General features: G+C 45.1%; 2 protein-coding genes and 1 long non-coding RNA gene across 3 annotated transcripts; 2 read left to right on the forward strand and 1 right to left on the reverse strand.

Moving 5' to 3' along the window:
- The first annotated feature begins 5,660 nt into the window (after positions 1–5,660).
- Positions 5,661–7,420, forward strand: LOC120973659 (uncharacterized). Its single transcript, XR_005768927.3, has 2 exons — positions 5,661–6,149; positions 6,473–7,420. It is a non-coding gene; the product is annotated as an uncharacterized lncRNA (long non-coding RNA).
- A 27,105-nt stretch (positions 7,421–34,525) lies between these two features.
- On the forward strand, positions 34,526–36,967 carry LOC109769398 (polygalacturonase ADPG2-like). Its single transcript, XM_020328146.3, has 9 exons — positions 34,526–34,630; positions 34,803–34,949; positions 35,059–35,196; positions 35,307–35,471; positions 35,651–35,671; positions 35,772–36,061; positions 36,165–36,273; positions 36,383–36,496; positions 36,601–36,967. Exons 1-9 carry the CDS (start codon positions 34,628–34,630, stop codon positions 36,820–36,822), a joined length of 1,209 nt encoding a protein of 402 aa, XP_020183735.1. The 5' UTR covers positions 34,526–34,627; the 3' UTR covers positions 36,823–36,967.
- A 1,832-nt stretch (positions 36,968–38,799) lies between these two features.
- LOC109769388 (uncharacterized) lies at positions 38,800–44,699 on the reverse strand. Its single transcript, XM_020328137.3, has 4 exons — positions 43,252–44,699; positions 42,988–43,160; positions 41,767–41,990; positions 38,800–39,865 (listed from the first exon to the last, which is right to left on the reverse strand). Exons 1-4 carry the CDS (start codon positions 44,396–44,398, stop codon positions 39,130–39,132), a joined length of 2,280 nt encoding a protein of 759 aa, XP_020183726.1. The 5' UTR covers positions 44,399–44,699; the 3' UTR covers positions 38,800–39,129.
- Between the last annotated feature and the right edge of the window lie 27,390 nt (positions 44,700–72,089).

Here is a 72,089-nt window from a genome sequence, read left to right on the forward strand (position 1 = left end):
AGGCACCACAGGAACATCTTCCTGAGCTGCGCTACTTTCCGGTTCAAGAGGTAGTACTTCATCAAGTTCCACTTTCCTCCCACTTACTTCTTTCGAGAGAAACTCATTCTTCATAAAGGACCCGTTCTTGGCAACAAAGATCTTGCCTTCGGATCTGAGGTAGAAGGTATACCCAATGGTTTCCTTAGGGTATCCTATGAAGACGCATTTTTCCGACTTGGGTTCGAGCTTTTCAGGTTGAAGTTTCTTGACATAAGCATCGCATCCCCAAACTTTTAGAAACGACAGCTTAGGTTTCTTCCCAAACCATAATTCATACGGTGTCGTCTCAACGGATTTCGACGGAGCCCTATTTAAAGTGAATTCGGCAGTCTCTAAAGCATAGCCCCAAAATGAGAGCGGTAGATCGGTAAGAGACATCATAGATCGCACCATATCCAATAGAGTGCAATTACGACGTTCGGACACACCATTTCGCTGAGGTGTTCCAGGCGGCGTGAGTTGTAAAACTATTCCACATTTCCTTAAGTGTGTGCCAAATTCGTGACTCAAATATTCCCCTCCACGATCTGATCGTAAGAATTTTATTTTCCTGTCACGTTGATTCTCAACCTCACTCTGAAATTCCTTGAACTTTTCAAAGGTCTCAGACTTGTGTTTCATTAGGTAGACATACCCATATCTACTCAAGTCATCAGTGAGAGTGAGAACATAACGATAGCCACCGCGAGCCTCAACACTCATTGGACCGCACACATCAGTATGTATGATTTCCAATAAGTTGGTTCCTCGCTCCATTGTTCCGGAGAATGGAGTCTTGGTCATCTTACCCATGAGGCATGGTTCGCACGTGTCAAATGATTCGTAATCAAGAGACTCCAAAAGTCCATCTACATGGAGCTGCTTCATGCGCTTGACACCAATGTGACCAAGACGGCAGTGCCACAAGTATGTGGGACTATCATTATCAACCTTACATCTTTTGGTACTCACACTATGAATATGTGTAACACTACGTTCGAGATTCATTAAGAATAAACCATTAACCACCGGGGCATGACCATAAAACATATCTCTCATATAAATAGAACAACCATTATTCTCGGATTTAAATGAGTAGCCATCTCGAATTAAACGAGATCCTGATATAATGTTCATGCTCTAAGCTGGCACTAAATAACAATTATTGAGGTTTAAAACTAATCCCGTAGGTAAATGTAGAGGTAGCGTGCCGACAGCGACCACATCGACCTTGGAACCATTCCCGACGCGCATCGTCACCTCGTCCTTTGCCAGTCTCCGTTTATTCCGCAGCTCTTGCTTTGAGTTACAAATATGAGCAACCGCACCGGTATCAAATACCCAGGAGCTACTACGAGTGCTGGTAAGGTACACATCAATAACATGTATATCACATATACCTTTGGTGTTGCCGGCCTTCTTGTCCGCCAAGTACTTGCGGCAGTTCCGCTTCCAGTGACCACTTCCCTTGCAATAAAAGCACTCAGTCTCAGGCTTGGGTCCATTATTTGGCTTCTTCCCGGCAACTGGCTTACCGGGCGCGGCAACTCCCTTGCCGTCCTTCTTGAAGTTCTTCTTACCCTTGCCTTTCTTGAACTTAGTGGTTTTATTCACCATCAACACTTGATGTTCCTTTTTGATCTCCACCTCCGCTGATTTCAGCATTGAATATACCTCAGGAATGGTCTTTTCCATCCCCTGCATATTGAAGTTCATCACAAAGCTCTTGTAGCTCGGTGGAAGCGACTGAAGGATTCTGTCAATGACCGCGTCATCCGGGAGATTAACTCCCAGCTGAGTCAAGCGGTTGTGTAACCCAGACATTTTGAGTATGTGCTCACTGACAGAACTATTTTCCTCCATCTTACAACTGAAGAACTTGTCGGAGACTTCATATCTCTCGACCCGGGCATGAGCTTGGAAAACCATTTTCAGCTCTTCGAACATCTCATATGCTATGTGTTGCTCAAAACGCTTTTGGATCCCCGGTTCTAAGCTGTAAAGCATGCCGCACTGAACGAGGGAGCAATCATCAGCACGCTGCTGCCAAGCGTTCATAACTTCTTGGTTCTCTGGGATGGGTGCGTCACCTAGCGCTGCTTCTAGGACATAATCTTTCTTGGCAGCTATGAGGATGATCCTCAGGTTCCGGACCCAGTCCGTATAGTTGCTGCCATCATCTTTCAGCTTGGTTTTCTCTAGGAACGCGTTGAAGTTGAGGGCAACATTAGCGTGGGCCATTTGATCTACAAGACATATTGTAAAGATTTTGGACTAAGTTCATGATAATTAAGTTCATCTAATCAAATTATTCAAAGAACTCCCACTCAGATAGACATCCCTCTAGTCATCTAAGTGAAACATGATCCGAGTCAACTAGGCCGTGTCCGATCATCACGTGAGACGGACTAGTCAACATCGGTGAACATCTTCATGTTGATCGTATCTTCTATACGACTCATGCTCGACCTTTCGGTCTTCCGTGTTTCGAGTCCATGTCTGTACATGCTAGGCTCGTCAAGTCATATTGCGTGTGCAAATCTGGCTTACACCCGTTGTATTTGAACGTTAGAATCTATCACACCCGATCATCACGTGGTGCTTCGAAACAACGAACCTTCGCAACGGTGCACAGTTAGGGGGAACACTTTCTTGAAATTATTGCGAGGGATCATCTTATTTAAGTTACCGTCGTTCTAAGCAAATAAGATGTAAAACATGATAAACATCACATGCAATCAAATAGTGACATGATATGGCCAGTATCATATTGCTCCTTTGATCTCCATCTTCGGGGCGCCATGATCATCGTCGTCACCGGCATGACACCATGATCTCCATCATCATGATCTCCATCATCGTGTCTTCATGAAGTTGTCTCGTCATTTATTACTTCTACTACTATGGCTAACGGTTTAGCAATAAAGTAAAGTAATTTACATGACGTTATTCAATGACACGCAGGTCATACAAAAAATAAAGACAACTCCTATGGCTCCTGCCGGTTGTCATACTCATCGACATGCAAGTCGTGATTCCTATTACAAGAACATGATCAATCTCATACATCACATATATTTCATTCATCACATCCTTTTGGCCATATCACATCACAAGGCATATGCTGCAAAAACAAGTTAGACGTCCTCTAATTGTTGTTGCATGTTTTTACGTGGCTTCTATAGGTTTCTAGCAAGAACGTTTCTTACCTATGTAAAACCACAACGTGATATGCCAACTTCTATTTACCCTTCATAAGGACCCTTTTCATCGAATCCGATTCGACTAAAGTGGGAGAGACAAACACCCGCTAGCCACCTTATGCAACTAGTGCATGTCAGTCGGTGGAACCTGTCTCACGTAAGCGTACGTGTAAGGTCGGTCCGGGCCGCTTCATCCCACGATGCCGCCGAAACAAGATAAGACTAGTAGTGGCAAGAAAATTGACAACATCTACGCCCACAACAAGTTTGTGTTCTACTCGTGCATAGAAACTACGCATAGACCTAGCTCATGATGCCACTGTTGGAGTCGTTGCAGAAATTAAAAAATTTCTACGCATCACCAAGAACTATCTATGGAGTCTTCTAGCAACGAGAGGGAAAAGAGTGCATCTACATACCCTTGTAGATCGCGAGCGGAAGCGTTCAAGTGAACAGTGATCCAAATCACCGATGACCGAGTGCCGACGGACGGCACCTCCGTGTTCAACACACGTACGGTTGGGGAAGACGTCTCCTCCTTCTTGATCCAGCAAGGGGGAGGGAGAGGTTGATGGAGATCCAGCAGCACGACGGCATGGTGGTGGAAGCAGCGGGGATCTCGGCAGGGCTTTGCCAAGCTCAGCGAGAGGGAGAGGTGTCACGGGAGGGAGAGGGAGGCGCCAGGGGCTTGGGTGCGGTTGCCCTCCCTCCCCCCTCTTTATATAGGGCTCCTGGGGGGGTGCCGGCCCTAGGAGGTCCAATCTCCAAGGGGGGCGGCGGCCAAGGGGGTGGCTTGCCCCCCAAGCCAAGTGGGGCACCCCCCACCCCTAGGGTTTCCAACCCTAGGCGCAGGGGGAGGCCCAAGGGGGCGCACCAGCCCACCAGGGGCTGGTTCCCTCCCACTTCAGCCCATGGGGCCCTCCGGGATAGGTGGCCCCACCCGGTGGACCCCCCGGGACCCTTCCGGTGGTCCCGGTACAATACCGGTGACCCCCGAAACTTTCCCGGTGGCCGAAACTGGACTTCCTATATACAATTCTTCACCTTCGGACCATTCCGGAACTCCTCGTGACGTCCGGGATCTCATCCGGGACTCTGAACAACTTTCGGATTTCCGCATACTAATATCTCTACAACCCTAGCGTCACCGAACCTTAAGTGTGTAGACCCTACGGGTTCGGGAGACATGCAGACATGACCGAGACGACTCTCCGGTCAATAACCAACAGCGAGATCTACATACCCATGTTGGCTCCCACATGTTCCACGATGATCTCATCGGATGAACCACGATGTCGAGGATTCAATCAATCCCGTATACAATTCCCTTTGTCAATCGGTACGTTACTTGCCCGAGATTCGATCGTCGGTATCCCAATACCTTGTTCAATCTCGTTACCGGCAAGTCACTTTACTCGTACCGTAATGCATGTTCCCGTGACCAAACACTTGGTCACATTGAGCTCATTATGATGATGCATTACCGAGTGGGCCTAGAGATACCTCTCCGTCATACGGAGTGACAAATCCCAGTCTCGATTCGTGCCAACCCAACAAACACTTTCGGAGATACCCGTAGTGCACCTTTATAGCCACCTAGTTACGTTGTGACGTTTGGCACACCCAAAGTACTCCTATGGTATCCGGGAGTTGCACAATCTCATGGTCTAAGGAAATGATACTTGACATTTGAAAAAGCTCTAGCAAACGAACTACATGATCTTGTGCTATGCTTAGGATTGGGTCTTGTCCATCACATCATTCTCCTAATGATGTGATCCCGTTATCAATGACATCCAATGTCCATAGTCAGGAAACCATGACTATCTGTTGATCAACGAGCTAGTCAACTAGAGGCTCACTAGGGACATGTTGTGGTCTATGTATTCACACATGTATTACGATTTCCGAATAACACAATTATAGCATGAACAATAGACAATTATCATGAACAAGGAAATATAATAATAACCATTTTATTATTGCCTCTAGGGCATATTTCCAACAGTACGGACATGTGACGCGGCTGGACGCACCACTTGATACGCTCACATACCACAAAAGTGACCCTTGCCAGGCTTAGTTAGTCTCCAGAAATTCTTAAACAAACGGTGAGCACCAGTACCAGGCCTGGCCCATTTTTGGCCCTGTGAGCGAGCGATCGCTACAGGCGATACATACTAGTCCCCTGTATGGACTCAAAAAAATCAATATTAGTCTTTGTATCCGCCAGCACGAAGCCGCCGGGCGCCGGCCACGCCATTGCCACCAATTGACCTGCCAAGTGAAAATTGTGGCAGTACTTGCTGGGGATTGCACTTGGCTAGCCGCCGAAGGCGATCTATCACTGTCTAGGTAACTTCCATCAAACACATTAAGCTACGCTACAAGGGCGCCTCCTCGCGCGTGCCATGTCAACACATTGGTTGGGTAGGAAAAAAAAGAGGGGTAAAAAGAAAAAAGGGAAACTAAAAAGGCCTCTCGAGAAACCCTAGAGCCAATCACCGCCGCCGCTCTCTCCAATCCCCTCCGCCACGCCCGTGTCCCGTCTCCCATTCCAATCCCCTCTGCTCCAGCTGCTATGCTCTGCATCTCCTTCGACTCCTCTCCTCGTCTTTCTTGCGTGACTCCTGCTCGAGTGCGGGGCGTGGAGATGGTTGTCCGCGGCGCCGGCGCACGACGCGGAGAAGCGGCGGTGGCGTGTTGTGGCTGTACTGGGTTGGCCGGCTGATGCCGCTCGGATCCTGTTCGACGAGATTGTCGGCGACGTGTTGCGGGAGCAGGAGAGTGGGGTCTAGTCCCGGCAGTTTGGGGCACGCTGCTGTTGCTCGTGCAGGAGAACGGTGGCTGCAGCGGCGCGTTCGGGGAGAGCTACGTCGACCCCATCTTCGTTATACACGGCAGCCGACCGAGCTCCGTGCGCCGGTGAGTCCAGGCTCTCTCTTTTTTGTGTGAGAGGGTAGCGCTGCCGAGCCTGGGGTGCAGGCAGCCATGGAAAGACAGGAGACGCCTCACCTCGTTGCCTCGCCCTTGCGTGCTGTACAGGCCGCCATCTCTCTCTCTCTCCCTCTCTTGATTCAATCCTCAAAAACAAATCTCATTTTTGTTTCTGTGCCTACAAGGTATTCAATGAAAGAGCCTGTACATGTGTGATGTTTATACTCATATGTGTTATCTATTGTCTGTCTTTTAGTTTCAGACGATTTCTTTAACTTTTTAGCATTTTCAATTTCATGATGTTACTTCAGGTTTGGTGTCCGGGAGCTGGCGGCAGGAAGTCAAGGTCATCGACGTCGCAGTCCATAGATCATCCTCCCTGTTGTGACACCCCACAGGCACTTTCCTCTTTGGTCGCCCCTCCTCACGGACGCTTCAGAACGACATCTCAGCACGATGTCGGTGGAGGAGAGGATCACTATCGTGCGCTCAGCGGCTGGAACATGCTGAGGTCCTCATTCGACCTTAATTTCAAGGTAGCTTTGCTGTTTAATTACATTCCCTCCTAGCTAGCTAAAAAGAGACATTCATTTTTGTGTGTGCAGAATTGCGTGAGTTGTCAGTGAAAAGTTAGTAGAGCTTGCTTAATCATGATGTAGTAATTAGTGCATTGTTGCTTATGTGAATTTTTTAGGAACGAACATAGCCACGAAATAAAAATGACCACTATGCTAAAGAGGCTTATTCTAAACATGGCATCTTTATGTCAGTTACCTATAGTGTCTAAATGCTTACATCCCAATTTTCCTAGAAATTTGTGTGTCCTTCCTCTTAGCCTTTAGGCACTGCAAGTTACATATGTGAAATTGTCTGTCTCCAGCAGTAGCATTTCATTCATTTGTTCTGGGGCAAGTGATGAACGCCTTGATGCGCAAGATCTTGAACTTACATGCTGGCAGGAGAATATATTCCTGCCATCGACATGGTTCAGTCTCCATGGGTCAAACTACGTAACGGCTTGTAGGCAACCAGAGATGATAATCAAGCCTTCATCGCACACCTTGGACTCGGCTCGAAACTGTACCTCCCATTAAAAATCATGTCCTGGTAAGATGAGATGTAACCAAACCTATAGGTAATGTGATTTTGTAATTTTGGCGTGCCAACGGATTTTGGTGGATGTTGGTTGTTTTGGGCATGTGGTTTGTGTTGTCGGAATTTTGAGGGGTATTTTTAGTAGATGTTGGTTCCTGCTCATCCATGTTTGGCTCTTCTAATACCTATGCACTCATCTTGGAATGATGGTTTATGAGAGCATGTCAAGCTAGAAAGTTTCACAATATTGCTTCTTTTAATTAATTAAGTGCAGATTCATACATTAGCTGTTGAGGCTATTTGAATTTCCTTTGCGTTTACTATCCTACCACCCATGGAAATCTCTTTACAAAATGTAACCAAGCTGTATGATTTTCAACGCCAGAATCCATCAGAATTCTATACCTAACAGTCATGATATGATGGATCTGGACGAACCATTTGAGCCCACTTTTTAGTCGGCCTATGGGCAACCCTTTTGGTATTTACAAGAGTACGTTCATATATATGGTGACTGATACAAAAGGGCGGTAATTACCTTTTGATTATTTTGATTTAACGGTCATGTCTAATTGCTTGATTGAGTAATAGTGCTCAACATGTCACATCGTATATTTCAGATTAGTGATACATATTGTAGTCTTAGTTATACCTTTACTTGTTTTAAATCATTTTTCCACACACGCATGACTGATACAAGGGCACAGTAAGTTTTCTATTTGTCCACCTGCTTATCTGGAATAGCCTTTAAATATGGCTGTTGGCCGTATACCTTTAATCTGCTTTGTCGAAGGCTGTTGTCATTAAGCTTTAGTGCTTCGTTGTTCATCATAGTCTCATTCCCTTGATAATTAATAATGAGGCAATGAGAAATAGGTGAAACTGTAGGAAACATGAAGAAGCAGGGATACACGATTCAGTTTGTCATTGGAAATTGGTTTCCATGGCTAAATTACTCAACTCAGCACTATTTTTTCTTGCTCATCTTGTTTATTTTCTATAGTACATTGTTCTTTATCGGTTGAAGGAAATATGCCCAAGAGGCAATAATAAAGTTGTTATTGATATTTCCTTATATAATGATAAATGTTTATTATTCATGCTAGAATTGTATTAACCGGAAACTTAGTACATGTGTGAATATATAGACAAACAGAGTGTCACTAGTATGCCTCTACTAGACTAGCACGTTGAATCAAAGATGGTTAAGTTTCCTAGCCATAGACATGTGTTGTCATTTGATTAACGGGATCACATCATTAGAGAATGATGTGATTGACTTGACCCATTCCGTTAGCTTAGCACTTGATCGTTTAGTATGTTATTATTGCTTTCTTCATGACTTATACATGTTCCTATGACTATGAGATTATGCAACTCCCGAACACCGGATGAACACTTTGTGTGCTACCAAACGTCACAACGTAACTGGGTGATTATAAAGGTGCTCTACAGGTTTCTCCGATGGTGTTTGTTGAGTTGGTATAGACCGAGATTAGGATTTGTCACTCCGATTGTCGGAGAGGTATCTCTGGGCCCTCTCCGTAATGCACATCACTATAAGCCTTGCAAGCGATGTGACTAATGAGTTAGTTGCGGGATGATGCATTACGGAACGAGTAAAGAGACTTGCCGGTAACAAGATCGAACTAGCTAGGTATTGAGATACCGACGATCGAATCTCGGGCAAGTAACATACCGATGACAAAGGGAACAACGTATTTTGTTATGCGGTTTGACCGATAAAGATCTTTGTAGAATATGTGGGAGCCAATATAAACATCCAGGTTCCGCTATTGGTTATTGACCGGAGACGTGTCTCTGTCATGTCTACATAGTTCTCGAACCCGTAGGGTCCGCACGCTTAACGTTCGGTGACGATCGGTATTATGAGTTTATGTGTTTTGATGTACCGAAGGTTGTTCGGAGTCCCGGATGTGATCACAGACATGACGAGGAGTCTCGAAATGGTCGAGACATAAAGATTGATATATTGGACGACTATATTCGGACACCGGAAGTGTTCCAGGTGGTTTCGGAGAAAACCGGAGTGCCGGAGGGTTACCGGAACCCCCCCCCCCCCCCGCCGGGGAAAGTTGGCCCTACATGGGCCATAGGGAAGAGGGGAGGCAGCCCACAAGGGGCAGTAGCGCCCCTCCCTATAGGGAGTCCGAATTGGACTAGGGAGGGGCGCTCCCCCCTTTCCTTCTCCTCTTCCTCTCCCTTCCCTCTTTCCCTTCTCCTCCTAGTTGGACTAGGAAAGGGGGAGTCCTACTCCTACTAGGAGGAGGACTCCTCCCCTCCTTGGCGCGCCCAAGGGCCGGCCGGCCTCCCCCCTTGCTCCTTTATATACGGGGGCAGGGGCACCCTAGAACACAACACAAGTTGATCATTGATCTCTTAGCCGTGTGCGGTGCCCCCCTCCACCATAATCCACCTCGGTTATATCGTCGTAGTGCTTAGGCGAAGCCCTGCACCCGTAGCGTCATCATCACCGTCATCACACAGTCGTGCTGACGAAGCTCTTCCCCGACACTCTACTTGAAAGTGTGTTAAGTCGACTAGAGGGGGGTGAATAGGCGATTTTTATGAATTCTTCACTGAGGAATTTCAGGGTGAGGAAATTCCTAAGTGAAGAATTACTTGCAGCGGAATAAGTACTCAGATGCATACATGACATAACATAAACATGGACATCATGATGAAATGAAAACAGACACAGAGTACAGGAAGCGTAAGCACAGGATAAAACAGGATGAAGACAAACAGACTGAAGAAATTGAACTGAGGAAATTGAGAAAGTCTTCAGTCAAAGTCTTCAAACAGATATGGACAAGCACACAACACAGTAATGAGGAAATGAAAGAGTTGAGGAAATAGAACCAGTAGGCTTGGTGAAGACAATGATTTGGTAGACCAGTTCCAACTGCTGTGACAGTTGTACGTCTGGTTGGAGCGGCTAGGTATTCAAACCTGAGGACACACAGTCCCGGACACCCAGTCCTGAACAGACAGTCCAGGACACTTAGTCCTCACCGTATTCCCCTTGAGCTAAGGTCACACAGACCTCGCCCAATCACTCGTGGTAATTCTTCAGGTGACTTCCAAACCTTCACAAACTCGGTCACTCGGCGATCCACAATTTCCTCTTGGATGCTCAGACCATGACGCCTAACCGTCTGGAAGATGCACAGTCTTCAAAGGTAACAAGCGTCGGATCCACGAAGGATCAATCTCTTCAGTGATGCTCAATCACTTTGGGTTTTTAGGTGTTTGGGTTTGGGTTTTCCTCACTTGATTATTTTCACTCAAAGTCCTCGGAGGATGGGATGATGTCGAATGACAATTGTCAGTTTCTCTCGGAGCAGCCAACCAGCTAGTGGTTGTAGGGGGCGGCTATTTATAGCCTAGGGAGCAGCCCGACATGATAAGACATAAATGCCCTTCAACGATATGACCGTTAGGTGGGTAGATATTTTGGGACAGCTAGCGCATAGCACAGCAACGGTCGGAAATTTGACTATCAAATTCCTCAGGGCTATCATGTTCCTCACTTGTAGGCAATCCACACTGGTGAATTCCTAACTCCTCAGTCAGAACAAATTCCTCAGAGACCAGAAGAACTTCGTTTCTGTCACTGAAGAAATTGACTGAACTGTATGAGATTTCCAATGGCTTCACTCGAAGGGATTGGTAGGTTTAGGATTTTGAGTTGAGAATCACTTGGAAAATTTTCCTTAGTATTTCCTCGACCCCCTTTAACAGTATGGTGTTTCCTATGACTCAAGAAAGAGAAAATGAAACTACGAAAGCAAAAGTCTTCACGCTTCATGTTCCTCGAATGAATACCAAGTCTTCAAGGTCACACCAATTTCTTCACTTTCAAAGTCTTCAGAAAGTCTTCAGAAATACCAAGTCTTCAGTCGAAGATATTCATTTTTAGGGGTCGACTTTCTCTGTAAATATCAAACTCCTCATAGACTTATAGACCTGTGTACACTCACAAACGCATCAGTCCCTTAACCTATAAGTCTTCAATGCACCAAAACCACTAAGGGGCACTAGATGCACTTACACTACTGGATCGTAAGTTCGTGGGACGTCACCGAGCCGAACGTGTGCAGATCGCGGAGGTGCCGTACCTTCGGTGCTAGGATCGGTCGATCGTGAAGACATATGACTACATCAACCGCGTTGTCATAACGCTTTCGCTTACGGTCTACGAGGGTATGTAGACAATACTCTCCCCTCTCGTTGTTATGCATCACCATGATCTTGCGTGTGCGTAGGAATTTTTTTGAAATTACTACGTTCCACAACAGTGGCATCCGAGCCAGGTTTATGCGTAGATGTTATATGCACGAGTAGAACACAAGTGAGTTGTGGGCGATAATAGTCATACCGCTTACCAGCATGTCATACTTTGATTCGGCGGTGTTGTTGGATGAAGCGGCCTGGACCGACATTACGCATACGCTTACGCGAGACTGGTTCTACCGACGTGCTTCGCACACAAGTGGCTGGCGGGTGTCAGTTTCTCCAACTTTAGTTGAATCGAGTGTGGCTACGCCCAATCCTTGTTGAAGGTTAAAACAGCACATACTTGACGAAAAATCGTTGTGGTTTTGATGCGTAGGTAAGAACGGTTCTTGCTCAGCCCGTATTAGCCACGTAAAACTTGCAACAACAAAGTAGAGGACGTCTAACTTGTTTTTGCAGGGCATGTTGTGATGTGATATGGTCAAGACGTGATGAGATATAAATTGTTGTATGAGATGATCATGTTTTCTTAAAGTTATCGGCAACTGGCAGTAGCCTTATGGTTGTCTCTTTATTGCATAAGATGCAAGCACCATATAATTGCTTTACTTTATCGTTATGCGATAGCAATAGTTGCAAAAAGCAATAGTTGGCGAGACAACCATGTGACGACACGTTGATAGAGATCAAGATGATAGAGATCATGGTGTCATGCCGGTGACGATAGAGATCATGACCGTACTTTGGAGATGGAGATCAAAAGCACAAGATGATGATGGCCATATCATGTCACATATTTTGATTGCATGTGATGTTTATCTTTTATACATCTTATTTTGTTTAGTTCGGCGGTAGCTTTATTAGATGATCTCTTACTAAAATTTCAAGGTATAAGTGTTCTCCCTGAGTATGCACCGTTGCGACAGTTCTTCGTGCCGAGACACCACGCGATGATCGGGTGTGATAAGCTCTACGTTCAATACAAAGGGTGCAAGCCAGTTTTGCACACGCGGAATACTCAGGTTAAACTTGACGAGCCTAGCATATGCAGATATGGCCTCGGAACACTGGAGACCGAAAGGTCGAACGTGAATCTAATAGTACATATGATCAACATAGTGATGTTCACCATTGAAAACTACTCCATCTCACGTGATGATCGTACATGGTTTAGTTGATATGGATCACGTGACCATTTAGATGACTAGAGGGATGTCTAACTAAGTGAGAGTTCTTAAGTAATATGATTAATTGAACTTTAATTTATCATGAACTTAGTCCTGATAGTATTTGCATAACTATGTTGTAGATCAATAGCTCGCGATGTAGCTCCCCGTTTATTTTTTATATGTTCCTAGAGAAAAATAAGTTGAAAGATGATAGTAGCAATGATGCAGACTTGGTCCGTGATCTGAGGATTATCCTCATTGTTGCGCAGAAGAATTGTGTCCTTGATGCACCGCTAGGTGACAGACCTATTGCAGGAGCAGATGCAGACGTTATGAACGTTTGACAAAGCTCGGTATGATGACTACTTGATAGTTTAAGTGCACCATGCTTTACGACTTAGAACCGGGACTTCAAAAATGTCTTGAACGCCACGGAGCATATAAGATGTTCCAAGAGTTGAAATTGGTATTTCATACTCATGCCCGTGTCGAGAGGTATGAGACCTCTGACATTATTTTGCCTACAAGATGGAGGAGAATAGCTCAACCAGTGAGCATGTGCTCAGAATGCCTGGGTACTGCAATTGCTTGAATCAAGTGGAAGTTAATCTTACAGATAAGATAGTAATTGACAGAATTCTCTAGTCACTATCACCAAGTTACTAGAACTTCGTGATGAACTATAATATGCAAGGGATGACGAAACTAATTCCTGAGCTCTTCGCGATGCTGCAATCGACGAAGGTAGAAATCAAGAAAGAGCATCAAGTGTTGATGGTTAACAAGACCACTAGTTTCAAGAAAAGGGCAAAGGGATAGAAGGGGAACTTCAAGAAGAACGTAAAGCAAGTTGCTGCTCAAGTGAAGAAGCCCAAGTCTGGACGTAAGCCTGAGACTGAGTGCTTCTGCTGCAAAGGGACTGGTCACTGGAAGCGGAACTGCCCCAAGTATTTGGCGGATAAGAAGGATGGCAAAGTGAACAAAGGTATATTTGATATATATGTTATTGATGTGTACTTTACTAGTGTTTATAGCAACCCCTCGGTAATTGATACTGGTTCAGTTACTAAAGAGTAGTAATTCAAAACGGGAGTTGCAAAATGAACAGAAACTAGTTGAGGGCGAAGTGACGATGTGTGTTGGAAGTGATTCCAAGGTTGATAAGATCACCATCGCACACTCCCTATACCTTCGGGATTGGTGTTGGACCTAAATAAATGTTATTTAGTGGAGCATGAATATGATTTGATCATGTTTATTGCGATACGGTTATTCATTTAAGTCAGAGAATAATTGTTATTCTGTTTACATGAATAAAACCTTCTATGGTCATACATCCAATGTAAATGGTTTACTGAATCTCGATCGTAATAATACACATATTCATAATAGTGATGCCAAAAGATGCAAAGTTAATAATGATACTGCAACATATTTGTGGCACTGCCGTTTAGGTCATATTGGTGTAAAGCGCATGAAGAAACTCCATGCTGATGGGCTTTTGGAATCACTTGATGCTTGCGAACCATGCCTCATGGGCAAGATGACTAAGACTCCATTCTCCGGAACAATGGAGCGAGCAACAGACTTGTTGGAAATAATACATGCTGATGTATGCGGTCCGATGAGTGTTGAGGCTCGCGGCGGGTATCGCTATTTTCTGACATTCACAGATGATTTGAGAAGATATGGGTATATGTACTTGATGAAACATAAGTCTGAAATATTTGAAAAGTTCAAAGAATTTTAGAGTGAAGTGGAAAATCATCGTAACAAGAAAATAAAGTTTCTACGATCTGATCGCGGAGATGAATATTTGAGTTACGAGTTTGGTCTTCATTTGAAACAATGTGGAATAGTTTCGCAAACTCACGCCACCTGGAACACCACAGCATAATGGTGTGTCCGAACGTCGTAACCGTACTTTATTAGATAAGGTGCGATATGTGATGTCTCTTACCGATTTACCATTATCGTTTTGGGGTTATGCATTAGAGACAGCTGCATTCACGTTAAATAGGGCATCATCTAAATCCGTTGAGACGACACCATATGAACTGTGGTTTGGCAAGAAACCTAAGCTGTCGTTTCTTAAAGTTTAGGGCTGTGATGCTTATGTAAAATAGTTTCAACCTGATAAGCTCGAATCCAAATCGGAGAAATGCATCTTCATAGGATACCCAAAGGAAACTGTTGGGTACACCTTCTATCACAGATCCGAAGGCAAGATATTCGTTGCTAAGAATGGATCCTTTCTAGAGAAGAAGTTTCTCTCGAATGAAGCGAGTGGGAGGAACGTAGAACTTGATAAGGTAATTGTACCTTCTCCCAAATTGGAAAGTAGTTCATCATAGAAATCAGTTCCAGTGATGCCTACACCAATTAGTGAGGAAGTTAATGATGATGATCATGAAACCTCAGATCAAGTTACTACCGAACCTCGTATGTCAAACAGAATATGTTCCGCACCAGAGTGGTATAGTAATCCTATTCTGGGAGTCATGTTACTAGACCACGACGAACCTACGAACTATGAGGAAGCGATGATGAGCCCAGATTCCGCGAAATGGTTTGAGGCCATGTAATCTGAGATGGGATCCATGTATGAGAACAAAGTATGGACTTTGATTGACTTGCCCGATGATCGGTGAGCCATTAAGAATAAATGGATCTTCAAGAGGAAGACGGATGCTGATAGTAGTGTTACTATCTACAAAGCTTGAATTGTCGCAAAAGGTTTTCGACAAGTTCAAGGTGTTGACTACGATGAGATTTTCTCACTCATAGCGATGCTTAAGTCTGTTCGAATCATGTTAGCAATTGCCACCTTTGATGAAATCTGGCAAATGGGTGTCAAGACTACATTCCTTAATGGATTTCTTAAAGAAGAGTTGTATATGATGCAACTAGAAGTTTTTGTCGATCATAAAAGTGCTAACAAAATGTGCAAGCTCCAGCGATCCATCTATGGACTGGTGCAAGCATCTCGGAGTTGGAATATACGCTTTGATGAGTTGATCAAAGCATATAGTTTTATACAGACTTGTGATAAAGCATGTATTTACAAGAAAGTGAGTGGGAGCACTACAGCCTTTCTGATAAGTATATGTGAATGACATATTGTTGATCGGAAATGATGAAGAATTTTCTGGAAAGCATAAAGGAGTGTTTGAAAGGAGTTTTTCAAAGAAAGACCTCGATGAAGCTTCTTACATATTGAGCATCAAGATCTATAGAGATAGATCAAGACGCTTGATAAAGTTTTTTGAATGAGTACATACCTTGACAAATTTTTGAAGTAGTTCAAAATGGAACAGTCAAAGAAGGAGTTCTTGCCTGTAAGGTGTAAAGTTGAGTAAGACTCAAAACCCGACCATGGTAGAAAATAGAAAGATAATGAAAGTCATTCCCTATGCCTCAGCCATAGGTTCTATAAAGTATGCCATGCTGTGTACCAGACCTATTGTATACCTTGCTATGAGTTTGGCAAGGGGGTACGATAGTGATCCAGGAGTAGATCACTGGAAAGCGGTCAAAGTTATCCTTAGTTACCTAAGAGGACTAAGGAAATATTTCTCGGTTATGGAGGTGATAAAAGAGTTCGCCGTAAAGAGTTACGTCGATGCAAGCTGTGACACCGATCTGGATGACTCTAAGTCTCGATCTAGATACATATTGAAAGTGGGAGCAATTAGCTAGAGTAGCTCCATGCAGAGCATTGTAGACATAGAAAATTTGCAATATACATACTGCTCTGAATGTGGCAGGCCCGTTGACTAAATTTCTCTCACAAGCAAAACATGATCACTCTTTGGGTGTTAATCACATAGAGATGTGAACTAGATTATTGACTCTAGTAAACCCTTTGGGTATTAGTCACATAGAAATGTGAACTAATCACATAAATATTTGAACTATTGGTGTTAAATCACATGGCGATGTGAACTAGATTATTGACTCTAGTGCAAGTGGGAGACTGAAGGAAATATGCCCTAGAGGCAATAATGAAGTTGTTATTTATATTTTCTTATATCATGATAAATGTTTATTATTCATGCTAGAATTGTATTATCCAGAAACTTAGTACATGTGTGAATACATAGACAAACAGAGTGTCACTAGTATGCCTCTACTAGACTAGCTCGTTGAATCAAAGATGGTTAAGTTTCCTAGCCATAGACATGTGTTGTCATTTGATTAACGGGATCACATCATTAGAGAATGATGTGATTGACTTGACCCATTCCGTTAGCTTAGCACTTGATCGTTTAGTATCTTGCAATTGCTTTCTTCATGACTTAACATGTTCCTATGACTATGAGATTATGCAACTCCCGAACACCAGAGGAACACTTTGTGTGCTACCAAACGTCACAACGTAACTGGGTGATTATAAAGGTGCTCTACAGTTGTCTCCGATGGTGTTTGTTGAGTTGACATAGATCGAGATTAGGATTTGTCACTCCGATTGTCGGAGAGGTATCTCTGGGCCCTCTCGGTAATGCACATCACTATAAGCCTTGCAAGCAATGTGACTAATGAGTTAGTTGCGGGATGATGCATTACGGAACGAGTAAAGAGACTTGCCGGTAACGAGATTGAACTAGGTATTGAGATACCGATGATCGAATCTCGGGCAAGTAACATACCGATGACAAAGGGAACAACGTATGTTGTTATGCGGTGTGACCGATAAAGATCTTCGTAGAATACGTGGGGGCCAATATGAACATCCAGGTTCCGCTATTGGTTATTGACGGGAGACGTGTCTCGGTCATGTCTACATAGTTCTCGAACCCATAGGGTCCGCACGCTTAACGTTCGGTGACTATCAGTATTATGATTTTATGTGTTTTGATGTACCGAAGGTTGTTCGGAGTCCCGGATGTGATCACGTACATGACGAGGAGTCTCAAAATGGTCGAGACATAAATATTGATATATTGGACGACTATATTCGGACACCGGATATGTTCCAGGTGGTTTCGGAGAAAACCGGAGTGCCGGAGGGTTACCGGAACCCCCCCCCCCCGGGGAAAGTAGGGCCTACATGGGCCATAGGGAAGAGAGGAGGCAGCCCACAAGGGGCAGCCGCGTCCCCTCCCTATAGGGAGTCCGAATTGGACTAGGGAGGGGGGCGTGATACGTCTCCAACGTATCTACAATTTTTTATTGTTCCATGCTATATTATATTCTGTTTTGGACATTAATGGGCTTTATTATACACTTTTATATTATTTTTGGGCCTAACCTATTAACCGGAGGCCCAGCCCAGAATTGCTGTTTTTTGCCTATTTCAGAGTTTCGCAGAAAAAGAATATCAAACGGAGTCCAAACGGAATGAAACCTTCGGGAACAAGATTTTCGGAACGAACGTGATCCAGAGGACTTGGACCCTACATCAAGACATCAACCAGGAAGGCACGAGGTAGGGGAGCGCGCCTACCCCCCTAGGCGCGCCCTCCACCCTCGTGGGCCCCACATTGCTCCACCGACGTACTTCTTCCTCCTATATATACCTACGTACCCCCAAACTACCAGATACGGAGCCAAAAACCTAATTCCACCACCGCAGCCTTCTGTACCCGTGAGATCCCATCTTAGGGCCTTTTTCGGAGCTCCGCCAGAGGGGGCATCGATCACGGAGGGCTTCTACATCAACACCATAGGCTCTCCGATGATGTGTGAGTAGTTTACCTCAGACCTTCGGGTCCATAGTTATTAGCTAGATGGCTTCTTCTCTCTCTTTGGATCTCAATACAAAGTTCTCCACGATTCTCGTGGAGATCTATTCGATATAATCTTCTTTTAGGGTGTGTTTGTTGAGACCGATGAATTCTGGGTTTATGATCAAGTTTATCTATGAACAATATTTGAATCTTCTCTGAATTCTTTTATGTATGATTGGTTATCTTTGCAAGTCTCTTCGAATTATCAGTTTGGTTTGGCCTACTAGATTGATCTTTCTTGCAATGGGAGAAGTGCTTAGCTTTGGGTTCAATCTTGAGGTGTCCTTTCCCAGTGACAATAGGGGCAGCAAGGCACGTATTGTATTGTTGCCATCGAGGATAACAAGATGGGGTTTATATCATATTGCATGAGTTTATCCCTCTACATCATGTCATTTTACTTAAAGCGTTACTCTGTTCTTATGAACTTAATACTCTAGATGCATGCTGGAGAACGGTCGATGTGTGGAGTAATAGTAGTAGATGCAGGCAGGAGTCGGTCTACTTGTCGCGGATGTGATGCATATATACATGATCATACCTAGATATTCTCATAACTATGCTCAATTTTGTCAATTGTTCAACAGTAATTTGTTTACCCACCGTAATACTTATGCTCTCGAGAGAAGCCACTAGTAAAACCTATGGCCCCCGGGTCTATTTTCCATCATATTTAATCTCCCGACAACAAGCTATTTCTGGCGCCGTTGCCGGGGAGTCTACGCAAAAGTCAACATATCAAGTACCCATCACAAACCCTTATCTCCCGCATTACATTATTTGCCATTTTCCCCTCGTTTTCCTCTCCCCCACTTCACCCTTGCCGTTTTATTCGCTCTCTCTTTTCCGTTCGCCTCTTTTTCGCTTGCTTCTTTTTTGCTTGTGTGTTGGATTGCTTGCTTGTCACGATGGCTCAAGATAATACCAAATTGTGTGACTTTACCAATACCAACAACAATGATTTCCTTAGCACTCCGATTTCTGCTCTTACCGATACTGAATCTTGTGAAATCAATACTACTTTACTGAATCTTTTCATGAAAGATCAATTCGCCGACCTTCCTAGTGAAGATGCCGCTACCCATGTAAATAGCTTCGTTGATTTGTGTGATATGCAAAAGAAGAAAGATGTGGATAATGATATTGTTAAATTGAAGCTATTTCCTTTTTTGCTTAGAGATTGTGCTAAAGCTTGGTTTTCGTCATTGCCTAAAAATAGTATTGATTCTTGGAATAAGTGCAAAGATGCTTTTATCTCTAAGTATTTCCCCCCGCTAAGATCATCTCTCTTAGAAACGATATTATGAACTTTAAGCAACTTGATCATGAACATGCTGCACAAGCTTGGGAGAGGATGAAATTAACGATACGAAATTGCCCTACACATGGTTTGAATTTGTGGATGATTATACAAAAAATTTATGCCGGATTGAATTTTGCTTCTAGAAATCTTTTAGATTCGGCCGCGGGAGGCACTTTTATGGAAATCACTTTAGGAGAAGCTACTAAACTCCTAGATAATATTATGGTTAATTATTCTCAATGGCACACTGAAAGATCTACTAATAAAAAGGTGCATGCGATAGAAGAAATTAATGTTTTGAATGAAAAGATGGATGAACTTATGAAATTATTTGCTACTAAAAGCGTTTCTTCTGATCCTAATGATATGCCTTTGTCTACTTTGATTGAGAATAATAATGAATCTATGGACGTGAATTTTGTTGGTAGGAATAATTTTGGTAACAACGCGTATAGAGGAAACTTTAATCCTAGGCCATATCCTAGTAATTCCTCTAATAATTATGGTAATTCCTACAACAATTCTTATGGAAATTTTAATAAAATGCCTTCTGAATTTGAGACTAGTGTTAAGGAGTTTATGAATTCGCAAAAGAATTTCAATGCTTTGCTTGAAGAAAAATCGCTTAAAGTTGATGAATTGGCTAGGAACATTGATAGAATTTCTCTTGATGTTGATTCTTTGAAACTTAGATCTATTCCTCCTAAGCATGGTATCAATGAGTCTCTCAAAGCAATGATAATTTCCATTGATGAGTGCAAAGAAAGAACCACTAGGATGCGTGCTAAGAAAGATTGTTTTGTGAAAGCGTGTTCTTCTAGTTTCTATGAAAATAAAGATGAAGATCTAAAAGTTATTGATGTGTCCCCTATTAAATCTTTGTTTTGCAATATGAATCTTGATAATGATGGGACTGAATATGATCCACCTTTACCTAGAAGGCGTTCCAAAAATTCAGAGTTTTTAGATCTTGATGCAAAAATTGGTAAAAGTGGAATTGAAGAGATCAAAACTCTAGATATTAATGAACCCACTATTTTGGATTTCAAGGAATTTAATTATGATAATTGCTCTTTGATAGATTGTATTTCCTTGTTGCAGTCCGTGCTAAATTCTCCACATGCTTATAGTCAACATAAAGCTTTTACTAAACATATCGTTGATGCTTTGATGCAATCTTATGAAGAAAAACTTGAGTTGGAAGTTTCTATCCCTAGAAAACTTTATTATGAGTGGGAACCTACTATTAAAATTAAAATTAAAAATCATGAATGCTATGCTTTGTGTGACTTGGGTGCTAGTGTTTCCACGATTCCAAAAACTTTGTGTGATTTCCTAGGTTTCCGTGATTTTGATGATTGCTCTCTAAACTTGCACCTTGCGGATTCCACCATTAAGAAACCTATGGGAAGAATTAATGATGTTCTTATTATTGCAAATAGGAATTATGTGCCCGTAGATTTTATTGTTCTTGATATAGATTGCAATCCTTCATGTCCTATTATTCTTGGTAGACCTTTCCTTAGAACGATTGGTGCAATTATTGATATGAAGGAAGGGAATATTAGATTCCAATTTCCGTTAAGGAAAGGTATGGAACACATTCCCTAGAAAGAAAATAAAATTACCTTATGAATCTATTATGAGAGCCACTTATGGATTGCCTACCAAAGATGGCAATACCTAGATCTATTCTTGCTTATATGCCTAGCTAGGGGCGTTAAACAATAGCGCTTGTTGGGAGGCAACCCAATTTTATTTTTAGTTTTTTGCTTTTTTCTTCTATTTAGTAATAAATATTTGATCTAGCCTCTGCTTAGATGTGTTTTTATGTTTTAATTAGTGTTTGTGCCAAGTTAAACCTATAGGATCTTCTTGGATGATAGTTATTTGATCTTGCTGAAAATTCCAGAAACTTTCTGTTCACGAAAATAATTGTTAAAAATCACCAGAACGTGATAAAATATTGATTCCAATTTCTGCTGATCGATAAACAAATTATCTAGGTCGTCCTATTTTGGCTGAAGTTTTGGACTTCCAGAAGTTTGCGTTAGTTACAGATTACTACAGACTGTTCTGTTTTTGACAGATTCTGTTTTTCGTGTGTTGTTTGCTTATTTTGATGAATCTATGGCTAGTAAAATAGTTTATAAACCATAGATAAGTTGTAATACAGTAGGTTTAACACCAATATAAATAAAGAATTACTTCATTACAGTACCTTGAAGTGGTGTTTTGTTTTCTTTCGCTAACGGAGCTCACGAGATTTTCTGTTAAGTTTTGTGTTGTGAAGTTTTCAAGTTTTGGGTAAAAGATTTGATGGATTATGGAACAAGGAGTGGCAAGAGCCTAAGCTTGGGGATGCCCATGGCACCCCAAGATAATCTAAGGACACCAAAAAGGCAAAGCTTGGGGATGCCCCGGAAGGCATCCCCTCTTTCGTCTACTTCCATCGGTAACTTTACTTGGAGCTATATTTTTATTCACCACATGATATGTGTTTTGCTTGGAGCATCTTGTATTATTTGAGTCTTTGATTTTTAGTTTACCACAATCATCTTTGTTGTACACACCTTTTGAGAGAGACACACATCATTCGGAATTTATTAGAATACTCTATGAGCTTCACATATATCTTTTGAGCTATATAGTTTTTGCTCTAGTGCTTCACTTATATATTTTAGAGCACGGCGGTGGTTTTGTTTTATAGAAACTATTATTCTCTCATGCTTCACTTATATTATTTTGAGAGTCTTAAACAGCATGGTAATTTGCTTAAATTGGGAAATTGATCCTAATATGTTAGATATTCAAGACTAGTAAAAAACTTTCTTATGAGTGTGCTGAATGCTAAGAGAAGTTTGATGCTTGATGATTGTTTTGAGATATGGAGGTAGTGATATTAAAGTTGTGCTAGTTGGGTAGTTGTGAATTTGAGAAATACTTGTGTTGAAGTTTGCAAGTCCCGTAGCATGCACGTATGGTAAACGTTATGTAACAAATTTGAAACATGAGGTGTTCTTTGATTGTCCTCCTTATGAGTGGCGGTCGGGGACGAGCGATGGTCTTTTCCTACCAATCTATCCCCCTAGGAGCATGCGCATAGTGCTTGGTTTTTGATGACTTGTCGATTATTGCAATAAGTATGTGAGTTCTTTATGACTAATGTTGAGTCCATGGATTGTACGCACTCTTGCCCTTCCATCATTGCTAGCCTCTTCGGTACCGTGCATTGCCCTTTCTCACATTGAGAGTTGGTGCAAACTTCGCTGGTGCATTCAAACCCCGTGATATGATACACTCTTTCACACATAAACCTCCTTATATCCTCCTCAAAACAGCCACCATACCTACCTATTATGGAATTTCCATAGCCATTCCGAGATATATTGTCATGCAACTTTCCACCGTTCCGTTTATCATGACACGTTCATCATTGTCATATTTCTTTGCATGATCATGTAGTTGACATCGTATTTGTGGCAAAGCCACCGTTCATAATTTTTTCATACATGTCACTCTTGATTCATTGCTATCCCAGTATACCGCCGGAGGCATTCATATAGAGTTATACTTTGTTCTAGTATCGAGTTGTACTCATTGAGTTCTAAATAAATAGAAGTGTGATGATCATCATTCATAGAGCATTGTCCCAAATAAAAAAAGAGAGAAAGGCCAAATAAAAAAAGGCCCAAAAAAGAAAATAAAAAGGGGCAATGCTACTATCCTTTTTCCACACTTGTGCTTCAAAATAGCACCATGATCTTCAGGATAGAGAGTCTCTTGTTTTGTCACTTTCATATACTAGTGGGAATTTTTCATTATAGAACTTGGCTTGTATATTCCAACAATGGGCTTCCTCAAATGCCCTAGGTCTTCATGAGCAAGCAAGTTGGATGCACACCCACTTAGTTTCTTTTGTTGAGCTTTTATGCATTTATAGCTCTAGTGCATCCGTTGCATGGCAATCCCTACTCCTTGCATTAACATCAATCGATGGGCATCTCCATAGCTCATTGATTAGCCGCGTTGATGTGAGACTTTCTTCTTTTTTGTCTTCTCCACATAACCCCCATCATTATATTCTATTTCACCCATAGTGCTATGTCCATGGCTCACGCTCATGTATTGCGTGAAGGTTGAAAAAGTTTGAGATTACTAAAGTATGAAACAATTGCTTGGCTTGTCATCGGGGTTGTGCATGATGAGAGCATTCTTGTGTGACGAAAATGGAGCATGACTAAACTATATGATTTTGTAGGGATGAACTTTCTTTGGCCATGTTATTTTGAGAGGACATAATTGCTTAGTTAGTATGCTTGAAGTATTATTACTTTTATGTCAATATTAAACTTCTATCTTGAATCTTTCGGATCTGAATATTCATACCACAATTAAGAGAATTACATTGAAATTATGCCAAGTAGCATTCCACATCAAAAATTCCGTTTTTACCATTTACCTACTCGAGGACGAGCAGGAATTAAGCTTGGGGATGCTTAATACGTCTCCAACGTATCTATAATTTTTTATTGTTCCATGCTATATTATATTCTGTTTTGGACATTAATGGGCTTTATTATACCTTTTATATTATTTTTGGGACTAACCTATTAACCGGAGGCCCAACCCAGAATTGCTGTTTTTTGCCTATTTCAGAGTTTCGCAGAAAAAGAATATCAAACGGAGTCCAAACGGAATGAAACCTTCGGGAACGTGATTTTCGGAACGAACGTGATCCAGAGGACTTGGACCCTATGTCAAGACATCAACCAGGAAGGCACGAGGTAGGGGGGCGCGCCTACCCCCCTAGGCGCGCCCTCCACCCTCATGGGCCCCATGTTGCTCCACTGACGTACTTCTTCCTCCTATATATACCTACGTACCCCCAAACTACCAGATACGGAGCCAAAAACCTAATTCCACCGCAGCAACCTTCTGTACCCGTGAGATCCCATCTTGGGGCCTTTTCCGGAGCTCCGTCGGAGGGGGCATCGATCACGGAGGGCTTCTACATCAACACCATAGCCTCTCCGATGATGTGTGAGTAGCTTACCTCAGACCTTCGGGTCCATAGTTATTAGCTAGATGGCTTCTTCTCTCTCTCTCTGGATCTCAATACAAAGTTCTCCACGATTCTCGTGGAGATCTATTCGATGTAATCTTATTTTGCCGTGTGTTTGTTGAGACCGATGAATTGTGGGTTTATGATCAAGTTTATCTATGAACAATATTTGAATCTTCTCTGAATTCTTTTATTTATGATTGGTTATCTTTGCAAGTCTCTTTGAATTATCAGTTTGGTTTGGCCTACTAGATTGATCTTTCTTGCAATGGGAGAAGTGCTTAGCTTTGGGTTCAATCTTGCGGTGTCCTTTCCCAGTGACAGTAGGGGCAGCAAGGCACGTATTATATTGTTGCCATCGAGGATAACAAGATGGGGTTTATATCATATTGCATGAGTTTATCCCTCTACATCATGTCATTTTACTTAAAGCGTTACTCTGTTCTTATGAACTTAATACTCTAGATGCATGCTGGATAGCGGTCGATGTGTGGAGTAATAGTAGTAGATGCAGGCAGGAGTCGGTCTACTTGTCGCGGACGTGATGCCTATATACATGCTCATGCCTAGATATTCTCATAACTATGCTCAATTCTGTCAATTGCTCAACAGTAATTTGTTTACCCACCGTAATACTTATGCTCTTGAGAGAAGCCACTAGTGAAACATATGGCCCCCGGGTCTATTTTCCATCATATTTAATCTCCTGACAACAGGGCGCCCACCCTTTCCTTCTCCTCTTCCTCTCCCTTCCCTCTTTCCCCTTCTCCTCCTAGTTGGACTAGGAAAGGGGGAGTCCTACTCCTACTAGGAGGAGGACTCCTCCCCTCCTTGGCGCGCCCAAGGGCAGGCCGGCCTCCCCCCTTGCTCCTTTATATACGGGGTAAGGGGGCACCCTAGAACACAATACAAGTTGATCATTGATCTCTTAGCCCTCCCCCTCCTCCACTCCTTTATATACGGGGGCGGGGGGCACCCCATAGACACATAAGTTGATCCTTGATCTCTTAGCTGTGTGTTGTGCCCCCCTCCCCATAATCCACCTCGGTCATATCATCGTAGTGCTTAGGCGAAGCCCTGCTCCGGTAGCTTCATCATCACCGTCATCACGCCGTCGTGCTGACGAAGCTCTTCCCCGACACTCTACTGGATCGTGAGTTCGTGGGATGTCACCGAGCCGAACGTGTGCAGATCGCGGAGGTGCCGTACCTTCGGTGCTAGGATCGGTCGATCGTGAAGACGTACGACTACATCAACCGCGTTGTCATAACGCTTCCGCTTACGGTCTACGAGGGTATGTAGACAATACTCTCCCCTCTCTTTGCTATGCATCACCATGATCTTGCGTGTGCGTAGGAATTTTTTTGAAATTACTACGTTCCACAACATCGGTTCCATTATTTCTTCAAGAACCTGTAGATCAACTTTTTTTTAGATATGATTTACTCCCGAAAAGAATGTAATTGCGTTTGCGCTTTCATCTTAGGCGAATCTATGCCATGATTACAAATTCTACATTCTCCTCTTTGGATGTCGTTTCTTTTGCTAGATGTAATTGCATGCATCTGTTCCATGACTCTTGAGTCTGCCGCTTCATCTGCTCCGGGATCACACCAATTGCTAATTGTATGCACATATAAATCCCTAGATCTAATATATCATCTGCTTCGATACTACTGTTGTACTAATTAGTATATGGTGTGGCCTTCAAGTTCTGATGCAACTTAGAACATCCCTCTTGAAGCAAAAATTTCGTTGACAATATAAAATTTTAACTTTGAATTTAGGGATCACTTACCCTCACTAGCATGTTGATGAATTGGCTAGATGACTAGCTACCTAGCATATATTACTTTCCTTTTCTTGCAAGCTCAAAGTTGGTTGTCCTAATGTATTATGGATTAGAAACAATAATACAAATTACCGATACACCTGATTGCAAGAGTTCTGACCAACATTACTCTTGCATTATTTGGACTCTGAAATATGCAATAAAATCCAGTTACAATGTTTATCATTAAAACAACAACTACAGTATTGCCTTACTAGTTGTGTGGGTATTAGTTCTGATAATATTTCTCTTAAAATGAAGCTTAGAATGGTCAAAATATTACATTCACAATGGCCAACCAGTGAACTACTAAACTTTGTTATATAAAAATCCTACTGAATATCTTCACTCATTTTCAATTAGCAGGGCTTTTACATATCCTGCTCGACCGGACAGCTGTGGTGGTGAGTAGATGACCATGGTGGGGAGGCGTGGTGTTGAGGCACTGATGGAGGCACTACACTGTCAGGATGTGTCCGTCATGACGCCAATGAGGCATGGCGACATTTGTTCTACCGGAAGGTGATGCAGTTAGGCGGTCTCTTAGTCCTTTATCCGTATTTTGTGTCGCTGCTTTTACTTTCGTTGTGTAATGCATATATTTGGAGGATTTTCAGTCAAATGTCCATGTTAGTGAATATTGTGTTCTTATGTATTCCAAAGAAACTTTTTGTTTTGACAACAATTGGTGAGTTAGAACTAAAAGGGACCATACATAAGAGAATCATTTGTAACTCTGTTATGGAAGTCAATTTAAAATGTTTGTCATATTATTAATTGATGGGTTATATAGTCCTCACATTATGGTACAGTATGAGTGATTTTGAATATGTTAGTAAGCCTATTTGTATCTTTGAATTAATCTTCTCCTACTAACATATGCTAATGTTGATGTACATGACTCACTGAATGCATAACCAAGCTGAGATCAGGACCCAAGTAGCCATCCTAATGTGCTTAGATAAGACTAGCACATATCCCCGTGTGTTGCAACGGGAGAGATAATTGACGTGTCCACTGAAATATCCATCAGCACGGCCCAACAACATCCGGATTGTGCCCGGCCACGGTAGAGAGGCGCACACTGAGGTCTGCCAGAAATTCATATCAGTAGTACATTAAGAAGCATGCTACACACACAATTATTTTGGTATAATTTTTGTACGGCGATTCTAATCTTAGAGAGCCTAATTTTCAATTTTATCATACCAAGGCATTATTTGTAAGTTGAAGCAATGTTTGGAATTTGCACCAAGTCGTCAGAAAAATCTCAATAAAAGGATTCTCTCCATATTTTTTTTGAATCTCCCGTTTTTTATTTATCCCCACTCATCACGCCATTTATTCTCTCCTTTATCTATTACTCATATATGCCCATTGAAACCGATCATTCATACCCCCTCCGATCCATATAGGCCCTCCTAACATACTTCATATAAAAGTTATATTGTGTGTTAGCATTTTCTGAAATACACCATCGCAATTAATTAGGTTAATTATGGTTATGCCCTAAATAGAATCTTAAAGTGGTTAACAGGGAAAAATAATAGCATGGTTGGAAATTACGCATTATCAAATAACATATAGAAATTATTTTAATCCGAGTTAGGGTTGCAAAGTTATAGCATTATCATGTTTAACCTATTGTGACACCCCAAAAATTTGGCCTTGTTTTATTTATTAAAATGTTGCCAGGAAATAAAACTTTTCCATTATTGTCAAGTTTTACCTTTTGTGACCCTGGATCTTTCCTCAAGTAGGAAAAACCTTCAAAGGTGCTGTTGGATTTGTTTACTCTCTTTTATAAAACAATTCCTCATCAGTGGATCCAAATTTGCAAGGCTTATTTTACTCAAAGCTTTATTCCTTTAAAATGATTTCCTTTGCATTTGGAGCCTGCTTTGCACTGCAACCATTTGATAAATGCTTTCAAAATTTCCACCAAAATTTGGAGATGTCATGTGATGTTTCCACATCACTTTCATGCAAAAATACCTCTTGGCCATTGGAGATTTTGAGCTCTACACCAACTTTTCCAATCTGGTCCAGTAGGCACTTTTGCACTGCAACCCATTTAAATATTCTTCTGAAAATTCTTCCAAGTGTTTGGAGATGTCAGTGGATGCATACCATTCATCTTCAAGCAAAAACCCAGTGGTGTTCCCTAGAAAATTTGAATGGATCAACCTCTTTTACATTCTGGTCCAATTTGATGATTTACACTGCAACCATACTTTTCCTTGCTCTATTAACCCTGAGCTTTTTCCTACTTGTAGCCCTCCCTACCAAACTCTTAAGTCCAGGAGATTGGGCTCATTGGAAATTTTGAAATGCATGTGCTAAACCCTTTTTCTTTCTGCCCAAAACTGGAGTTTTGCAAAACTTGCACTATCAACTTTCTGTCTCTGCCAAACTAACCTTGCCATCATCTCCTGCACCTAGAGAGACACTGATCTGGAGATTTTGGCCACTCCAAGAGTTGCCTAAGTGCATCTGGCATTCTGTCGAACACCTGGTGTGCACAGTCCTTTTTGGCAAGCTCTCTGGTTTGCATGGTGGACTTGAACCCCTGACCTATCCACCTTGTCCACTGAATGCCTTGCTACCCCTACCTCCATCCTGTGCAGTACCAGCTCCACCCTCGAGCTCTAGAGCGCGCTGGCATTTCGTCGAGCAGGTGTCGTGCGTGCTCTGGGCGCGCCCAGAGCGCACGTTTTGCACGCGCGCGCACTACGCCGACACGCCGCACTGCCGCGCTCGACGCGACCCGACCCTGGCTCCCTCTGCATCGCTGAGCCGCGCACTAGCCGCCCCCCTGCTCCACGATCCCTCTGGCGTCCTGCTGCACCGCTGGCCGCGCCCTTGGCGGCACGCCGGCGTCGGCAGCGGATTCCGCCGCGGACGGCGCCGCCCAAGCCACCAGCGCACGATTTTTGGTACTGTGTTTGAAATATTTGTATTTGTGTATTTTGCAAAATAGGATTTTTGGAGGAAAAGGAAAGCTTCCAATAAGTGCATCCTTTGCATACTTTTGAAGGCAAGCATTTCTGAACTCTGGCTTAATATTCTGTTGTGGTGTTTGGATGTGATCACAACACCTTTTGGCTTGGAGTGTGTGATAGTTTATGTACCGATATAGTCTCGTGCATAAGTGCACTTTGGAGTTGTTTTGGGGTCAGCAGGTGGATACACTAGTGATTTGGGTCATCCTCGTGAGTTTCTCTTGCACACCGGTAGGAAGCCGGGAGAGTCGTGGTCTTGGGTAGACACGAGCTCGTCCCTAATCCCTCGTCGAGACGAGTATGCCCGGCATAGCTTGGTGAGGCTCGAGGAGTGATGATTTATTTCACTAGTGGTGATATGTTTGGTGGGTGCCTGGACCACCTGAGTCGGTTGTAGACCAAGTCTTGATCAATAGCTTCCTTCTTTGTCGGTACGACCACTTGTCCCTGCAGGGACAGGGTATGGTTCAGTAGGTTGTCAACCCCTGTCCAAAGCACACACCGTACAGAGAGGCCGTGATGAAGGTTCCGTGGCCACGGATTAAAGCCTGTCATTCGGTCCGGGGGCATGGGTGTTTCGGTTGTAGCCGAAGGGGATAGCTTCCCCCAGTTTGCGCGCGGTATAAATTTTGTGATCCCATGCTACGTCGAGGTTGTAGCCTCCCCACTTAGAGTTTTGCTTGGCAGGTGTCGTGGGTGATTCCAGGCACTGGTGAGTTAAGCTGGTGTGTGCAGGTCGGGCGTGTTTTCAATCAAAAGACCGTAGACGGAATTAGTCTAGAGGGACTGAGTAAACCCGTTACTCGTGGAAAATGGTATTCCCTCTGCAGAGGATACATCCTGTCAGATGGTCATGTTCTTGAGTAGAAACCACAGTCTGAGTTGAGTCTTGTAACGGTATTCGGATGGAGATACGGCCTGACTAAATTATCGGTTTTTCGGATGGAGAACGATTCATCTAGAACTCTGTAACGGTATTCGGATGGAGATACGGCCTGACTAAATTATCGGGTTTTTTTTCGGATGGAGAAACGACTGTACTAAATTTTGTTTATGACTATGACACGTATGGATTGTGATCTTTATTATATTTTGGACTAACCATTTATGTTATGTATATTATTGAGTATCCCTGGGATGGTCCTACCTCCTGGATATTCACTGTAATTATTTTTCTTATAAGCCCTTTATGTGGTGTCGCTCAGACGCCCGACTGTGGCATTATTTTTATTTCTGCATTTTCCGCTCGAGGAGTCATTCAGACACTCGTTTGGCACCAGTATTATTATTTCTGCACTTTCCGCTCGAGGAGTCATTCAGACACTCGTTTGGCACCAGTATTATTATTTCTGCATTTTCCGCTCGAGGAGTCATTCAGACACTCGCTTGGCACCCAGTATTTTATTTTGGTATATTTTAACCATATGTGTGCATCATGACCTTTCATATATTTCGTGGCAGATGTGTGTTTTATCTAGTTTAACTCGGAGCATGTTTGATATATATTATACCCGTGTTCCTAATGTTTGCGAGTACATTCAAACGTACTCACTGGCTTGTCCCTGGCTATTGTCTTGGCCAGATTTCTCGCTCGGAGACGAGCCACGCGGTGACAACCTCGGAACCTACGCGTCGACGTTTGCAGCCTCGCGAAGATAGGCGTTATCCTGGTCAGCTGTTCTTGTGGGAAATGGAGTCCCATAGACGCAGATGTACCCAACCGCTTCCGCCCTCAACCATTAGAAACCAATTGTTATACTCCTAGGCCTAAATGGTCTTGTACTACATATTTTTGTGCTTGCTTGGATATTCTTGTATCAAGTTGGTGCCTCATCAGCTAACAGAAATCCTGGGGTTGGTGAGTGCACAGGCCGTTTTTCTGGGAATTTATATCCCAAAATCCGGTCGTGACACCTATTCTCTGTAATAAAAGGTCAGTGATCTAAATGTGCCGAAAACAGAGTGAACCGGGCAAACACGGAATACTAACCAATGCCCAGAAGAGCAAGATAGTCATTGCCGTAGTTGGGATGAAGCCCAACAAAGAAAGGGCACTTAATGTTGGACCGAGAGTTACTTAAAGGAAAAATCAAGGGCTGTTTTGTAAAACATAAACGTATGACGACGGACGGGCAGAAACACTCCGTACTTATTAGTAGGGATAGATTGAAGCACACAAGACAGTCTTAAGAGGCGCGCCACGGGCGCGCCCCAACCCCTAGTGCCCATGAAACTACATATTTTCTCCCAATTAATGACATAACAAAAAAAGAACTCATCTATCTCTACATCGATGCACATCGCTGCCACCATGATCCACACGTCCGCCGAAGCTTAGATTAGCAACAGAAACTCGTAATCGATGAAGGGTTTGTTCAGAACTTTAGATCTGCAAACACAGATCTATCAGCTTAGATTCGTTTCCTTGTTAAAACAACTCAAACCTGAGGACGGAGTACATCGGCTCTTTCGCTGTGATAACACTAACTAAATCATGCTGTGCTACTGCTGTGGCAGTACAGGAAAGTTCCAAAATTTGTGTATGCGGCAATTGAAAACGACTAACACAAAGCAACAACCCTGCAGAGCACTAGACTCGTCACTTGTCAGATATATGCAACACGGACCTTCAGCCAGAACTTCGTGCTGAAAATTTTCCGCCGGCGATTATCGTTTTGCCCAAAGCGCTGGCACAACAAATTGTCAACGACACAGCACCCCGTCCAAGCTCTTTGATCTTCGGCACAGAAGCCCATCCATAAACTACTTAGGCCCTGTTTATTTGAGTTTTTGCTTCTGCTTTTGCAGTTTTTTCACATTGACCAAAAAACCATAAAAGCACCTATTTAAAAGTTTTTATGGCTTTTGATCAAAGTTAAAAAGTTGCAAAAGCAGAAGCTAAAAGCCCAAACAAACAGGACCTTAGCCTAAAGACTTGGGAGCCTCTAGTTTACAGTGCCCAACCGAGGGCACCATGTTGCCACCTATGTATATCTTATAATTTCGCTTCAGTTGGACTCTGCTTTCCACAGCGAGGAAGCTTTGACATTTTTTGTAATTAACAAAGCAGGGCACGATCACGATCACCCAGTTCCAGCCTTTCCATTAAAAAAGAAGAAGATACCATACTACCACCAATCTACCATAGCCTTATCTTACACAAGTGGTTAGATGATTAGACGGACAGTGGTATCCTCTACCCATCAGAGTTAAAGTCCTGATACTTGCATAATTCCTGAATTTATTTCAGGATTTCCGGCGTTGTGTTTTCAGTGAGAGGAGACGTTCCTGTCGACGACGAGGCACCTATGGTTACTTTGTAAATTTCAAGATGATATGCCGGCTCAGTCTCTCGAAGGTGCCCATAGAGTAGCGTGTAAGTGTGTGCATTCATAAGAATAAATGTATGTGTGTATGTATGAGCGCTTGTGTCTGTACTGTGTTAAGAAAAATATGTGAGGCACGTAAACAAACTTAAGTTGGACGCACGGGTAAAGCTTGATCAAAGATCAGCTAGTACAGGCATGTGCTACTACGCACGTAAGCGTACATGCATGGTTAGCTGAGTGTTGCGGGTATTCGGGTACATATGCACGCGAGCTTGCCGGCCGGCCGAGACATCGGAATACATACACGGATACACCTAGTGTGTACATACGAAGTCCAGGTCATCCCAAGCCTGGAAAAGTACATGCATAATTTTTTTTTATGGAACATGCATTCATAAGTGATGTGCACATGTGATAATAAGCCATGTCTCACATATAGTATTATCTGCGTCAAAAACACAAAAATAATAATTAGTAATGCATAAATACTCATCGAACACTAGACAAGCTCTCTTCTCGGTTTCTTTCCCAGCGCGGTGGGGCTTGATGGCAGCTATGTCGTGCCCGTTTGCCAGCTAGTGTTGCTCGGATGCTTTGCATGCCCGGCAATAGTCTCCATGCGTAACGATGCATTAGGGGTTTGAGTTTGTTGATTAGGAGCTTCGCCGTGGCTTTGCGCTTTGGTGGGATAGTTTACCTAGGGCAGGCCCCGTGCAGCATATCTTGAGCTATATCCAATGGCATTAAATAAATGTTTAGATATAGCAGTCTCAGTGATAGTGCACTATACGTTAGTGTTGTATCTAAAACAAGTCTTTTTGATGCATTTGGTGAGAGAAAACTTATGAGATATCTGCATTTGATGTTAAGATTAATATCAATATTAAGATGTGGTTGATTTCTCTTTCCTCGTTGAATAAGATGCTACATCAGATCTTTGACTATGAAATGCTATGGCTAATCATAATGGGAGTATCATAGCTAATATAATGTATATCAATTAGGCAATTTTGATGTGATGGCGCAGAATTAAATGAAGAAATAGATAGTCGAGTATCATACTATGACACAGTATCATAATAAATTCTACTACTGCTCATTCTAGTATGTGTTATGCATTGCAATAAATGAGATATGATACTAATTTATAATAATATGCACTATGATAGTATTATACACTAGTATCATATGTATGATACTGTTACATGATACTCCCAGTACAACCAGCATACTAAGATATAGGCATTGAAAGTGCACCGAAATTGTTTACACATTCAATTTGGAACGATTAAGCATTACATCTGCATGGTCGAACATATATCTCTTTTATTTTGCTGGGCAAACGTACACGTCACTCCATTGATCTTCATTTCTTCGGCGCGAGAACACGGTGAAGGATCCATCTGGTACCGGTGGGTGTTGACAGATACATGATCTGGCAAAATGCTATGTGGCTTCAACACCACTTGGGCAATCTTCAACACCAAAACAAACGGTGCCGCCTCTTTCAAAAAATAAATGAACAAAAGGTGCCGCCCCCAGTTTCGACGCTTCTCCGGCGTATATATACCCCCACAGAAAAACTTTTTAGGATCGAACAGAGCTTGGCACTTGATTCCACTCAGAGACTGCAGCGAGAGTGGAGACATTGCACGAGTCACCCACCTTACGAGACCTACACAGATGGTACGTACTAATGTCGTCTAAGCAATATCAAATAACTAGATTAGTGCACACACTCTATTGTCAGATTCATCCGTAGTTTATAGAGTAGTAACAACTAGTACGTACGTGCTGGTGAATTGGCGATAAATGCAGGTGCGTCCGCGTGAGACGTGATTACTAATTAATCTTGCAGGGCATCATCGGCATCCGCACGGCCACCCTGCTCCTCGCTGCCCTCGCGTGGCGTAGTGTGCTCGTTGCCGCCGCCGGCGAGGCGGACGGTGTGTTCAACGTCAAGGACTACGGTGCTCGCGGCGACGGGACCACGGACGACACCAAGGTACGTACGCACGCGCGTGACGCCCGAGTTGACGTTGCGATCTCGATCGATATAGCTCACGGATACGTGATGGCCGGAGGTGTGTTCACTATCTGTACTGCGTGCGAAGGCGTTCATAGACGCATGGACCGCGGCGTGCGGCGCCAGAGGCTCGTCGGCGTCGCTGCTCGTACCGGCGGGCAAGTCCTTCCTCGTCGGCCCCGCCAGATTCAGCGGGCCCTGCACCTCCACCAGAATTACCGTCCAGGCACGCATGCACCGTTCGTCTTTCCTGATCTGCTCTTAGATCTTCGCCGTGGTTTGCGTGGCTTCGTCTGACGGTCAGGAATTCTGCTGCCCTTGCTTTGACTGTCGTAGGTCATGGGCACGATTACGGCGCCACCGCCGGGCGCATGGAGCGGGCAGAACTATTGGATGATGTTCTACCAGGTCCAGGGGCTCACGGTTACCGGCGGCAGCACCGGCTTGCTCGACGGCAGAGGCCGGTCGTGGTGGTGGAGCGATAAATTCAACCGCTATGGTGTGAGAGCCCAACTCACCTCTTGCAAGAAAGAACGAAAATCTTTTAATTCCTCCTTGCATTTGTGCCTTTAGATTTATTTGTCAAATCTTCGTCTGAGAAAGTATTTAATTGTCTATCTTTTCTTCAAGACGAAGCATTTATCAGTTTTCACTCACCTGTTATCGTTCTTTTCTTTCAGGACATATATAAGGCGCCGACGGTTAGTACAAACGTGTAGAAAGCAAGTATAGTGTCTAGATAATTAGCATTCGCAAATCAACATGCATGTAACCTCATTGCCACCGCATGGATCGATACAGGCCTTGGTGGTCATGAACTGCACCGACGTGGAGCTGAGCCAATTCAGCAGCAAGAACAGCCCGCAGATGCATATCTCCGTCAGCCAGAGCAGCAAGGTCCACCTGACGCAGCTGACCACCACCGCGCCCTGGGACAGCCCCAACACCGACGGCGTGCACATCGACCGGAGCCAAGACGTCCGCGTCACCAGATCGACCATGGGCACCGGCGGCGAATGCGTCTCCATCGGCCCCGGGAGCCGATTCGTCACCGTGGACGGAATCGTCTGCGGCCCCGGCCGTGCTGTAAGGTAACAAAGGGTTACAATAGGGAGGGTTCTTCCATCTGCATTTTCCATTTACCATGCACTCCAAGAAGAGGAGTAAAATGACGTGATTGTGTTTCTTGGCTAGTGTGGGGAGCCTTGGCAGGAAGGGAGCAACCGAATCCGTGGAGTACATCGACGTAAAAAACGTCCAGTTCATCAATACCTCGAGTGGAGCGACGATCAAGACGTGGCAGGTACTGAGGTGCCATGAAACCAAGCTGAAACCGGCCTTCTCTTACTAACTAACGAGCTGATCATATGATTTTGACGCCCGGGTGACTACACTGTTTCTTCGCACTGCAGGGTGGGAAAGGTTACGCGAGATCCATCTCCTTCACCGACATAAACTTCACCAACGTGGACCGTCCTGTGGTGATCAACCAGTTCTACGCAGACCCCTACCACGTCCCAAACATGGTAGTAGTGCATGTGTTCATTAACTGTTGGACTATCTGTATACGTGTGGAGCAGCTAGTACTAATGTTTGTGCGTCTTCTTCTGGGGATCTTAATTTGCCGTAGGGGGCGGTGGCGGTGAGCAACATAACGTACACGAACCTGAAGGGGACTTCGAGGTACAGGACGGCCGTCGAATTCTACTGCAGCGAGAGCGGCAGCTGCACCAACACCCACGTCAACTCCGTGGCGATCACATTTCCGTACGGAAGAGCCGAGGCCCTCTGCCAGAACGCGCAAGGGGACACCTCCGGATATGTCTACCCCAAGATCCCTTGCCTTAGATAAGGTATCTAATAGAAAAAAAATAGATAATGTAATAATACCCAGGCCAGGGTTTAGCAGTGCATTTGGAGAGAGTATCCGGTGATGCCATCTCCCACGTGTTCCCATGCTCCAATTTCAAATAAATCTGTTTTAAATGTTTCAAAAATTCTGGAGAAAATTGTGAATCGGCTAAACTTCTGACTTCTGGAATGCCCCTATTTCTTGGACGACCTCTTCTGCTAGAAAAACACAATCCACAAATTCGAAGGCGTAGCCAACTGAAAATAGAAAAAACAAACACAGACATGAAAATCAGGCCAGTCGATTAAAGAAAAAAAGGCAGGGCTACGACAAATAACAAGGAAAGAGAATCAGGCCCGAGCACATGGATGACATCATCAATGAGACTTACTAAGTGAGCGAGATGGGGGAATTCGGAGATAACTAGTTTTTTTAGAGAACAGAAATAACTAGTTAATGGTTACCCATTTGCAAAAGTCAGTCCCCACCTTCTCAGGTGGTTGCAAGTAGCGCATCTGGGAATTTCCCTTTTTCAGTAGACTCGTTTATTCAATACATTTTATCTCTCGAACCATGTGTCATAATCTTGAACCGTTTTGATGGTTGGATTTCTCGTTGTGAGCTCTTCAAAACTTCCCATGTTAATAGGTTTTGACCCAAAAAAATCATGAAAAACCAGCAACGGAAAAAAGCAAATACCGAATAAAAACAAATCTGATAAAAAAAAACATCAACCAAAAAAACAAAAAAGAGAAAAAACCAGAGCCCGGAAGCATAGTTATGGTTTTTCACCTTTTTCCACTTTTCGAGAAGCACGAAGTTTCTTTTCCCGAGAAGTATAGCGTGCAAGCAAATATGTGATTTCTCATGGAAGCAGATTTTCAAAAAACACACAAATGTGTTTCTCGCGAAAGCAAATCTATACTTCTCTTTGGCGCACATATTTTTTTTTTTTTGAGAACCACAGTTGTACTTCTCACGGAAGCAAATCCGTGCTTCCATAAGAAGCAAATATGTGCTTCTTGTAAAACCATAGTTTACTTTCCTTTTCAAGATGACAGTTGTACTTCACAAAAGAAAATAAAAAAAGCTTTTCCTAGACCTGGGAAAAACCAAGCAAAAACCTAAAGGCCAAAAAAGGAAAAAAAAATCTAATGTGAACAGAAAAAAAATTCAGATGGAGCGTCCAGTACGGACATGTGACGGCGGCTGGACGCACCACTTGGTACGCTCACATACCACAAAAGGGACCCTTGCGAGGCTTAGTTAGTCTCCGGAAATTCTAAAACAAAAGGTGAGCACCAGTACCGGGCCTGGCCCATTCTCAGGCCTGTGAGCGAGCGATCGCTACAGGAGATACATATTAGTCCCCTGTATGAACTCAAAAAATATATATCAGTCCCATGTATCCGCCAGCACTCAGGTCACAGCACGAAGCCGCCGGGCGCCGGCCACGCCATTGCCACCAGTTGACCTGCAAAGTGAAAACTGCGGCAGTACTTGCTGGGGATTGCACTTGGGTAGCCGCCGAAGGCGATCTATCACTGTGTAGGTAACTTCCATGCCCATGAAACTACATATTTTTCTCCCCCAATTAATGACAGAAGCAACCACGGACCACGGAGCACAGCGGCTCTTTCGCTCTGAGTACACTAAATCATTGAAAACGACCAACACAAAGCAACCACCCTGCAGGGCACTAAACAAAAGTCAGATGTATGCAACGCGGACCAAGGGTCTTCAGCAAGAACTTGGTGCTGAAAAATTACCGGCAGTGATTATGGTTTCGCCCAAAGCGCTGGCGCGACAAACTGTCAACGACACAACGCCCCGTCCAAGCGCTCTGATCTTCGGCACAGAAGCCCATCCATAAACTACCTAGCCTGAAGACTTGGGAGCCTCCAGTTTACAGTGCCCAACCAAGGACACCATGCTGCCACCTCTGTATATCATAATTTCGCTTCAGTTGGTCTCTGCTTTCCACACATCGAGGAGGCGTTGACATTTGTGTAATGAACAAAGCAGGGCATGATCACCCAGTTCCAGCCTTCCCATTAGAAAAGAAGAGACCACCATACTACCACCAGTCTACCATAGCCTTATCTTACACAAGTGTAGCCCACAAACGCTTCAGTGAAACAAAAGCTAATTACACGAGGATATCGGCACCGCCCGATCCCCCCACCAAAACGCCACCAGGCCACCAGCATCACCATGAAACTACAGACTACTCATCCAAATCTACAGAATTGCAAGTTCTGGGCAACATCTTACAAGCTGGACTTGGTGCTCGAACATCTCTTCCAGTCACCGTGGCACCCTCGAACTCCCTCTTGACGACCTTGTTGGCTCTTCATCTAGTCTCGGTATCTCCTGGAAAGCTTCCAGGGAACTGGAGGCAAAGTCCTCCAGAGCTTGAACAACCAGCCTCAAATTTACGTGCACGCTGCTTGCTTCGATACGATGCGCCTCGTACGTTCGTATTGTCGGACACCGCTGAAAGCTCTGCTGCTGGCCCGGCACCAAGACCAGCTTCCTGTTCAGCTCGTCGGCATCCTTGTTGATCTCCAGCGCCTTCCTCTCCAACATCTTCATCCACTTCTCCCTCTCTCGAACCGCGACGATCCTTTCGCTTTGATCGAGGTTTTGCTGCTCCCACAGATGGCGCACGCTCGACACGAGGGCCTGCATTGCGTTGACCACATCCTTCTCGGAGATCCTGTCAATGGCTTGAGACCATTTGTTGCAGATGACGAAAATCAATGGAGCACCTATCCTCCCGGGAGAGTAAGTAGGTGCCTCTTGAGGTTCGTAGTTGAGGCAGAGTGCTAGCCATCCGTTCAGTGACTTCACGAAGTTCCTGTGCGCGCTCACCCAGGAGGAAAAATGGATGATCCATTTAATCAGTTCTAGCTCCAGTTCCATTGCCAAATCACGGCCGTTGGCTCCACCTGATGTGACCGAAGCCAGGTTTTTCGCTTCTGATATCACTTGCAACTGAATCTGGTAGGAGTGTAGCTTGTCTTGCCACATTTTTGCAAACCTGGAAAGAGGTGGTCAGTTTGTTAGAATCAGCTTGCACCTAATCAGAAATAGATACAACTTCAGAGAGAACGTATGTTAGAAGAGCAATCAGGAACTTTTATCTTCAGCACATAACATGTTTCCACAATGCAACGCAGATTATGCAAGAGTCGATACCGGCGAGTATCAGGCCCGACCCCCGAGCCGCTCCCACGAGCGTCCTCGGGGGAAACCCTAGCGCGCCGCCCCTCCTCCTCCCTCGTCGATCTCTTCCCCCGCCGCCACCGTACAGCGCCGCCGGGCAAAGTCCGGCCGGCGTTGGTGGCGGCGGGGATCTTGCCCCTCTCCTCGCGGTTGGCATTCGGCGCGGGACGGCGCGGCGCGAGACGGCGCTGGGCTGGGCGGAGCCCAGCGACGCGGCGGAGGGCGTGCTGGGTGGCGGCGCCCCTGCCTGGCGGCGGTGCAGCTGCGGCTTGGGGCCCCTCCAACGCGTGGCGGCGGCGCGAGTTATCCCGGCGGCGGCTTGGCAGCGTGGCGCGGCGGAGCTCCGGTGATGACTCGGCGGCGGGCTGGAGGGCTAGGCACCGTCCAGTGGTGCTGCCTCCACGGCGGTTGCGGTTTGGGGCCCTTGACTCCGATCCGATTTGGATCTGGTGGTGCTTGGGTCCGGGCCATGGCGGCTGGCGAGGCATGGTGTTCGTCGGGGCTTGTCGGCCTCTAGGCACCATGGCGGTGCCGGCGGCGACGCGTGCCCGGCGTGGTGACGCTGGTGGACGTGGTGGTCATCTTCTTCCCGAGATGGCCGGCCAGAGGCTTGGTGATCGGATCTCGAGATCCATCATCTTGTCCCGGCTGCGAGTAGGGGAGACATGGTTGCCGGTGAAAACCGAGCCGACGGCAGGCGATGGCGGCGTTCTCACCGTTACCTTGATGGAGGCATCGTCGTGTAACTACTGTCGACCCACTCGTGCTGCTCCGGGGGAAACCCTAGGATCTGGTGTTCCAGATCGGACGATGGCGGCACTGCGGTGTCGTTTCTCTCTTGGGAGCATCGTTTGCGGAGCACCGCTAGAAGTCAGAGGCAGGAGGTGGAGCGGCTTCATCTTGCACGGAGCTTCGGTGGTGATGTCAAGTCATGCGTGACCGACAGGTGCTACGCTTTGTCATGCCTGGTCGGCAGGTGCTACGCACGACAAATCTTCCAAGGACTTCAAGCTGTGTCGGCTGGTGATACCTGGCAGCATGGCGCTGAGGTGTATCAGTGGCGACCGCGACGTGCTCAGCTGTTTGCGCGCAGGGAGGAGGTGCCGTTTGGCGCCATGGTGGCGTCGACGATAGCTAGACCGAGCAAGGTTGATGCATCAGTACAGTTCTGAAGATGGAGCGGTGGCAGTTGGCGGCGGCGGCCTCTGAGAGCACGCCGGACCAGTGTGCCCCAGACCCGGCAAGAGGCTAGGTTGGGGTCTCAGGTCTTAGATGTTAGGCTTGGCTGCGATGTCTGTTTGGTATTAGGCCCAGGCTATCTGCGCCCCTTCATCAACTGGATAGGTATAGCGACAGTTTGTTGCTTAGACGGCGGCTTTAGTCTTACTTTTGTATGACTTTGTAAGGTCTTGTGAGAATAATTAATAAAGTGGCCGTATGCATCGCCCAGATGCAGAGGCCGGGGGTCATCCTCCTTTTCTAAAAAAAAAAAGATTATGCAAGAGTCGGACAGATTCTTGGAACAATCCTAGATTTAAATGTACGATTTCCTCGTTAGATTCAAATGTGTGCTCTATTCATATAGCAGTGCATAAGATGAAATTAACAGTTCTGATCCTATGACTGGCCGACCAAAAAGAACATTTTGCAGCAAGAAATCAGAAAACAGAATGAGAAAATTAGAGCAATTATCCTCCAGTGTAAAAGGAGACGTACCCTTGGATCAAGGTATTAACTTGTGGCACTAGTTCCTCATCCCTTACTTTGTTAATTTTTCTTGACACCTTGGCAATGACACGAACAGCTATTCTTATCTTTGTTGACAGCTTCCTGAGCAAATTTCGAGTTGCGTCAACCTTATGAGCTTCAGCACCCCTTTGATCTAGAAGCTTTAGTCTCTTAGAGTTCTTGGCAAGACGTAAACGCATCTTCTCTTCAGCCTACAAGAGAAATGCCACACAAAGGAGAAATACTGTTAAGTAGGATACTTTGGTGACCACATGTATAGCCATGATCTATTGAACTAGTAGTACTAGTTAGAAGCATATGGGACACTGATCCTCAAAAAAAAAAACATATGGGACACTACCCTAATCAATGGTACAAAAGTAGTTACAATAAAGTGGCAGATCCAGTCAGAAAAAAGTTGATTGCATAATTTTGATACGATGACCTTGTTAACAAAGTTGGAAGCTATAATAAATTCTTACCTAGCTTACAAAATAGAAGGATTTTTTTTTAAGAATAGCCAACTTAGCATACCTAATCTTAGCAACCAGGATGAAAACCAGTAGACCTAATCTTAATTGTTCAAGCAACCGCACCATATTTTCTGGCAAGTTCTTCTATATCCAGCCATTAGGCTTTGAGGAAGACACTTCCCATAGTGGATCTTTATCTAATTGATCATTGATTTATTATCACGCCAAGACCACCTAGACTCCTAAAGTGCACACAAAAATGGTAACAGGCTACTCAAGTACCAGAACCAACCAACCAACTAGCAACAAGTAAAAATAGTAATGTTGTTGCCTTTATTTAATGGATGCCGAAAAATGTAACACTTTTGCTTGACATAAATCTTCCCCACAGAAAAGATCGTTTCCCTAGCAGGGACAGGGTGCCCACTCCATTATTCAGCTCAAGTTGCTTTTGGTTCAAACAAAAAGGCCACTGGACTAAATAAAAGGTCTAGCTAAAGATCCAGAAGACCACAGCTAGTAAACCTTAATTCAGATTAAGGTCAGACAACATGCGAGAGGACCCAGATGATGAGATGACAAAATTGCAGCCTGACCTAGATTACCTTTGTCATACTCACAAGCGTTCTTATTCAAATCCCCTTGCACATTTCCATGAATGATGAACTAAAATCATAGCTCAAAAGCGGAGACCATTTCTACTCACAGGAAAGTGATTAACGGAATATGAATATACCTTGACCTCACCATACAGCTTCCTCTCCCAGAAATATAGCTTCTCCAGTGTCAAGGATAAGCTCCATGAGCCCACCACCTTCCCTTCTTCGCCAACTACTATGCCCAGCATGTCCTCGTCTTTGCACCCCAGATGCGCCACAGAGATTGCAGACATCATCCGAGATGAAGCAGCTTCAAACAATGAAACAGTGAGTCAGATCATTCAGATTTATTGAGATGAAAATGAATCAGATCATTCAGACTCTTTGAACTAGTAGCTCACCGTGGTAGACCGAGTTGCGTCCTTGGTAGCTCGGCCTCCCGACCTCGAGCAGCGGCGCGAGCTCCCTTGCTGCCTCGGCCACCCGAACAAGCTGTGTCTTAACCGCGGTGGCAGCGTCCACCGCATTGCCGACGGCCCTCTGCGCCGGCGGTTCTCTTGTTAGCGGGGCCACATTGCGGTATGCTGGTCGCCTCCGTTGTACATTCCTCCGGTTGTCGACCTCCGGAATGGTATTGACGGCACCGAACGAGCCGGGACGGCTGCGGCCGCTTCCAACCGTGGAGTACTCGCTAGCCATCTCCTTCACGACCACGGTCTCCTCGTCGTCCTCCTCCAGCTCCGGAATGCCCTCCTCCTCCCGCACCTCCCGTGAGCTGCGGCTCGGCGTGTACGCGGCGGCTGCGGCAGCCGCGGTGGTGGTGGGGTTGTAGTAGTAGCCGTCGTACGAGTCGTCGTAGTTCTCGAACACGTTTAGGAAGTCCCACGACGAGCTCTCCCTGGGCGGCGGAAGTGGAGCCGGAGCCGGAGCCGCTGCCCTCTGCGGCGGCGGTGGCGGCGGCGCAGCCACGGCCGGCTCACCGCCGTAGGCGTAATACTGCGGGTAGCCGCCGCCAGCTGCCGCATCGAAGGCGCCGTAGCGCGCGCGCTCCGACGCCGGCGCGCGCTGCGCGACGGCGACCGACGCCGGGGGCGGGCGGCTGCGCGCGTAGTAGAACTGCATCGTGCTCTGCGGCGGCGCCGGGTAGGCGAACGCGGGCTCGGGCGCGTACCCGTAGTAATTCGGCTGCGGGAGCAGCTGCTCGGGGACGCGGCGTGGCGGCGATCCGGGCGGGGAGCAGGTCGACTCGGATCCGGAGGACGACGTGGGCTCGAAGTCGACATGCGAGGAATGACGGCGGTCCGGGAGCGGCAGACCACGACGACCGCCGCCCTTGCGGTCCTCGGGCAGCGAGAGCCGCGGCGGCTCGGCCTGGAGCCGGAGGAGGAGGTGCAGCGGCGCGGCGAGCGCCTCGTAGGATCCCGCGAGCGCGGCGTGCGCGTCGGCGAGCGCGTAGCGGTGGCGCACGGCGGCGGCGATGAGGTCGGCGCGGCCGCGGCAGAGCGCCACCGCCTCCTGGCTGTCCAGCTTGGAGCCCTTGCACCCCATCGCGCGCGCGCGGGGGCAGGCCGCTCCAGCCCAGAGGAGAAACAAAAAGGAGCTCGAGCCGAGCGTAGTGTACCTACCTACTGCTGCTGCTACTCGCCCCGCATTATGGCGTTCGGTGCGGTTGGCGCGAGGACGCCGTCGCGCGAAATGTGGCCGAGCGACAATGGCGACGTGGGGACGCGATCCGGTGGGAACAACAAGCAGAAGGGGAGTGAGCTGAGCTCGGACGAGGCGGCAGAGTGGGGGTTGGGGGAAGGCGACGCAGGGATGGTCTCCGCGGAGCGCAGAGAAGAGAAGGATCTTCTTTTTTATCGTTTACACTTTTCTTTTGCGGGGCTTGTCGTTTGTCCCGTGGGGGCGTGGGCGTGGACGGGAGTGGAATCAGCACAGTGGAGAACGCCATGGCGGCCAGTGCGGGGAATGTGAGGATCCGGTAACTATTGGATGGACGGACCGGATTGCGCGGCAGCGAGGGATGGGATGGGAGGGAGGGGAGGGGACCCCCTCGCTTTGTCAAAGGCCGAGGGAGCGAGTGACGGAGTGGTGGTGGCCTCGGATCCCTAATCTTCCCGGCTTTGGGTGGGTAGCTTGGTTTTGGGGGTATACGGTTTTGTTGGCGCGTGTGGTGCATTGACGGACGCATGTCCTGCCTGGCCTGTGTGGATGAGTGGATCGACTACCAGGTGTGAGGTTTGCTGGGTCGTGCCGGCTGGCCGGGGTGCAGCGCCGCTGTAGACTGCCTGTAGCCACCATGCATTCCATGTCCTGCCTGCCGCTGCTCTGCTCTGCTCTGTGCTGCCTCCGTCCGGCGCTTGCAAACACAAGACCAACATTTGGCTGCTGCTGCTACGTACTACAGTTTTGGCAGGAAGCATGCACTATGATCTGTGAACGGTTAAGCTTTGAGGCACTCAAGGGTGAGATGATGGTTATTTACGAGTGCAGCTTGGATACGCTCGTCCCAACGGAGGAGCTAGCATTGAATTTGGGACGGGAAGTAAGGCCTCCGGTCATGTCGCCGAATTAGTACAGTGGAGTAGCTTCGAGCTGGTGGTAGTAAATTCATGACTTGTTACGTCAAACATTACTCCGTTTCTTACAGCGTTTGACGTGCACATAAGGTCATAAGCTACTCTAGGGAGCTGCGGTGCTGGCCTGGCGTACCGTACATAAATGACGCCTGTATATGGACGGCTGGAACAGTGGACGTGTGCTACCAGCTTTTGGGAACTGCGTTTTCTTTTATACTCGACGATGCATGGATTTACTGACAAAAGAGTCATACGATGCATATAACATCAACGCACACAAAAATACACACAGTCAAATAGCAAAGTCATACTCCCTCTTTTCCGGTTTATAGAGGTTATCTCAAAATTTTAGATTTTTTCATTTTATCAGACTCAATTTGGTTGTTCTCCATCATAAGTTCAGATTCTAAGGTGCATTAAATCATTACATACAAGTATTAAAAGAAAATTGATCAATGCATGTACTTTATGCATGCATGCATTGGTAAACATAATTTGTTGAGGAAAACAAGAGCATTAATTGGGTGCTTTTGCAAACTACAAAAGGTATTCCACCACTCACCATCTACCTTGGTTGGTGAGATATTTGAATTGAGCCCTATAAACCGGAAAGGAGGGAGTATAAGGCCATCTTCAACACAGACCCTCAAACCGCCCTGTATCAGTCCTCCGACCGATCCAGATCATTTTTTTCCGGCTAACTCGGACTAAACATGGGGGGTATTGCGGGAGTCCGGACAGCAGACCGATGCCTGCAAGCCCAACAGGGTTATGTAGCACTTTCATGAAAATGTCCAATTAGTTATCATCCGAACAAGGAGAAGGGGAGAGTATTTATATTGGCGCTTTTGTCACACATAAGGTGTCACAGTTCTCGTGTGAAGTAACTACTTGAGCTTCTGCAAATATTGTTATTGTCTTGGTGAACGAATAAGCCAGAATGACGGGATAAAAGGTTCATATTAAAGACAGTAAAAACTCTTAAAAGTAAATAACATAAATAAAGTGAAATTAGAGTTGTGTTTCGTGCGATAAAGAGATTGGGTGCGGAGAGAATTCAGTTCATGGCAGAAATGTATCAAGTATGCCAGTGCGACCGTAATACCAGTTACCTTATATTATACTTGTAGTATTTCATATGTGTGTTCTGTAGGCGGATCACCCTAAGATTATGAAACTCCTCCTTGCGAAATTATATTTCATTCTATGGTCCTACTTCTTTTGTTACCACAGAGTGGTCGTCTCCACAATTAAGGTCCTTGGATCGGAACCAATCATTAAGTTTTGTGGATCACTGTTATGTCATACTGTCTTTGGTCCTCATAGATATCTCCACCCGTCACGTCAAAGGTCACAGATTCCCTAAACAATATGTGTTACATGTGTAAGTCTTGAGATCGTGTTGCATGGGCCCTTAATTGGGAAAAATGCATAGGGTTCACCACAGTATAACATAATACTCCCTCCGTAAAGAAATATAAGATCGTTTAGATCACTACTTTAGTAATTTAAATGCTCTTATATTTCTTTACATAGGGAGTACTAGACAGATCATACTACTACAAATACAAATGACGACATATAGATTAGGCACAAGTGAATCTTACTGCTCACCTACATCTCCCACACATATGGGGGATTACTCACACATCATAAGAGAGAAACCAATCACACCAGAGATTAAACCCATGAAATCCATATCGATAATATTGTGAAAATCCATAATGAGATGAAATAGATAGTTCAAATAGTCTTGATCTCCAGATGAGATTGAATAGAGTTACAGTTGTTCTCACAACTAAAAGTTCCTCTTACAATAGTGAAGGATGAGATGACGACGGAGATGAAATGACCAAAACTAAGAAGACCTCCAAAGGTTCTTCGGACCTCCTCTTCCTCTGTTCCCTCCGTGATCGATTCCCCCCTCCGGCAGAGTATCGGCAAAGGCCTCCATATAGGATCATGGAAGAATAGAGGCTTGCGGCGACGGAAGAATTGTTTCAGGTCTCGCCCTGGGGGTTTCCAAATATTTTGCCATTTATAGCGCTGGAATTAGGTGGAAGAGAAGGGGCCACGAAGGGTCCACAAGACATCAGGGCGTTGTTGAAAGTGCTAGTTATCGACTAGAGGGGGTGAATAGGTGATTTTTATGAAAGTCTTCAAAACACGAGGTATTTGAAGACAAACAGAAGAAATGAACCTATTGATATGCAGCGAAAGGTAGACTACACTAGACAAGCCATAGTCAAGTGAACAATGTAGTGAAAGCACGAAGACTATCAGCAGCTAGGTAGTATGGATCAGGATGGAAGAAAGTATGAAGCCAAACAGTAAATAGTCTTCACTCAGTGAAGTCAATCATATCAGACAAGCAGGCAATGACTTCACGAAGACAAACTGTAAAGTAAAGGGAAGTGGAGGATAGAACCAGTTGCTTGGTGAAGACAAGGATTTGGTAGACCAGTTCTTGTTGCTGTGACAATTGTACGTCTGGTTAAGGAGGCTGAGATTTAACTCAGAAGACCGCGTCTTCACCTTATTCCCCTTGAGCTAAGGACACCCAGTCCTCGCCCAATCACTTTGATAAGTATTCAAGGTAGACTTCCAAACCTTCACAGACTTCGTTCACCGGCGATCCACAATGACTCTTGGATGGTCAGAACGCGACGCCTAACCGGCTGGAGGATTGACAGTCCTCAAGTGTAACAAGTCTTCAGATCACACAGATAGAAAGACTTCAGTGATGCCTAACACTCTTTGGCTCTGAGTGTTTTGGGCTTTGTCCTCGCAAGGATCTCTCTCTCTCAAATGCTTCGGAGGTGGGTTGCTCTCAAATGACAAAAGCCGTGCACTAACTCTGAGCAGCCACCAATTTATGGTGTAGGGGGTGGGCTATTTATAGCCAGGAGGCAACCTGACCTGATTTGTCTGAAATAACCCTGGATAAGATTTGCTCTCATTGTCTTCGCTCGAAGACATAGGATTTTGGTTGAGCATCACATCAGTCACTCTGTCTTTGTTCACTTGGACCCCACTTAACAGTACGGTGGTTCCTATGACTCAACAAGGAAGAAAAGGAAACTACTAAACAACTATGTCTTCGCACTCCATAGTCTTCAAGTGAATGTCTTCACATGTCATAATCTTCATCGTGAATGTCTTCATGAACCACCATTGTCTTCAATGTCTTCACACATTTTTAGGGGTCATCTCTGGTAGGTAAACCGAACCAATACGGGGACTACTACCTGTGTTATCCTGCAATTCTCACAAACACATTAGTCCCTCAACCAAGTCTGTCATCAATACTCCAAAACCAACTAGGGGTGTGATATCTACTACGCAACCTTCTTCTTGTAGACGTTGTTGGGCCTCCATGTGCAGAGGTTTGTAGGACGGTAGCAAATTTCCCTCAAGTGGATGACCTAAGGTTTATCAATCCGTGGGAGGCGTAGGATGAAGATGGTCTCTCTCAAGCAACCCTGCAACCAAATAACAAAGAGTCTCTTGTGTCCCCAACACACCCAATACAATGGTAAATTGTATAGGTGCACTAGTTCGGCGAAGAGATGGTGATAGAAGTGCAATATGGATGGTAGATATAGGTTTTTGTAATCTGAAAATATAAAAACAGCAAGGTAGTAAGCGATAAAAGTGAGCGCAAACGGTATTGCAATGCTAGGAAACAAGGCCTAGGGTTCATACTTTCACTAGTGCAAGTTCTCTCAACAATAATAACATAATTGGATCATATAACTATCCCTCAACATGCAACAAAGAGTCACTCCAAAGTCACTAATAGCGGAGAACAAACGAAGAGATTATGGTAGGGTACGAAACCACCTCAAAGTTATTCTTTCCAATCAATCCATTGGGCTATTCCTATAAGTGTCACAAACAGCCCTAGAGTTCGTACTAGAATAACACCTTAAGATACAAATCAACCAAAACCCTAATGTCACCTAGATACTCCAATTTCACCTCAAGTATCCGTGGGTATGATTATACGATATGCATCACACAATCTCAGATTCATCTATTCAACCAATACATAGAACCTCAAAGAGTGCCCCAAAGTTTCTACCGGAGAATCAAGACGAAAACGTGTGCCAACCCCTATGCATAGGTTCATGGGCGGAACCCGCAAGTTGATCACCAAAACATACATCAAGTGAATCACGTGATATCCCATTGTCACCACAGATACGCACGACAAGACATACATCAAGTGTTCTCAAATCATTAAAGACTCAATCCGATAAGATTACTTCAAAGGGAAAACTCAATCCATTACAAGAGAGTAGAGGGGGAGAAACATCATAAGATCCAACAATAGTAGCAAAGCTCGCGATACATCAAGATCGTGCCAAATCAAGAACACGAGAGAGAGAGAGAGAGATCAAACACATAGCTACTGGTACATACCCTCAGCCCCGAGGGTGAACTACTCCCTCCTCGTCATGGAGAGTGCCGGGATGATGAAGATGGCCACCGGTGAGGGTTCCCCCCTCCGGCAGGGTGCCGGAACAGGGTCTCGATTGGTTTTGGTGGCTATAGAGGCTTGCGGCGGCGGAACTCCCGATCTATTCTGTTCCCCGATCGTTTTAGGGTATATGGGAATATATAGGCGGAAGAAATACGTCTGGGGGCCACGAGGGTGGAGGGCGCGCCCAGGGGGGTGGGCGCGCCCCCCTGCCTCGTGCCTTCCTCGTTGCTTTCTTGACGTGGACTCCAAGTCTCCCGGGTTGCTTTCTTTCCAAAAATAACTTCTCCAGAAGGTTTCATTCCGTTTCGATTCCGTTTGATATTCCTTTTCTTCGAAACACTGAAACAAGGGAAAAAAACAGGAACTGGCACTGGGCTCTGGGTCAATAGGTTAGTCCCAAAAATAATATAAAAGTGTTTAATAAAGCCCATAAACATCCAAAACAGATAATATAATAGCATGGAACAATCAAAAATTATAGATACGTTGGAGACGTATCAGGGTGGCACTAGATGCACTTACAATCTCCCCCTTTTTGTGATTGGTGATAAACTGGTTGAAGTTTTCAACGGGGATAAAAGTATGTGAAAGTAAAGGATTAAGGCATTGCCTTCATATGTTGCAGGAGGCTCCCCTGAAGATGTGCATATAAGTATTTTGCTTTTGAATGCAAATGCACATGACAGGTTTTACTTTGTGGAGATCCTCTTCAACATACGAAGACAATTCATCATGCATATATATAATAATAACGAAGATAATGACATGCATAATGAGAAATGGGCATATGCAGAATTACTTCATGCAGAATTTATCATCGCATCACAAAGTAGCAGGCGACTGATAACCCACAAGTATAGGGGATCAATTGTAGCCTCTTTCGATAAGTAAGAGTGTCGAACCCAACGAGGAGCTAAAGGTAGAACAAATATTCCCCCAAGTTCTATCGACCATCGATACAACTCTACGCACACTTGACGTTCGCTTTACCTAGAACAAGTATAAAACTAGAAGTACTTTGTAGGTGTTTTTGGATAGGTTTGCAAGATAATAAAGAGCGCGTAAATAAAAAGTAGGGGTTGTTTAGATAAAGACACAACTAAGTTAATATAGAGAGTGTGGAAAAGTGGTGGTAGGAGTTGCGAAATTGTCCCTAAGCAATTGACTACTTTACTAGACCGATAGCAAGTTTTATGTGGGAGAGGCCACTGCTAGCATGTCATCCCTGACTTGGAATTCTATGCACTTATGATTGGACTATTAGCAAGCATCCGCAACTACTAACGTTCATTAAGGTAAAACCCAACCATAGCATTAAGATATATTGGTCCCCCTTCAATCCTATATGCATCAATTTCTATGGTAGGTTGAAGCTTCTATCACTCTTGCCCTCCAATACATAGTCCTATCAACATACAACTAACCCTATGGTGTGATCCACGCGCGCGCTCATACGATGGGCACCAAAGGGCAGCAACATAACCACAAGAAAATTAAACCAATCATAGCAATTCACCAATTACCGATAGGACAATGAAAATCTACTCAGACATCATAGGACGGCAACACATCATTGGATAATAATATGAAGCATAAAGCACCCTGTTCAAGTAGAGGGTACAGCGGGTAGCGGGAGAGTGGACCGTTGTAGATAGATGGGGGAAGGTGATGAAGATGTTGGTGAAGATGACGGCGGTGTTGGTGTAGATCGTGGTGATGATGATGGCCCTGGCGGTATTCCGGCGCCACCGGAAGTGAGGAGGAGAGAGCCCCCCTCCTTCTCCTTCTTCCTTGGCCTTCTCCCTAGGTGGGAGAAGGGTTCTCCCTCTGGTCCTTGGTCTCCATGGCGTGGGAGGGGCGAGAGCCCCTCCGAGATTGGATCTGTCTCTCTCTGTTTCTGCGCTCTGGATTCTGCCCTTTCACCGTTTCGTTTATAACCGGAGATCCGTAACTCCGATTGGATTGAAATTTCAACATGATTTTTATCCGGATATTACCTTTCTTGCGGCGAAAGAAGGGCAACAACCACCTTACAGGGTGTCCACGAGGGTCAGGGGCGCGCCCCCTGCCTCGTGGCCCCTGATGACCCACAAGTGTAGGGGATTTATCATAGTCCTTTTGATAAGTAAGAGTGTCGAACCCAACGAGGAGCAGAAGGAAATGACAAGCGGTTTTCAGTAAGGTATTCCCTGCAAGCACTGAAATTATAGGTAACAGATAGTTTTGTGATAAGATAATTTGTAACGGGTAACAAGTAAAAAGTGTAAATAAAGTGCAGCAAGGTGGCCCAATCCTTTTTGTAGCAAAGGACAAGCCTGGACAAACTCTTATATATAGAAAAGCGCTCCCGAGGACACATGGGAATTATCGTCAATCTAGTTTTCATCACGTTCATATGATTCGCGTTCGGTACTTTGATAATTTGATATGTGGGTGGACCGGTGCTTGGGTGCTGTCCTTACTTGGACAAGCATCCCACTTATGATTAACCCCTATTGCAAGCATCTGCAACTACAAAAGAAGTATTAAAGTAAACCTAACCATCTCATGAAACATATGGATCCAAATCAGCCCCTTACGAAGCAACGCATAAACTAGGGTTTAAGCTTCTGTCACTCTAGCAACCCATCATCTACTTATTACTTCCCGATGCCTTCCTCTAGGACCGAACCATGGTTAAGTGTCATGTAGTCGACGTTCACATAACACCACTAGAGGATAGACAACATACATCTCATCAAAATATCGAAGGAATACCAAATTCACATAACTACTAATAGCAAGACTTCTCCCACGTCCTCAGGAACAAACCTAACACAAAGCATATTCATGTTCATAATCAGAGGGGTATTAATATGCATAATGGATCTGAACATATGATCTTTCACCAAATAAACCAACTAGCATCAACTACAAGGAGTAATCAACACTACTAGCAACCTACAGGTACCAATCCCAGACTTAGAGACAAGAATTGGATACAAGATATGAACTAGGGTTTGAGAGGAGATGGTGCTGGTGAAGATGTTGATGAAGATTAACCCCCTCCTGATGAGAGGGTCGTTGGTGATGACGATGACGATGATTTCCCCCTCCCGGAGGGAAGTTTCCCCGGCAGAATAGCTCCGCCGAAGCCCTAGATTGGTTCCGCCAAGGTTCCGCCTCGTGGCGGCGGAGTCTCGTCCCGAAAGCTTGCTTATGATTTTTTCTCGGACGAAGACTTCATATAGCAGAAGATGGGCACCAGAGGGCCACCAAGGGGCCCACGAGGCAGGGGGCGCACCCAAGGGGGGTAGGGCGCGCCCCCACCCTCATGGCCAAGGTGTGGGCCCCCTCTGGTATTTTCTGCGCTCAGTATTTTTTATAAATCCCAAAAATGACTTCAGTGGAGTTTCAGGACTTTTGGAGTTGTGCAGAATAGGTCTCTAATATTTGCTCCTTTTCCAGCCCAGTATTCCAGCTGCCGGCATTCTCCCTCTTCATGTAAACCTTGTAAGATAAGAGAGAATAGGCATAAGTATTGTGACATAATGTGTAATAATAACCCATAATGCAATAAATATCGATATAAAAGCATGATGCAAAATGGACGTATCAACTCCCCCAAGCTTAGACCTCGCTTGTCCTCAAGCGGAAGCTGATAACGATAAATATGTCCACATGTTTAGAGATAGAGGTGTCGATAAAATAAAATACGGACATGAGGGCATCATGATCATTCTTATAACAGCAACATATATATATATATATATATATATATATATATATATATATATATATTGTCATATGATTTCTTATGCTAAAGTAACAATCTATTCACAAGGTAAAGTATGAATCAGAAACTTCATTGAAAATTAACAAACTATGATCTCGGTCATTGAGCATAAAAATTTTGAATAGTCACTTCTCTTGAGAGCTCATGATTGGGGCATGAATATAACATTGACTTAAGCCTCCCCCAAGCTTGAGCGATGCTTTCTCCTTCGCGAGGCCAAAAATTATATATATATAATTACGATCACGATGAACAAGATGCATAGGATAAAACTTCTGATCAAATTCCAATTTCAATCGCTTATAGTCCCATGATCCCATATCATCACATAGCCTATACCATGTCAATGCATCTCCCTTCAAAGATAAAGGGAAGACCTTCTACTTGATAACATCATCAGGCATACCTGCAAGCTTAAATAATCCACAAACTTCATCCACATAGATTAAGTGTAAATCGGGATGCAATGTTCCATCTCCTGCGAAAGGATTAGCCAGCAGTTTCTCTATCATACCCGAAGGAATTTCAAAGTAGACATTTTCATTTTCAGCAGGTTCAGTAGGTTGAGGAGCAACTATTTGCTCTACTGGTCGGGGTGAAGATACCCCGAACAAGCCCCTCAAAGGATTACTTTCCATAGTAACAAGTGACAGTAAATTTCAGCATACTATATAAAATTTTTCTTACCAAAATCCACCAACCAAAGGCGCTTCACTCCCCGGCAACGGCGCCAGAAAAGAGTATTGATGACCCACAAGTGTAGGGGATCTATCGTAGTCATTTTGATAAGTAAGAGTGTTGAACCCAACGAGCAGCAGAAGGAAATGACAAGCGGTTTTCAGTAAGGTATTCTCTGCAAGCACTGAAATTATAGGTAATAGATAGTTTTGTGATAAGATAATTTGTAACGGGTAACAAGTAACAAGTGTAAATAAAGTGCAGGAAGGTGCCCAATCCTTGTTGTAGCAAAGGACAAGCCTGGACAAACTCTTATATAGAGAAAAGCGCTCCCGAGAACACATGGGAATTATCGTCAAGCTAGTTTTCATCACGTTCATATGATTCGCGTTCGGTACTTTGATAATTTGATATGTGGGCGGACCGGTGCTTGGGTGCTATTCTTACTTGGACAAGCATCCCACTTATGATTAACCCCTATTGCAAGCATCCGCAACTACAAAAGAAGTATTAAGGTAAACCTAACCATAGCATGAAACATATGGATCCAAATCAGCCCCTTACGAAGCAACGCATAAACTAGGGTTTAAGCTTCTGTCACTCTAGCAACCCATCATCTACTTATTACTTCCCAATGCCTTCCTCTAGGCCCAAACAATGGTGAAGTGTCATGTACTCGACGTTCGCATAACACCACTAGAGGATAGACAACATACATCTCATCAAAATATCGAACGAATACCAAATTCACATGACTACTAATAGCAAGACTTCTCTCACGTCCTCAGGAACAAACGTAACTACTCACAAAGCATATTCATGTTCATAATCAGAGGGGTATTAATATGCATAATGGATCTGAACATATGATCTTTCACCAAATAAACCAACTAGCATCAACTACACGGAGTAATCAACACTACTAGCAACCTACAGGTACCAATCCCAGACTTAGAGACAAGAATTGGATACAAGAGATGAACTAGGGTTTGAGAGGAGATGGTGCTGGTGAAGATGTTGATGAAGATTAACCCCCTCCCAATGAGAGGGTCATTGGTGATGACGATGGCGATGATTTCCCCCTCCCAGAGGGAAGTTTCCCCGGCAGAACAGCTCCGCCGGAGCCCTAGATTAGTTCCGCCAAGGTTCCTCCTCGTGGAGGCGGAGTCTCGTCCCGAAAGCTTGCTTATGATTTTTTCTCGGACGAAAGACTTCATATAGCAGAAGATGGGCAACGGAGGGCCACCAGGGGGCCCACAAGGCAGGGGGCGCGCCCAGGGGGTAGGGCGCGCCCCCACCCTCATGGCCAAGGTGTGGGCCCCCTCTGGTATTTTCTTCGCTCAGTATTTTTTATAAATCCCAAAAATGACTTCCGTGGAGTTTCAGGACTTTTGGAGTTGTGCAGAATAGGTCTCTAATATTTGCTCCTTTTCCAGCCCAGAATTCCAGCTGCCGGCATTCTCCCTCTTCATGTAAACCTTGTAAAATAAGAGAGAATAGGCATAAGTATTGTGACATAATGTGTAATAACAACCCATAATGCAATAAATATCGATATAAAAGCATGATGCAAAAAGGACGTATCAGCCCCTCGGGCATCGTCTCACGATGATTCCACTTCCCAAAAATCAGATACATCCCAAAAAAAACTCTGTCAGTTTTTATTCCGTGTGGACTCCCTTTGATATGGATTTTCTGCGAAACAAAAAACATGCAATAAACAGGAACTGGCACTGGGCACTGGATCAATATGTTAGTCCCAAAAATAGTATAAAAAGTTGCCAAAAGTATATAAAAGTTGTAGAATATTGGCATGGAACAATCAAAATTTATAGATACGACGGAGACGTATCAGCATCCCCAAGCTTAATTCCTGCTCGTCCTCGAGTAGGTAAATGGTAAAAAAGATAATTTTTTATGTGGAATGCTACCTAGCATAATCTTGATCATGTAATCTAATCATGGCATGAATATTAAGACACGAGTGATTCAAAGCAACAGTCTATCATTTGACATTAAGACAATAATACTTCAAGCATACTAATAAAGCAATCATTCTTTTCAAAATAACATGTCCAAAGAAAGTTATCCCTACAAAATCATATGGTCTGGCTATGCTCCATCTTCACCACACAAGGCATTCAAATCATGCACAACCCCGATGACAAGCCAAGCAATTGTTTCATACTTTTGACGTTCTCAAACCTTTTCAACTTTCACGCAATACATGAGCGTGAGCCATGGACATAGCACTATAGGTGGAATAGAATATGATGGTGGAGGTTGTGTGGAGAAGACAAAAAGGAAGAAAGTCTCACATCGACACGGCTATCAATGGGTTATGGAGATGCCCATCAATTGATGTCAATGTGAGGAGTAGGGATTGCCATGCAACGGATGCACTAAGAGCTATAAGTGTATGAAAGCTCAAACTGAAACTAAGTGGGTGTGCATCCAACTTGCTTGCTCATGAAGACCTAGGGCATTTGAGGAAGCCCATCATCGGAATATACAAGCCAAGTTCTATAATGAAAATTCCCACTAGTATATGAAAATGATAACTCAAGAGACTCTCTATATGAAGAACATGGTGCTACTCTGAAGCACAAGTGTGGTAAAAGGATAGTAACATTGTCCCTTCTCTTTTTTTGGCCTTTTTTTGGCCTTTCCCTTTTTTTATTTTTTTTCGTCCGGAGTCTCATCCCGACTTGTGGGGAAATCATAATCTCCATCATCCTTTCCTCACTGGGACAATGCTCTAATAATGATGATCATCACACTTTTATTTACTTACAACTCAATATTACAACTCGATGCTAGAACAGTGATATGACTCTCACTACAAAAAATACACTTCCGTGATGATACGTGTTTGTCACAGTAGGTCGCGTTTTTTGTCATGCATGTACATCCATGACAAATTTATGACAGAATCAAGATAGTCATACCTGTGCTGTCGTAGAAGTGTTCCATGACATTACCAAAATTATCATCACGGAAGTGTCCACTTCCATGACGATAAATCGCGCGTCACAGAAGTGCTTTCGTCAAGGGTGACCGACACGTGGCATCCACCGTAACGGAACGCCGTTATGCTATCGGGTCTGGTTTTGGATCTGATAACCCGTTAACAGCCCCGACCAATGGGGATTTTCCACGTGTAAAATCATCATTGGCTAGAGGAAACATGTGTTGGCTCATCGTTGGGACAGATGTCATCCACTCACTGGACAGAAGGCGCCTATGATACGTCGACACGTGGCACGGCCCAACAGTGGCCCATTCCTGTGAAAAGGCCGGCCCGTTTGACTTGGTCAAAAGCTGGCGGGCCGGCCCATGGAAAGCCTGTTAACGGCCTGTTCGCATATAGCCCATTTACAGCCCGCTAACCCAAGGCCCGTTACGCCCTATCCGAATTAGGCCCAGTAGCGTCATCTGGGCCATCCAATATGATTCCAGCCCGTTTTCACTTCTGGCCCATGTATAGCCCATGACGTCTTTCGGCCCATATGAGGCCCTTTGTAACTCTTGGCCCATTAGCGGCCCGTGCTGAAACTGGCCCATAATGAACAGTGTATTACTTTACACCCATTAACGGCCCATGGTGAAACAGGCCCGTAATGAACAGTGTATCACTTTATACCCATTAACGGCCCGGTATTCCGTTGGGCCGTTTCCAGCCCAAGTTAACTTTCGGCCTTCTGAGGGCCCATTTATTCTTGGGCTCATTTGCAGCATTCGGTTACTTACGGCCTGTTACTGTCATTTTCTGCTTGTGGGCCAAATTCAGCCTATCGTTATAGTCAGCCCGTTTGTGGACCGTTAGCCTGTTGGGCCATTTTCATAGCATCACCAAATATGGCCTATTAACGGCCCGTTATGGTCAGCCCATAAAACATACAATTTCCATTAAAGGCCCGTCTACGGCCCATTAAAGGCCCGTAAAAGACCCATAAATGAGTCGGCGGCCCATGGATCCTATGAGACGTAGAAGGCCCATGGATCCTACGAGACGTAGAAGGCCCATGGATCCGACGGCTCGTGAAGGGCCATGGTCGGGCGAGTTGGCCCTCGCTTGAACGATATAGCATATTCAGAGAATTATCCTACTCAATACTATCACCTCTAAAAAGCATACACTATACAACAAAGAGATCAAGGCATAGAAAGGTAGAATAATCCTACACTATACAATAAAGAAATCATAGCCGATTATACCCACTGGGCATTATGGTTCGGCACAGGTGATAATAAAGCATACAAAAACAACAAATTACATACACTGGGCAAATACAGCTCATACATCATGGACGCGCATCAACTTAACTCCATTTGAACTATAATCTCTTCAGAAAATAGGATTGGCCGGATTCAGATAGCACAAATTTCAGTCTACAAAATCTCCAATTCCTTCATGGTTACCTCAGTGTCTTGTTTCATTTTTTTGACTTCTGCATCTAATACCTGCATGTCCAGTCTCAACTTGTTGATTATACGTTGACAATCATGTACACGTTGTCTTGCCACCTCTAGTTGATGCTCGAGAACATCAGCACATTCCAATTCTAATCCATAATCATTCGGTAACGGCCATGCCGCACTGCTCGCAGATCTTTGTGTTGATGTCACTTCATCCTGAAATGTTTCTGTAAGTACACATGACTATAGCAAAGTATAGTTACAACAGTGAAGCAAACAAGACACTATTTTGTACTACATGGCAAAACAGGACTAACAATAATGTTACACGTCACTTTCAAAAAAAATGTTACACGTCATGAAGCATAAGCAGGTGATATTTTAAAAATTATAAAAAAGATAGTCTGTGCAGCCTGCATACAGAAATCCCTCTTAGCTCACCAGAGGAGCATGATGTTGGGGCCCAATCGAAAACACAGACAAGTTACAAATTTAGACAGCACGTTGCGTATAAGTAAGCAAGCAGTTGGCCATTCTGTGCCTCAATTAAAGTCTTAGGGAGCATAATGAACAGCAGAGGGTTTCATACAAACATACTACAACAGGCAAAACTATGCAATCATTAGCGTAGTATAAACTAGATTGTGAGCCTCATGCAATAATAGTTGGTTAATAGAGTTCAAAGCTTCAGGCACACTTCGGCAGAGTAATTAAATGGTAAGGCCTTTAATTATGTCAACTAATAGTGATACAAGTACCGAACATCAAGCATGATTATTTGGGCATCTCATTAATTGAGGAAAAATAAAGCATTTGAAAAGAGAAAATTAACTATGCCTAAAACAAACAAGGAATTGAACTATTGAGTTGCATACAGTGACTTACCTTAGCAGGTTGAAGAGGCTCAGCGCAGCTCCTACTTCTCTTGCAAGGCTCCTTCCTAACATCTTGTACTTGGAAATCCTCAATCTTATCTTCATTGCACCCCCTCTGCAAGGTGACACAAACTAGTTACTCGTCTCCTTGGAAGATAAATATGCATACTTTCCAGTCTGTGAACACAAAAGGATGAGATTATAACAAAACAACACCACATAATGAAACATGCCACATCTCTTGCACTTGCACACAATGAAATGAGCATTTACTATGTCTGCACTATGTAAAAACTAGGCATACCTTCGAACTGGATCTCCAGGTACTCTTGGAGAGCCTACTGTAGTGTACAGCCAAACCTTTATGTCACCTATGAGTTAGACAAGGCCCCACTACAGCAACCCTTAGTGTTTAAATCGTTGACAAGCTCTGTTAGAGTGTTAGGTCAAGAACAACAAGTAATCAAAGCAAACAGTCCTAGTATGGCTGGCTGATGCAAACAAGCAATTGAACAGATGTGTGAGCAAATCTTACATATCAAGAAAAGAAGCAAAGAAGGAGGCTTAATGACCATCACTTGACTGACCAGATTTAAGGGGCATTTAAACATCATGTGCAACGTATGAACTAACATAAACATTGCATATTCCAGATTCTACAATGGAATGCACATGTATTAGGTTATGCCATGTATGATGATGCCTAAATGTACAGATAGCAGGCATGAGTGATTCATCATTGCACGCACAATTGAATTGCAGGTTAAGGGCCAGTTCGATTCCGCCTTTTCAGGGCATATTGTCAAAATAAGCCATAAAAGATGTAAAGAAGTCATTTTTGAGTTATGGGCTTGGGCTTAACTAATTTCGCTTTGGAGGGGGGTGTTTCGGGTAGAACCTCACTAAAAATTGAAGGGAAGGGGAATAGTGAAATGACTCTGTTGTCTGCCTATATTACACTCAAAATGCAACTGCTGACGCCCGTGTCACACCTGACCCTCAAGTAAAAACAAACACGCAAGCATTCATTGCCCTGCCCGCTTGCATCTCCTCTCCCCTTTCCCTCTACCTCGATCCCCTGCCTGCAGCACTAGGGTTCCTCCAGCGAGCCGTCGCCACTGGTCCCATCTGGCCTGGTCCTCGACAATGCTATGTCCAGCTAGGCTACATGGCCGGCGGGTAGGGGCAAATCTCCTTGGCTGCTCCTCCCTCTGGCGCCGCCCCTCATTCTCATGGTCTCCAGCAGCTGCTCCACTGTGGTTCGTCCAACGCACTACTCCGGCGGGCGCTGCACAACTACGGCTGATGCCACACTGCGGCAGAAGGCACCTTATTCCCCCTCCCCTCCTCCCAGGCCATGGCCTTGAGGTGCTGTTGAAGGATGAGCTCATCCAACAAGGTGAGGGTCTCCCCTGATTTTTTCCAAATTTTCATTCTGATCCACTATACGATGAATTGCTATGAGCTGCTTCTGCTGCTGCTATATGATGCATTGCTATGAGCTGCTCCTGCTGCTGCTATATGATGAATTGCTATGAGCTGCTGCTGCTGTATGATGAGTTGCTATGAGCTGCTGCTGCTATATGATGAATTGCTATGAGCTGCTGTTGCTGCTATATGATGAGTTGCTGCAAGCTGCTCCTGCTGCTACTATATGATGAATTGCTATGAGCTGCTCCTGCTGCTGCTATATGATGAATTGCTATGAGCTGCTCCTGCTGCTGCTATATGATGAATTGCTATGAGTTGCTGCTAGTATATGATGAATTGCAGACTGCTGCTGCTGTATGTTGAGTTGCTATGAGCTGTTGCTGCTATATGATGCTTTCAGGTGGTGCTGCTATACGATAATAACCAGCCACTTGGACCATCGAATTTCAATAAATAATTGTTCTTCATTTAAATGTGGGTCATGCGTTCTTCATTTAAATTAGGCAATGTGATCTCTATGGAAAACATTGACCAAAGTAGATTGTGCCAAGTAGATGGTATCTTTGTATTTGCATTTTGAGCAAATAGTGATGGTCTGTTTTCCTATCATATTAATTACTGCACTGGGTTCAATTTGTGATGTTTCCAAGTCAAATTAATTTCCATATGGGCAGCAAAATGAAAAAAATATAATGCAATCTAGACTTTCCACTGATCATACCAAAGATAAGCTGAAAACGCAATGAAAAGAACTGGTTGGCTTATTACATGGAGCTTATATTCACAGGTGCTTATTTTCTTAGGATAACTCGTAATAACTGTCCCCAAGAAACTTGGCTAATAGAACTGGCATACAAATAACATGTCACGATGATTGCAATGGAGGAGTGACGTACCATAGCACACTGTATAGGCTCACCGTTGCCTCTCCTTTTTTTTGCGATGTTCCATGAAATTGCCACATACATTTTGTACTTTTACATTGTGTAACCCTATCTGCAAGTTGACACGGCTAATTTCAGACATCTCTACATGATACTACATTGCATATCCCTTGCGCATATTTAAACCACCAATTAACGATTGTGTGCGTACCGTAAACTAGCCATGACTCTGTATGCTGGACTAGCAGGCACTCTAAGGGAGCCTAATGTAGTGCACTGGAATTCCTACATGCCACCTACGATTTTGTGTAATGTACTGCCCCTGTTCCTAAATATATGTCTTTGTAGAGATTCCAGTATGGACCACATACAGATGTATATAGATGCATTTTTGAGTGTAGATTCACTCATTTTGCTCCGTATGTAGCCTATAGTGAAATCTCTAGAAAGACTTATATTTAGGAACGGAGGTACGAGGTAGTATCATGTATGACATCTACATATCTAATTTAGCAGCCAGTAGTAGAAATCATTGTCTGCACAAAGGGATTACTGGTCGAAAATCCTAGCAAAGCACGCTGGCAGGCACAGAACAATACAAGAGAGAGAGATGCACTTACAAGATCATAGCAATGCCTCAGTCCAGGATCTTGGTTGGCCAAGCTATTAGATCCAGAAGAAACATCGTCCTTGTAGTTTTTGCCAGCTGCATAACAGGTAACAGCGACCGGTTAGTATATTTGAAGTACATCGGGCAGGTGATGCTGGACGGGTTTAAAGGTGACAAGTACCTAGGCCGTGGCGGGTGCTTGGCATCTCTCCAGACGATGGGAATCAGGTTAGAAACGTCGAGGGTGATGACGCTGCGCTGGCTCGGGGTCCGGTAAGGAGATCTAGAACCGTCGAGTAGGGTGTTTGTGGAGCGGCTCCGGTAGGGTGGACTACGGTGTGGGCGAAGCAGATCTGTGGCCGTGGACGAGGGCGTAGGTGAAGCTGCTCTGATGGTTGGGTTAAGGATGGTGTCGACGACGCGGATCTGCGGCCATGGACGAGGCGTCAGAAGCCACTCCGGTGGTTGGGTTAAGGATGGTGTCGACGATGCGGATCTGCGGCCGTGGATGGGGCGTCAGAAGCTGCTCCGGTGGTTGGGTTAAGGATGGTGTCGACGATGCGGATCAGCGGCCGTGGACGGGGCGTCAGAAGCTGCTCCGGTGGTTGGGTTAAGGGTGGTGTTGACGATGCGGATCTGCGGCCGTGGACGGGGCGTCAGAAGCTGCTCCGGTGGTTGGGTTAAGGGTGGTGTTGACGATGCGGATCTGCGGCCGTGGACGGGGCGTCAGAAGCTGCTCCGGTAGGTTGGATGAGGGTGCGAGGAAGCGGATCTAAGGCCGTGGACTTGTGAGTTGGCAAAGCGGCCCTAGTAGGGTTGAGAATGGTATAGGCGAAGCTACTCCAGTAGGGTTGACGATGGTGTCAGCGAAGCGGCCCCGGTAGGGTTGAGGAAGGTGTCGGCGAAGCGGCTCCGGTAGGGTTGAGGAAGCTGTCGGCGAAGAGGATCAGAGGCCGTCGACGGGGGCGTCGGTGGGGCGGCTCCGGGGGGTGTGGACGAAGCGTCTCCGGTGGGGAGTACGAATGAGCCGCTGCAGATGCGCGGCGGTTGACGAGAGTACCGGCGAAGCAGATCCGGCGCCGTGGACAAGGTCGGCACTGAATGGGCTGTGGTACAGTGGTGGATGAGCAGTCTACTTGATTCTAGGGGAGGTGGGAGGGGTAGATGCAGCCGCAGAAGCAGATCCGGCGAGGTGGACGCCGCTCGCAGTGAATGGGCTATGGTACGCCGGTGGATGAGCAGTCTAGGGTTTCGAGAGGGGAGGGGAGAAAGGGCGATGAAGTACGGACGGCGTGATGTAAGATGCTCTGGTGCTGTGGAGTTAGTCGTTTTTGCGGGAGGGGGAGAGGAAATGGGGGTGCCGTGTAGTGGGGGAATTGGAAGTTACCAAAGCAGCCCCGACCTATCATGTAGATGAGGGCGGTATTGTTACTGTTGGTCTCCGTGCACCAAGGACAAAAGGGGGATTTCGCATGCTAAAGACTAAGGTGGTGGAATTTTTAGAAGGAGGCGGGAGATTTTGCCGCCCACGGGATCGTTCGTATCCAGTTTCAACTAATTTTGGACCGTGCTAGCGGGAAGGTCATGCTAGACTGTGTACACGGGGCACGCGTCAGCAGTTAATAACTGGTGTGAAGTCCACCCCAGAAAAAAAAGACAATAACTCGGGATGATGCGCCGATAACTTGGACGTTCACACGGGCGCGGCCAATCGTACGGGTGTAGTGGCGCGTTCACAAAAAAGGGATCAAACGCTCAGCCTATGTATTTCTCGTGTAAATAGATAATTCAGTGCCATTGGTTATTTACTTTAAACATAATGCATTGACGTGTTAGTGTAGAGGCGCACAAAAAGAAATGGATATTGTAGTCAGCTACTTAAAAGTGTTACCTCATATGATTACATAGCCTCCATTTCATAAATTGCGTACCGTTGAATTCATATATGAATATTACATATATTACTTCAAAATACAAACTTAAATCATCCAAGACTAATGAATTTGAATGCAAGAGTAACAATGGTGCATATACATGATAGCTACATTGGTTGTTCGAAGAAACATCGCTGTAACTTTGGCATGCACAACTGAAAAGGTTTATTTAAATAGAAAAAATGTGATATGTGAGTGTCCAATCTTTATAGCGTTGAATCGATATTGTACCTTTGGCCACGATACGAAGTAGATATTGACTTATGTTCAAGCGATGCACGTCCACGATCGCTAGATAGTGATACGTGAATGAATTGTGCAATCTCTCTCACACGCATACATATCTCATTTCCCGGTGGGCATCGGAATCACACACGCGCACTTCATGTATTTCTCTCCCTCCGTCAGGGTTAAATTCGTCTTTCTACCCCGTCCTACAAGTCTCTCACACAGAAACACACACGCTCTCTATGTCTAACACGCCCACCCCTTTAATTCCGCCCACCCACAGCCACTAATGTCTCAAAGTATAATAATGTCTCTCACACATATGCTATCTACCTATCCCTTAATATAGCTAGATATGTGTCACACAAACTCCTTCTCCCTACTAGCAAGATGCCCATGCGTTGCACTGAACATCAAAATGCATTTGTATGAGAAGTTTATCTTGTGGGAGAAAAGGATGAACGAGGGAATGCCTTATTTGCAAATGCGGAGAGGGGTGTGGGTATCTTTTTGCAAAATTGCCATAGTTTCCTTCCTGTCCGTCGGATATAAATCGGATGGCCTATATTGCAGGATGGCAGGAACACCATCATCACCAACTCTGTTTTTTTTATAAGAGTAGAGATATGTGAGTGTCACTGCCCCCCCACACACACCCACACTTCCCAACACCGAAGGAGTAGGGTGACACCTCTATCTTGATACTAATCTATCGACTGGCTTCTCTCTCAAACACACACACACACACACACTACCCAGCACCGAAGGAGTAGGGTGGCACATCGATCTTGATAATAATCTATCTACTCCTCTTTCAAACACACACACACACTCGCTAGTTGTGCCTCTGTGCCTACCGCGCACACTCTCGATACGTATTTCTCTCCCTCGCCCCCAACAATAACAACAGAAGGGTGACAACTCGATCTGATCATAATCTGTCAATTGGTTTCTCTCCCAAACATTGTGTCTCGGTGCCTCGCTTGGTAGCCCCCTCGATATGTAGACTTCTCGCGCGCGCGCAGCTGTAGTGACGATGACGCTGAACCCAGTGTGCCTTGTTTTTACCGGCCTCATGTGATAGTTTTCACCCTGTTTTCTGTTAATTAACAAGGCAACCTTTTCTTTGTTACTACTAGTGAATCTGAAATCATTCGGGGCAGACATAAAATATATCACTTCAACCCAATTATCGCAGCACTATTTTAAAAGAAATTAGCTAGCTGCCCGTCCGTTGCACGGAACATCAAGATGCATTTGTATGAGTAGTTTATCTTGTGAGAGAAAAGGTTGAACGAGGGAAGGCCTTATTTGCGAACGTGGAGAGACGTGTGGGTATATTTTTGCAAAATTGCCATAGTTTCTTTCCTATCCGTTAGATATAAATCCAACGGCCTATATTGCAGGATGGCACGCACACCATCATCACCAACTCTGTTTTCTACTCCCTCCATCCAAAAATACTTGTCATCAAAATGGATAAAAAGAGATGTATCTAAAACTAAAATACATCTAGATACATTTCCTTTTATCCATTTTGATGACAAGTATTTCCGGACGGAGGGAGTATTTGTCTTTTTAGAGATTTCAACAAGTGACTATGACCGGACCTTACCAACATACTCAAAAAAGTAGTCCATAATTTTGATGTTACCCTCTTTTCTTGGCGGTGCAGTGCCATCTGGATACCTCATAAATAAATCAAGGACAAATATGACCCCTTCCTGAAAAGACATACGGAGCAAAATAAGTGAATCTACACTCTAAAATATGTCTACATACACATCCGTATGTGGTAGTCCATTTGAAATCTGAAAAAGACAAATATTTGGGAACGAATGGAGTATATATAAGAGTAGACATGGAGATATATCTCCAGCATGGTCTACAACAAAAATGTGCTGGGCTGGTTAGCGCCGGATGCTTGCAACGCGATGACATGAGTTCGAATTCTGTCTTTTAACTTTATATTTTTATATTGTATATTACTCTACTTATTTAATATATACTTCTTTCGCTACTGTACTGACAGTGGAACCCACAGAGTACTTAGAATACAAGATTAAGGATGGACTTGTTTCTTTTTAACTTTCTGTACGAAGCTGTAGCCACCCTGCAAGTCACGTGTACACTGTACATGCAATTAACTTTTTATAGAGGGACAATCATACAGGTAATTAACTCAAATGGATTGGATGTCACTCTATTATTTCCAGCATAAAGAGCATCTCCAACGGCAGCCGGCAAATTTTCTCCCGCTTCCTTAAGCGGAGGAGGACATCAAACTCCAGCGGCATACATTTTTACAACTCTAACCAACCAGATGAAATTCGTGCAAACACGGACTGATTTCATATAAGCATGAAGGATTTCGTATAAAAAAGCCGGATCTTCATATAAACATGATGGATTTCATTACATTTACATGAACTAAGAGGTGCCAATCCGGCTCTCTTGTATAATTAATACTCCCTCCGTCCGGAAATACTTGCCCTAGAAATGGATGTATCTAGACTTATTTTAGTTCTAAATGGCCGCCCGCGGATCCCTTTGTCTTCCTCATGTCCGTGAGACACTTGCGAAGTCGACGAAGGTCCTCGGAAGAGACGAAGCAGCAAAGAAACCACCTGAATCCGTGGTCGTCGCCTCGGCGGTGGCCTTCATGGGTCCCAAGTGGCAGCGGCCTCCCGTGTTCTACTTCTCCTCGACGATGGCGGCGGACACGGAGAAGCTGGCCACCGACTCATCGCTCTCCACGCACCCGGCTTCTGTCTCTGCCTGCATGGCGCTGCCGCAGGCACGGGAGGCGCGCCCACAGACACGGGAGGCGCGGCCACCGCAGACACTGGTGGCGCGGTACGACGCGGCAGCGACGGCGCCCGTACCAGCGTGCTAGCCGTCGTGCCGGCGTGGAGCAACCCGCCACTCCTCATCGAGCTGAACTGGAGCGGCGAGTTGCTGAACCACGCGCCTGCTTGGGGCGGCAACTGGCTCCGTCGAGCCAAGCGAGGTTGGTGAAGCACCGAGCGGCCTCGCCCGTATCCGGAGGGCTCGGCGGGCCACCCATCTGGGTAATATGCCGGAGAACGGATCATCGGAAGCCATCGGAAGAGTGGAGAAAATGGTGAAGGAGGAGATGGGGGAGCGGCGGAGGGGTGCGATTCTTGCCCGCTGTCTGTCTGGCCTCGTGTAAATAGAGGGCGGACGGTAGGAGCTTGGCCGGCGTCTGGCCTCGTTTAAACTGAGGGCGGACGGGAGGAGCTCGGCCGGTGTTGCGTTTAATTCCGGCCCGCTCATGAACGGACGTGTGGCAGGAGTAGGATTCTCGGTTTGCATGCGGGTTTAACGGAGGGGTTTAATGGAGGTGCCGGGCGTGCAGCGGGCGGCGCAGTACTATTCGATTTGACAACAGTAATGAGCCGTCAAATCACAAAAGGCCCTCGCCTCTCGTGAAACCGACTGAGCTAGACTGCCCCGCCCTCTAGCCTTTTAAAAAATATATATACTCCACTTTTGTACAGTAGTAGTATCGATGGATTGCGCCATGGAGCAAAACTTGAAATAAAAAAAAGGTGGTACATATAGAGAGCGCTCGTCGCCAAATTATGCATATAGTACTATTAAAAAGGCTTGTCACAATAATGGTGTCCAGCACAAGTGCACAACCCACCCCTCAAATAAAACTAAGCACCCTGGAATTCTTTGACAAAACTAAGCACCCTGAAATTCTTCGACAACTAAAATGCTGGCTATATGATGTTGGCCATATATATTGTACGTATATAATGTGAAGAAACGAGTGGTAGTACTATACCAACTAAAAGATGAAATGTAAGAAATACTAGTATGTACGTACTAAAGAGTTAAAGTAACAAGAAGAAACATAACATAGTTCTGCTGGGGGCTCAGCACAACACACCCCTCAAATTAAATTAAGCACACCTGAAATTAAACTTTGCAACTATTCCGGTAGACACTACATTAGAACCACCATGAGCAACGACACTGCCACCTTACTCGGAGTCCTCGTCCACGTCCTCGACTTCGTCCTTGTCCCTATTCCTCTTGGCCGATACTTCTTTGCTTGAACCGCACACTTGGCTGTTGCTCTTCATCCAACCCTTGTAGATATTGAAGCAAAGGTATCCATCCATTGCAGCGTAGTGGATGTGGTCTATATCTAGTACATTCCGCTGCCATGCCTGACGATGAAACGTGTATGGAGGTTTCTCCAGTTTACCGTACGAAGGATGAACCATGGCTCCTGCCAGGGTCAGCATTGAAGGCTGACGAGAGGACACCAGCCGATTCTTCTGGAGGTCGAAGGTGTTGCCTACAACGAGGCCTATCCGACGCAGGACTTCTTTGTCGTTACCAAAGTCTACAGTAACGAATTTGACTAGGTTGCTCTCGAGGAAGTCCTTAAAATCCTGGCACTCAATGTCGGCATGGCATATGTGGTAGACCAAGCATAAGTCATCCACACAAACCTGGATCACGGTGGGCTTCTTCCTCTCTTTGTCCTTTAGATCCTTCTCTCGTCCCAGGACCGTGGTGTACTCAACATCTAGCCCAGCGACCCACTCATCATCTGAGTCTTCGAACATGCGTCTGAAGCGAGAAAGGCATCCTTTCACCGTCGCGAAAGAACGGGTGTAGATGACGTCGAACTCATCGCCGGTGATGGTTCTAACCTTGTACTCACCGCCGATCGGGGAGATTTGGGACGCCATGGATTTGGGAGGAGGGTTAGGATTAGTGGAACTGCCGTAATGTGAATGGACGGGACGACTAGGAGCGAACCGCCGTAGTATTGAAGGACGTGCGGGGACGAGTAGGAGCGAACTGCCAGCGTGCGAACGGCAGGGTAGTGGCTTTCCATTCTCCCATGATACGGGCTTCCCAAAGCCCTTGGATCTGAGATCGAACGGTTGGATGGCGTGATTCTAGACCTATGGGTGAATATCCTATCCTAGAGGGTTATTCTGCAAATTTTCAGCAACTTAGCATGCGATCGTTTGATCTCAGATCCAAGGGCTGCCAGCAGCCCGTATCGTGGTCGCGCGTACCAAGACCGTCGCGTCGCTCGTGCGGTCGCGCCCTTGGAGATTTAACACGGTGCGTTAGGCTATCTGATGTTGGCATGTCATACATAGTCATCACTTAGTCACTCATACTACAACAAGGTTTTGGCTATAAGGTTGGCTATAAGTGTATTTTTTTACTTCTCTCTATCTCTTTCTTCGTACTCCCTCCGTCCCATAATATAAGAACGTTTTTGACACTAGTGTAGTGCCAAAAACGTTCTTATATTATGGGACACAGGGAGTACTAGTACTTATTTGTGACACCCAAGTTTTTATTTGGATTTTTCAAAAGATTTTTATTTGACTTGAGGGGAGTGATTTAAATTTTTCCTTTAAGAGAACTCTCCCTCTCAAATATTTTTTTATGGCAAAAGTTTTATTTGGATTCACCCAAGATCTGTCTTTGGTCTTGGAGGTTCTTGCTTTTCATTTGGACTCAAGACCAAATGTTTTTCTTTTGGGGAAAACAACTTTTAAAAAATCTTTTTGGAAATGCACTATGGCTTTTAGAAAACTCCTTTGCCACTTTCAACAATTCCTTCTTGCCATGGCCTTAGTGCAAATCCTCTCTCCTAACCCTTCCCCCACCTTTGGATCATGATCTGCATCAAATCCAGCAAGTTGGACCTCCCCATGTGATCATTTTCCATTTGAATCTTATTCAAACAAATTTCTGTCTTCTATCCTACTACTTGGAGATTTACAAAGGAACTCCATTTTCTGTTTTGATTTTTGCCCCCAAACCAACTCTCCTCCCTAGTCCTTTGAACCCTCAACCAAGATCCATGAAGATCCACTGGTCTTCAGTTCAAAATTTTCAAACTACACTTGCTGCAAGTTTGGACCAGATTTGTCAAATTTGGTGAAATTCATTCAAAACCTTCTCCAAAAATTCCAAGTAAAATCAGGCAGCCTCTGGGTGCATTGAGTGGTCATCTCACCAAGTTACAGCTCCAGAAAAATTCATCTCATTGCAAAATCCCTCTGTCGAACACCTGCAGTGCATGGTCATGTCAAGTTCAGTAAGTTCAGAGTTTCAGTCAGTGGCCTGCTGTCGTTTTCTTCAGAGAAGGACGTCGATCTCGCCAGTGCCTCTGTGTCGCCTTGCTCCTCGTCCCCTCCCCCTTGTTCCTGCACCGCACGAACGCCTGGCGCCTTGCGGGCGTCGGCGACGAGCAGCAGAAGGTGCGCCGCCCCGTGACCGACGCCGGCGGCGGCTTTGCGGACGCCAGCGGGAGACACGGCGCCGACGACGCCACCCAGCGCCGCCCAAACCACCGGAGCTCGCCGCGTGGCCTTCCACTCCCCCGAACGCGCTGACCACCCTCGTCGTGAACCGCAGGGCGCGGAGCGCGCTCTCTGCCGCCGTCGAGCCCGTGCGGTCACCACACCGTGGACCGACGCCATTACGCCAAGACCATCTCCGTTTAGCTGTAAAACGACTCCAGTAACCTCCACTGTTGCTGCCTGGCCGCTCAAACCCCCTGCCAATCCACTGCTCCGCCGTAATCGCTCGCCGGAGATTCTCCGTTCACGGCCACCCCGTCGATCCGCCTATAAATAGAGGCCCCGAGCTTCAACTCGAGCACCCACCAGCCCTGCACTCCCCCTAGAGCACGCCTAGCCACTGGAAGATCCCCGAGGAGGTCTCCTTCCTCGACTCCGGCCGCCGCGACCCGCCACGGGATCCAGCCCGATTCGCCCCCGTGTGTGCTCCTCCACCTCCATTCTCTTACCAGTAGCTTGACCATGCATCCCTCTTTCTGACACACACTTCAATTTGAAGCTTGCAGCCCTCCACCGGAGTTCCCCATCCTCACCCGAGCCGCCGTCCGCCGGAGAAAGTGTCGCCGTCGACGTGGTGCTCCCCGTTGGACGAGTCCACCACCCATCGACGCGGAAGAAGACGCTGAAGCTCTTGGTACCCTCCGTTTCTCCTAACTCGCCGTGGTTCGACGCCGGCGTCCACCGCAGTCTTCGGGCGCCGGCGAGCTTTTCAAACCTGACATGTGGACCCCGCGTGTCAGCCTCTGTTTTATTCCACCTCGAACCGTTTTTTGTTGACGCCTTCGGGCAAATACGCTTTCTCCTTTGCGCTTGCGCATTCCCAATCGAACCGTTTTTTGTTTTCTCAGTTAAAACCCTGGAACTTTTCTGTTTCATTACAGATAAGTCCCTGGACAGAAACGTTTATAACTTTTTAATAAAAAGGAATTTTGAGTGATTCTTTTTCTGTCAATCTTCAAATTTTGT

The sequence above is a fragment of the Aegilops tauschii genome, chromosome 2, assembly GCF_002575655.3.
Source record: "Aegilops tauschii subsp. strangulata cultivar AL8/78 chromosome 2, Aet v6.0, whole genome shotgun sequence".
Classification (NCBI taxonomy): Eukaryota; Viridiplantae; Streptophyta; class Magnoliopsida; order Poales; family Poaceae; genus Aegilops; species Aegilops tauschii.

Coding starts and splice junctions, on each gene's coding strand:
- LOC109769398 (XM_020328146.3), top strand. Junction 35,197..35,306: donor CCACCAGAATTACCGTCCAG/GCACGCATGCAC, acceptor TGACTGTCGTAG/GTCATGGGCACGATTACGGC. Junction 36,497..36,600: donor CCTACCACGTCCCAAACATG/GTAGTAGTGCAT, acceptor AATTTGCCGTAG/GGGGCGGTGGCGGTGAGCAA.
- LOC109769388 (XM_020328137.3), bottom strand. CDS start 44,398: ATGGGGTGCAAGGGCTCCAAGCTGGACAGCCAGGAGGCGGTGGCGCTC. Junction 41,991..42,987: donor AGCTGTATGGTGAGGTCAAG/GTATATTCATAT, acceptor TTTCTCTTGTAG/GCTGAAGAGAAGATGCGTTT. Junction 39,866..41,766: donor GTTAATACCTTGATCCAAGG/GTACGTCTCCTT, acceptor ACCTCTTTCCAG/GTTTGCAAAAATGTGGCAAG.